Source organism: Salmo salar, chromosome ssa22 (assembly GCF_905237065.1).
Source record: "Salmo salar chromosome ssa22, Ssal_v3.1, whole genome shotgun sequence".
Classification (NCBI taxonomy): Eukaryota; Metazoa; Chordata; class Actinopteri; order Salmoniformes; family Salmonidae; genus Salmo; species Salmo salar.
In genome coordinates this window covers 40,679,494-40,751,582 of record NC_059463.1, presented here as the reverse complement: position 1 = coordinate 40,751,582, position 72,089 = coordinate 40,679,494, and the positions used below count along the sequence as shown (strand labels likewise).

The window sequence follows — 72,089 nt, the reverse complement described above, 5'->3', positions numbered from 1 at the left end:
AACATAACTATGGATTATTTTGAACCAAACCAACATTTGTTATTGAAGTAGAAGTCCTGGGAGTGCATTCTGACGAAGAACAGCAAAGGTAATCACATTTTTCTTATAGTAAATCTGACTTTGGTGAGGGCTAAACTTGGTGGGTGTCTAAATAGCTAGCCCGTGATGGCTGGGCTATCTACTCAGAATATTGCAAAATGTGCTTTCACCGAAATCTATTTCAAAATCGGACATAGCGATTGCATAAAGGAGTTCTGTATTTATAATTCTTAAAATAATTGTTATGTTTTTTGTGAACGTTTATCGTGAGTAATTTAGTAAATTCACCGGAAGTTTGCGGTGGGTATGCTAGTTCTGAACGTCACATGCTAATGTAAAAAGCTGGTTTTTGATATAAATATGAACTTGATTGAACAAAACATGCATGTATTGTATAACATAATGTCCTAGGATTGTCATCTGATGAAGATCATCAAAGGTTAGTGCTGCATTTAGCTGTGGTTTGGGTTTATGTGACATTATATGCTAGCTTGAAAAATGGGTGTCTGATTATTTCTGGCTGGGTACTCTGCTGACATAATCTAATGTTTTGCTTTCGTTGTAAAGCCTTTTTGAAATCGGACAGTGTGGTTAGATTAATGAGAGTCTTGTCTTTAAAATGGTGTAAAATAGTCATATGTTTGAGAAATTGAAGTAATAGCATTTCTAAGGTATTTGAATAACGCGCCACGGGATTCCACTGGCTGTTGAGTACCTACCCTAGAGAGGATAACCAATATAATACAACTATTTAAACCTATATAATAAAATTAGTTGTGGTGTATAACTTATGAATACTAATGCTAAACATAAGAGGTTTATATTTATTAACATAGATTGAGCGACATATAATAGATATGACTAACTGGAGGGTTGCTGGCTAGTAGTGTAGGCTGAGTAGACTCGTGACACACACACACAATGCCTGGTTGTTGGGCCGCTCATGGACAGGTGTATGTGAGGAACTGATAGAGGGGAGAATGGCTGTGGCACAAGAACAGGCACTGTCCTTGGGTGTCTGACTCTCGGGTACACACACGAAGATAAGCTAGAAGACAACTATGCTTGGCAACAAAGATGTGTCTAGAGGCTGGGACCAGCCTGCACGCCAACGATAGGCTGGAGTAAGTCTAAACCACACCCAAGCCTCTATTATGACAGGCCCTCAGGGAGAAGGAACTACGTCTGTCAAGAAGTATTTAAGGAAGAACTTATGATGTCATTTCAGTTCTCGGTCTGCCCTGCGAGGTGTTACAGTGAACCCGTATATACGAACATTGCATTTATCACTATTTACTTAGCTTAATAAACAGCTGTGAAACAGTACTAGAGCCCAGAGTTTCTCTTTGTCCTGACACCAGATTCGAATTGACGCAACCTAACAAGCCCCCTATCTACATTGATGGGACAGTAGTGGAGAGGGTGGAAAGTTTTAAGTTCCTCGGCGTACACATCACGGACAAACTGAATTGGTCCACCCACACAGATAGCGTGGTGAAGAAGGCGCAGCAGCGCCTCTTCAACCTCAGGAGGCTGAAGAAATTCGGCTTGTCACCAAAAACACTCACAAACTTTTATAGATGCACAATCGAGAGCATCGTGTCGGGCTGTATCACCGCCTGGTACGGAAGCTGCTCCGCCCATAACCGGAAGGATCTCCAGAGGGTAGTGAGGTCTGCACAACGCATCACCGGGTGCAATCAACATGCCCTCCAGGACACCTACACCACCCGATGTCACAGGAAGGCCAAATACATCATCAAGGACAACAACCACCCGAGCCACTGCCTGTTCACCCCGCTATCATCAAGAAGGCGAGGTCAGTACAGGTGCATCAAAGTGGGGACCGAGAGACTGAAAAACAGCTTCTATCTCAAGGCCATCAGACTGTTAAACAGCCATCACTAACATTGAGTGGCTGCTGCCAACATACTGACTCAACTCCACCCACTTTAATAATGGAAAAATGGATGAAATCAATTTATCACTAGCCACTTTATATTATATAATGTTTACTTACCCTACATTACTCATCTCTTATGTATATACTGCACGCTATACCATCTACTGCATCTTGCCATCTGATGTAATTAAATGTACCACTAGCCACTTTAAACAATGCCACTTTATATAATGTTCTCATACATTACATTGCTCATCTCATATGTATATACTGTACGCTATACCATCTACTGCATCTTGCCATCTTGATGTAAGGTATCACTAGCCACTTTAAACAATGTCACTTCATATAATGTTTTCATACCCTGCATTGCTCATCTCATATATATATATATATATATATATATACTGCTCAAAAAAATAAAGGGAACACTTAAACAACACATCCTAGAATTGAATGAAAGAAATAATCTTATGAAATACTTTTTTCTTTACATAGTTGAATGTGCTGACAACAAAATCACACAAAAATAATCAATGGAAATCCAATTTATCAACCCATGGAGGTCTGGATTTGGAGTCACACTCAAAATTAAAGTGGAAAACCACACTACAGGCTGATCCAACTTTGATGTAATGTCCTTAAAGCAAGTCAAAATGAGGCTCAGTAGTGTGTGTGGCCTCCACGTGCCTGTATGACCTCCCTACAACGCCTGGGCATGCTCCTGATGAGGTGGCGGATGGTCTCCTGAGGAATCTCCTCCCAGACCTGGACTAAAGCATCCGCCAACTCCTGGACAGTCTGTGGTGCAACGTGGCGTTGGTGGATGGAGCGAGACATGATGTCCCAGATGTGCTCAATTGGATTCAGGTCTGGGGAACGGGCGGGCCAGTCCATAGCATCAATGCCTTCCTCTTGCAGCAACTGCTGACACACTCCAGCCACATGAGGTCTAGCATTGTCTTGCATTAGGAGGAACCCAGGGCCAACCGCACCAGCATATGGTCTCACAAGGGGTCTGAGGATCTCATCTCGGTACCTAATGGCAGTCAGGCTACCTCTGGCGAGCACATGGAGGGCTGTGCGGCCCCCCAAAGAAATGCCACCCCACACCATGACTGACCCACTGCCAAACCGGTCATGCTGGAGGATGTTGCAGGCAGCAGAACGTTCTCCACGGCGTCTCCAGACTCTATCACGTCTGTCACGTGCTCAGTGTGAACCTGCTTGCATCTGTGAAGAGCACAGGGCGCCAGTGGCGAATTTGCCAATCTTGGTGTTCTCTGGCAAATGCCAAACATCCTGCACGGTGTTGTGCTGTAAGCACAACCCCCACCTGTGGACATCGGGCCCTCATACCACCCTCATGGAGTCTGTTTCTGACCGTTTGAGCAGACACATGCACATTTGTGGCCTGCAGGAGGTCATTTTGCAGGGCTCTGGCAGTGCTTCTCCTGCTCCACCTTGCACAAAGGCGGAGGTAGCGGTCCTGCTGCTGGGTTGTTGCCCTCCTACGGCTTCCTCCACACCTCCTGATGTACTGGCCTGTCTCCTGGTAGCGCCTCCATGCTCTGGACACTACGCTGACAGACACAGCAAACCTTCTTGCCACAGCTCGCATTGATGTGCCATCCTGGATGAGCTGCACTACCTGAGCCACTTGTGTGGGTTGTAGACTCCGTCTCATGCTACCACTAGAGTGAAAGCACCGCCAGCATTCAAAAGTGACCAAAACATCTGCCAGGAAGCATAGGAACTGAGAAGTGGTCTGTGGTCCCCACCTGCAGAACCACTCCTTTATTGGGGGTGGCTTGCTAATTGCCTATAATTTCCACCTGTTGTCTATTCCATTTGCACAACAGCATGTGAAATGTATTGTCAATCAGTGTTGCTTCCTAAGTGGACAGTTTGATTTCACAGAAGTGTGATTGACTTGGAGTTACATTGTGTTGTTTAAGTGTTCCCTTTATTTTTTTGAGCAGTGTATATATATATATATATATATATTCTGTATTCTATATACCGTCTACTGCATCTTGCCTATGCCGTTCGGCCATCACTCATTTATATATTTTTATGTACATATTCGTATTCATTCCTTTACACTTGTGTGTATAAGATAGTTGTTGTGGAATTGTTAGGTTATATTACTTAGTCCCTCCTGCAGCAAAGCACCCACACAACATGATGCTGCCACCCCCGTGCTTCACGGTTGGGATGGTGTTCTTCGGCTTGCAAGCCTCCCCCTTTTTCCCCCAAACATAACATTGGTCATTATGGCCAAACAGTTCAATTTTTGTTTCATCAGAACAGAGGACAATTCTCCAAAAAGTACGATCTTTGTCCCCATGTGCAGTTGCAAACTGTAGTCTGGCTTTTTTTATGGCAGTTTTGGAGCAGTGGCTTCTTCCTTGCTGAGCGGCCTTTCAGGTTATATCGATATAGGACTCGTTTTACTGTGGATAAAGATACTTTTGTACCTGTTTCCTCCAGCATCTTCACAAGGTCCTTTGCTGTTGTTCTGGGATTGATTTGCACTTCTTACAACAAAGTACGTTCGTCTCTAGGAGACAGAACGCGTCTCCTTCCTGAGCGGTATGACGACTGCGTGGTCCCATGGTGTTTATACTTGCGTACTATTGTTTGTACAGTTAGTGTGGTACCTTCAGGCGTTTGGAAATTGCTCCCAAGGATGAACCAGACTTGTGGAGGTCTCCAATTTTTTTCTGAGGTCTTGGCTGATTTCTTTTGATTTTCCCATGATGTCAAACAAAGAGGCACTGAGTTTGAAGGTAGGCCTTTAAATACATCTACAGGTACACCTCAAATTGACTCAAATGATGTCAGTTAGCCTCAGAAGCTTCTAAAGCCATGGCATCATTTTCTGTAATTTTCCAAGCCATTTAAAGGCACAGTCAACTTAGTGTATGTAAACTTCTGACCCACTGCAATTGAGATATAGTGAATTATAAGTGAAATAATCTGTCTGCAAACAATTGTTGGAAAAATGTATTGTGTCATTCACAATGTAGATGCCCTAACCGACTTGCCAAAACTATAGTTTGTTAACAAGAAATTTGTGGAGTGGTTGAAAAACGAGTTTTAATGACTCCAACCAGAGTGTATGTAAACTTCCGACTTCAACTGTATAAGCTTAAGTAACAAATGACCACCATGGTTGTAATAACACTTTAAAAGGTCGTTTTTGAATGTGTTTGTTTTGGGTCCAGACTGGTAATTTAACTTACGCAAATTAGACAGTCACATAGGATTTTTTTCGGAATAACTGGTCAGGGCATAGCACTTTCCATTCAGCTTCAGGCAACTTTGATTTAAGGCTTGATCACACCTGTAGTGACTACTTCTATCCGTCATGCCCGTTGTTGCTTATCCATTGCTCACTAGATATATCAATGTAGTTACACCCAACACAATGTTGAAAAACAGAATGCTTCCCACCACTAGACGTGATGTGATGTGATCCCAACACTGCCACCAATAAAGCGGAAGAAAGTGAAAATGCAACAGGGACTCTAACCAGGGCTCTTACGTGGCAAAGTAAGCTCTAACGGCCATTGCCATGAAAGTGTATTAGGCCTCAGGACAGAGGCAGTAGGTGTACAATGCTGGCATATACTCTGTTACAATAGCCTAAGTATATAACATGATTGACACAACCATAATAATCATCATGAAATGGCCTTGTACAGTAAGTGCCATAAGTGTAAGCCAACATTATTCATTATTTTTACAGTAGCCTGTTTAACTGCATTGATATGGATAAATTGATCGTAGTCCAGACTCATTATAGTTGCAAATACCATGCAGTTGCACAAGAGAAATTAAACCAAACAGATTTTTTTTGGCAGGTCCTCTGTTTCCCCACAGTTATTGATTAATGAATTTCCCATAATGAAAATGTATCTCCATTCCCCTTTCAAATACCTTCATCGATACCACAAAAAAAAACATAAATAAAGCTTTTATTCTAATCTGGCAACCCTCATAAAATCCGACATAGCACCGGTATCCCAAAGTATTAAGAGAAAACAAGCATAGAAAACAGCATTCGCATTAGTAAAAAAAAGAAAAAAAGTAAGGCTGCTATTATATTATAAGTATTTTGTTGACAACCTGGTTGATTAACAATATTGGGTTGTTAACATGTTTTTTTATATACAGTACCAGTCAAAAGTTTGGACACACCTACAGTACTCATTCCAGGGTTTTTCTTTATTTTTTACGATTTTCTACATTGTAGAATAATAGTGAATACATCAACACTATGAAATAACACACATGGAATCATGTAGTAACCAAAAAAGTGTTACACAAATGAAAATACATTTTATATTTGAGATTCTTCATAGTAGCCACCCTTTTGACAGCTTTGCACACTCTTGGCATTCTCTCAACCAGCTTCATGAGGTACTCACCTAGAATGCATTTCAATTAACAGGTGTGCCTTGTTAAAAGTTAATTTGTGGAATTTCTTTCCTTCTTAATGGGTTTGAGCCATGTGTTGTGACAAGGTAGAGTTGGTATACAGAAGATAGCCCTATTTGGTAAAAGACCAAGTCCATGTTATGGCAAGAGCAGCTCAAATAAGCAAAGAGAAATGACAGTCCATCATTACTTTAAGACATGAAGGTCAGCCAATCCGTAAAATATCAAGAACTCTGAAAGTTTCTTCAAGTGCAGACGCAAAACCCATCAAGCGCTATGATGAAACTGGCTCTCATGAGGACTGCTATAGGAAAGGAGTTACCTCTGCTGCAGAGGATAAGTTCATTCAAGTTAACTGCTCCTCTGATTGCAACCCAAATAAATGCTTGACAGAGTTCATGTAACAGACACATCTCAACAGCAACTGTTCAGAGAAACCACTACTAAAGGACACCAATAAGAATAAGATACTTGCTTGGGCCAAGAAACATGAGCGATGAACATTAGACTGGTAGAAATCTGTCCTTTCCGATTTTTGCATAGATTGTAATGGGCACATAGTACATGTGTAAAATAAATGTTTGAAGGTTGTACTGATTGTGATGAGCTAAGCTAATTCCAGCTATGTGTGGAGCCATGTTTGTTGACATACAATGCATTCTGGGTTTCACTTAATCGTCTGCCGGACCAAAGATGATATAACAAAATGAGGTGAGTAAGGGTTCACTCATTTTTTGAGAACTTCAGGAAGTGAATGGTGGGATGTGAACGATGGTAGACGACACATCCCTTCAACATGCATACTATAAACAGACCAATCTCATCTTGTTTCTCTTGTTATCTTTGGTTTCTGTGAGGAAAAAAAGCATGGCTGCGAGCTGAAACTTATCATCGTCGGATTACTTTCGATTTCTAGAAAGTGTTTTACTCAATTATTTCGATCAATGGTGAGCTCACCCCTGATGTGATTAATTATACATAGTAATTGGTATTAGCTAATTCATATTGTAGTTTATGTTAGCCGAGAGTTAGAAAATATGACCGCTTGTGTTGCTTCAATCTTTCCTCAGTTAGCGCTAGGACAAATTTAGCCTACATTTTTCCGGTTAGGATGATTGTGTTATGCTATAGATACTGCTGTGAATATCTGAACATTGCATCCAAAAATAAACTGCTCACATTCTGGACATAACTTTGTAAGGACTGTGTTTGTATAAATAGTTTCTGAGAAAAGTGTGGCAAGCTCAATTGCTGATTGTTGCATCATTCGAAACTAGCCATTCTAAATAAGCGTTCTAATCACACAGGTGTGATCGTATGCTTCAAGGACCACTGTAGAACGATCACACCCATGTGATGGTACGTTTGAAAGGGTTAAGTATACCTTCAAATGGCTCTCCTGTGAAGTAGTGACCAGTGACAAACGTCTAGTTTCCTGAAACGGGTCATACATGTAGGACCTCCTTCAAGACTGATGGAAAAGTATTTCAGGTGAAGCTGGTTGAGAACATGCCAATAGCGTGCAAAGCTGTCATCAAGGCAAAGGGTGGCTAGAATCTAAAATCTAAAATATATTTTGATTTGTTTAACACTTTTTTGGTTACTACATGATTCCACATGTGTTATTTCATAGTTTTGATGTCTTCACTATTATTCTACAATGTAAAAAGTAGTCAAAATAAAGAAAAACCATTGGATGAGTACCTGTGTCCAAACTTTTGACTGGTACTGTATATATCCATTGTTTCTTAAAGAATATAACTTACAAATGCCTCATGAGGTTAGTTCAGCTGTCAGACTCCATGAGAACCCTAAATATTAGCTTGTTTTTCTTCAATGTTTTAAACATTGTAAATGTAAACAAACACTGTATAGCCTCATTACATGGTTACAACAATAATTTGAAAATCATGGATGGTCAGTCCTTGCATCCATAGCTCTGTCTATTAATCTGAGAGTGGTTACATTTCGCCATGCTCATCCCTCAGCTTTTTACCAAAACAGAGGCGGGGCCGACGTGTTGTTATTGTTTCTTCTGTGGATTTGCCCTTTAAACAGCTGCATATTATCAAGATATCAAAGTATCACCAACAAAAAGGTAAACTATAGGCCTATAGCAAATGCAGCATATGGCATTAATTTTTCACATGTAAGTATAACTTTTCAGTAGTGTTCAAAGCATGCCATTCCATGATGGCAGCATTTATTGTTCAACACAAATCAATGAGCCCAATCAGTCCTCCATGACAACAAAATCATAAACAACAGAGCAGGGCTGGCTAATACGTTCCCAGTTTGGGGGTTTTGCTCAGGTAAAACAATTTGGCAAATCTATGCTTCCCTATTTTTCCAGTCCTATTCTTGAAGATCAAGGGGTATAAGATTTATTGGAAAACTGGAATTCTGATAGACTTTGGTTTCTAATGTAAAGATATAATTTAATCGTGTTATTATATTTAGTAGAAAGGAATGGGTTAGAAAAAGCCTACATAACCAACACATAAAGGAACATTTAACATCCATATATGGCCAGCTAGATAAACTTTAAAATTGATTTATCCTGCAATAGATGTCGTTCAATTGGTAACATACATTTTTGTCTTCTTCTAATGCCTCTTAAAGGGAAAGTAATCTAAAAGTAACTGAATGCAATCAGATTACGTTACTGAGTTTGGGTAATCCACAAGTTACGATATTGATTACAATTTTGGACAGGTAAGTAGTAACTATAATTGATTATATTTTGAAAGTTAGGTACCTAACTCTGACTACACAGTAATGTAAAAGTTATATTTTTTAGTGATCCAATACGTAATATAATATACTTAGGTAAGAAAATGTTTGTAGATCCTCTATGATACTATGGAGAGATCCAAACTGTGTATTTAAAAGAAAACACTCTGATACCTATCGCTTTAAGATGGATTGAGTTCCATCCAAACGGCTAGATGGCTCAGTCAAACTCAAGACCACATATGGATTTTTCAGAGGCATCTCACTCTTCCACTTCAAGGAAATTTGACTTGTCTCTTGGAAACCGATCTCTCGTGGCAGCAGGACCACTGTTCATGTGACTGCTGCTGCACATGCTGATCTGGTTTTAAGTCTTATAACAGTGAATGGAATGTCAGTTATATCTAGTGATATACAGGTAACTTCCTTTTTTTTTTTTTTAGCAGTGTTATATCCTGATATTTGCTGGTTGAAAATACAATCTACACAGGCTATTATTGCCCATTTTAATGGAAATCTATTACAGTAAGGTGCTTCATTGTTAATCAGAAATTATTTATTATTGATATAAACACAGCTGCATTTGGCATTTAAAGGAAAATACCATTCAAAAATCATCTTTTGATATTTGTTTCATTATTTCACTGGTGATACAGCCCCAAAATGTTTTGCATGTGAGCAATCAAGTTGTCAAGATATAGAACTTTCAAAATACAGAATGTGTCACACTATGATGCGTTTTTACCAAACACCAACCCCCAACCACCTGGTAAACGGATCACAATTAAGTTGGACGGAGTGAAGTTGACGCCCATGTAGACTTCAGCATGGAGTATTTAGGATGTAATGGGGAAACCTCTAACCAATATTTCACCCTTCTTAAGGCATTACCTATGTTGTTTTCATCACATCGAAAACCCCAGATAAATCGGGCATTGTATTTTTGGTTGTCAGATATCAGCTATATGGATATAAATGCAGCTTTTCCTAGACCTAGAACCTAACACTTCAATATAGCGTAAATATTTGTCATTTAACTTTTAAAATGTATTTCGTTTTATGTGTGGCATAAACACAACTAGTCACGATTCGGTTACTTCAAAAGTCTCCTGTAGACTACCTGCACATGTTCATCCACTCTAATATAATTCCAGCATCCAAACTGCATTCGATTAATGGAAAGGGACATCTGTTAAAAAACTACGAAAAGTTCATTAACATTTGTTATTTGGTATTTTATTAGGATCCATATTAGCTGTTGCAAAAGCAGCAGCTAATCTTCCTGGGGTCCACACAAAACACAAAACATGACAAAATACAGAACATTAATAGACAAGAACAGCTCAAGGACAGATCTACATACATTTCCAAAAAAAGGCACACGTAGCCTATATATCAATACATACTCACAAATGATCTAGGTCAAATAGGGGAGAGACGTTGTGTGGTGAGGTGTTGCTTTATCTGTTTTTTGAAACCAGGCTTGCTGTTCATTTGAGCAACATGAAAAGGAACGACGTTCCATAATGGCTCTATATAATAACGGCTCTATATAATAATGTACACTTTCTTGAATTTGTGCTTGATTTGGGAACTGTGAAAAGACCCCTAGTGGTATGTCTGGTAGGGTAGGTGTGTGTGTCAGAGCTGTGGAAAGTTAACTATGCAAGCATTTTGGGATTTTCAACACATTAACGTTTTGCAGTCAGTCTCTCCTCAACTCTTAGACAGGAGAAACTTGCATGCGTAGTATTTACAGTTGAAGTCGGAAGTTTAAATACACCTTAGCCAAATACATTAAAACTCAGTTTTTCACAATTCCTGACATTTAATGCAAATAAAAATGCCCTGTCTTAGGTCAGTTAGGAACACCACTTTATTTTAAGAATGTGCAATGTCAGAATAATAGAAGAGAGAATGATTTATTTCAGCTTTTGCTTCTTTCATCACAATCCCAGTGGGTCAGAAGTTTACATACACTCAATTAGTATTTGATAGCATTGCCTTTAAAATGTTTAAATTGGGTCAAACATTTTGGGTAGCCTTCCACAAGCTTCCCATAATAAGTTGGGTGAATTTTGGCCCATTCCTCCGGACAAAACTGGTGTAACTGAGTCAGGTTTGTAGGCCTCCTTGCTCGCACACGCTTTTTCAGTTCTGCCCACAAATTTTCTATTGGATTGAGGTCAGGGCTTTGTGATGGCCACTCCAATACCTTGACTTTGTTGTCCTTAAGCCATTTTGCCACAACTTTGGAAGTATGCTTGCAGTCATTGTCCATTTGGAAGACCCATTTGTGATTAAGCTTTAACTTCCTGACTGATGTCTTGAGATGTTGCTTCAATGTATCCACATAATTGTCCTCCTCATGATGCCATCTATTTTGTGAAGTGCACCAGTCCCTTCTGCAGAAAAGCACCCCCACAACATGATGCTGCCCACCCCCCCCCCCCCTTCCCCGTGCTTCACGGTTGGGATGGTGTTATTCGGCTTGCAAGCCTCCCCATTTTTCCTCCAAACATAACGATGGTCATTATGGCACAAACAGTTATATTTTTGTTTCATCAGAACAGAGGACATTTCTCCAAAAAGTACAATCTTTGTCCCCATGTGCAGTTGCAAACCATAGTCTGGCTTTTTTTATGGAGGTTTTGGAGCAGTGGATTCTTACATTTACATTTTAGTCATTTAGCAGACGCTCTTATCCAGAGCGACTTACAGTAGCGAAAGCATACATTTCATCCATTTCCTTTCATGCATTTTTTTTTTGTACTGGCCCCCCGTGGGAAACGAACCCACTATCCTGGCTTTGCACACACCATGCTGGCGTTGCAAACACCATGCTCTACCAACTGAGCCACAGGGAAGGCCCCAATTTCTTCCTAACTGAGCGGCCTTTCAGGTTATGTCGATATAGGACTCATTTTACTGTGGATAAAGATACTTCTGTACCTGTTTCCTCCAACATCTTCACAAGGTCCTTTACTGTTGTTCTGGGATTGATTTGCACTTTTTGCACCAATGTACGTTAATTTCTAGGAAACAGAACGCGTCTCCTTCTTGAGCGGTATGACATATGCATGGTCCCATGGTGTTCATATTTGCGTACTATTGTTTCTACAGATGAACGTGGTACCTTCAGACATTTGGAAATTGCTCCCAAGGATGAACCAGACTGTGGACATCACAACTCTTTTTCTGAGGTCTTGGCTGATTTATTTTGATTTTCCCATGATGTCAAGCACAGAGGCACTAAGTTTGAAGGTAGGCCTTGAAATACATCCACAGGTACACCTCCATTTGACTCAAATTATGTCAATTAGCCTATCAGAAGCTACTAAAGCCATGACATCTTTTTCTGGAATTTTCCAAGCTGTTTAAAGGCACAGTCAACTTAGTGTATGTAAACTTCTGACCCACTGGAATTGTGATACAGTAATTATAAGTGAAATAATCTGTCTGTAAACAATTGTTGGAAAAATGACTTGTGTCATGCACAAAGTAGATGTCCTAACCGACTTGCCAAAACTATAGTTTGTTAATCTGTTTGGAGACTGTTTTTTTTCTTCGGAATTCCGGATGACTGACATGCCCACAGTAAACTGTCTTTTACTTAGGCCCAGAAGCTAGGATAGGCATAGACTGGTAGCATTGGATAGGAAACACTCTGAAGTTTCTGAAACTGTTAAAATAATGTCTGTGAGTATAACAGAACTGATATGGCAGGTGAAAACCTGAGGAAAATCAATCCGGAATTATTTTTTGAGCTCCCATCCACTTCAAATGTGAAGATATTGGAAACTATGACTTCCGCCTCCCAGATTGCAGTTCCTATGGCTTCCACTAGATGTAAAATGGCTTTATACATGGTTTCAGGCTTGTTTTTTGAAAAACCAACGAGGAATAGTTGTTTATCCATGTGGAGCACTAAGGCAAAAGTGGTCTCTTTGAGCGCATAAACGAGGGCACACTCTTCGTTGTTTTCCTTCCCTATTGAACATACTATTCTCTGAAATAAGTATTATCGTTTATTTAGATATTCGACTACTTGAGGATTAATTAGAAACGTCGTTTGACTTGTTTGGACAACGTTTACCAGTAACTTTTGGGACTTCTTTGTCTGCCTGTTGAACGGGTGGATTACTGAACTCAATGACACCTACTAAAGAGACTTTTTGGGATATAAAGAAGGACTTTATCGAACAAAAAGACCATACAGTGCAGTATCGAAGAGCCCTCACTGCTGTTCGATCATCCTATTTTTCCAACTTAATTGAGGAAAATAAGAACAATCCGAAATGTATTTTTGATACTGTCGCAAAGTTAACTAAAAAGCAGCATTCCCCAAGAGAGGATGGCTTTCACTTCAGCAGTAATAAATTCATGAACTTCTTTGAGGAAAAGATCATGATCATTAGAAGGCAAATTACGGACTCCTCTTCAAATCTGCGTATTCCTCCAAAGCTCAGTTGTCCTGAGTCTGCACAACTCTGCCAGGACTTAGGATCAAGGGAGACACTCAAGTGTTTTAGTACCATATCTCTTGACATAATGATGAAAATAATCATGGCCTCTAAACCTTCAAGCGGCATACTGGACCCTATTCCAACTAAACTTCTGAAAGAGCTAATTCTTGTGCTTGGCCCTACTATGTTGAACATAATAAACGGCTCTCTATCCACCGGATTTGTACCAAACTCACTAAAAGAGGCAGTAATAAAGCCTCTCTTGAAAAAGCCAAACCTTGACCCTTAAAATATAAAAAACTATCAGCCTATATCGAATCTCCCATTCCTCTCAAAAATTTTAGAGAAAGCTGTTGCGCAGCAACTCACTGCCTTCCTGAAGACAAACAATGTATAGGAAATGCTTCAGTTTGGTTTTAGACCCCATCATAGCACTGAGACTGTGCTCGTGAAGGTGGTAAATTACCTTTTAATGGCATCAGACCGAGGCTCTGCATCTGTCCTCGTGCTCCTAGACCTTAGTGTTGCTTTTGATACCATCGATCACCACTTTCTTTTGGAGAGATTGGAAACCCAAATTGGTCTTCACGGACCAGTTCTGGCCTGGTTTAGATCTTATCTGTTGGAAAGATATCAGTTTGTCTCTGTGGATGGTTTGTCCTCTGACAAACCAACTGTACATGTCGGTGTTCCTCAAGGTTCCATTTTAGGACCACTATTGTTTTCGCTATATATTTTACATTCGGAAACATAATGTTAACTTTCACTGCTATGCGGATGACACACAGCTGTACATTTCAATGAAACATCATGAAGCCCCAAAATTGCCCTCACTGGAAGCCTGTGTTTCAGACATAAGGAAGTGGATGGCTGCAAATGTTCCACTTTTAAACTCGGACAAAACAGAGATGCTTGTTCTGGGTCCCAGGAAACAAAGAGATCTTCTGTTGAATCTGACATTTAATATTGATGGTTGTACAGTCGTCTCAAATAAAACTGAAGGACCTCAGTGTTACTCTGGACCCTGATCTCTCTTTTGATGAACATATCAAGACTTTTTCAAGGACAGCTTTTTTCCATCTACGTAACATTGCAAAAATCTGAAATTTTCTGTCCAAAAATGATGCAGAAACATTTATCCATGCTTTTGTCACTTCTTGGTTAGACTACTGCAATGCTCTACTTTCCGGCTACCCGGATAAAGCACCAAATAAACTTCAGTTAGTGCTAAACACGGCTGCTAGAATCTTGACTAAAACCAAAAAATGTGATCGTATTACTCCAGTGCTAGCCTCTCTACACTGGCTTCCTGTTAAGGCAAGGGCTGATTTCAAGGTTTTACTGCTAACCTACAAAGCATTACATGGGCTTGCTCCTACCTATCTTTCCGATTTGGTCCTGCTGTACATACTTACACGTACGCTTCGGTCACAAGACGCAGGCCTCCTAACTGTCCCTCGAATTTCTAAGCAAACAGCTGGAGGCAGGGCTTTCTCCTATAGAGCTCCATTTTTATGGAATGGTCTGCCTACCCATGTGAGAGACGCAGACCCCGTCTCAACCTTTAAGTCGTGGCCGGTTCCCCTCTCTCCACTGGGATTCTCTGCCTCTAACCCTATTACAGGGGCTGAGTCACTGGCTTACTGGTGCTCTTCCATGCCGTCCCTAAGAGGGGTGCATCACTTGAGTGGGTTGAGTCACTGACGTGATCTTCCTGTCTGGGTTGGCGCCCCCCCCTTGGGTTGTGCCGTGGCGGAGATCTTTGTGGGCTATACTCGGCCTTGTCTCAGGATGGTAAGTTGGTGGATGAAGATATCCCTCTAGTGGTGTGGGGGCTGTGCTTTGGCAAGTGGGAGGGGTTATATACTGCCTGTTTGGCCCTGTCCGGGGGTATCGTCGGATGGGGCCACAGTGTCTCCCGACCCCTCCTGTCTCAGCCTCCGTTATTTATGCTGCAGTAGTTTATGTGTCGGGGGGGCTAGGGTCAGTCTGTTATATCTGGAGTATTTCTCTTGTCTTATCCGGTGTCCTGTGTGAATTAAAGTATTCTAATTCTCTCTCTCTCTCTCTCTCTCTCTCTCTCTCTCTCTCTCTCTCTCCATGCATCATGACTACCTGGCATGATGACACTTTGTTGTCCCCAGTCCACCTGGCCGTGCTGGTGCTCCAATTTCAACTGTTCTGCCTGCGGATATGGAACCCTGACCTGTTCACCGGCCTCCCTCTCCTCTTTCTGTTCTGGTTAGAGACAGTTTACGCTGTTCTGTGAAGGGAGTAGTACACAGCATGGTACGAGATCTTCAGTTTCTTGGAAAATCCTTGCATGGAATAGCCTTCATTTCTCAGAACAAGAATAAACTGACGAGTTTCAGAAGAAAGTTGTTTCTGGCCATTTTGAGCCTGTAATCAAACCCACAAATGCTGATGCTCCAGATACTCAACTAGTCTAAAGAGGGCCAGTTATATTCTTTCTTTAATCAGACCAACAGTTTTCAGCTGTGCTAACATAATTGCAATAGGGTTTTCTAAAGATCAATTGTCCTTTCAAATTTATAAACTTGGGTTAGCTAACACAACGTGCCATTGGAACACAGGAGTGATGGTTGCTGATAATGGGCCTCTGTACGCCTATGCAGATATTCCATAAAGAATCTGCCGTTTAAAGCTACAATAGTCATTTACAACATTAACAATGTCTACACTCTATTTATGATCAATTTTATGTTATTTTAATGGATAAAAAAAGTGCTTTTTTTTTCAAAAACAAAGACATTTCTAAGTGACCCCAAACTTTTGAACGGTAGTGTCAGGTTATGGTAAATAATATCAAAGGCTGCAATGAAATCTAACAGTACAGCTCCCAAAATCATCTTATTATCACTTTCTTTCAACAAATCATCAGTCATTTGTGTCAGTGCAGTACAAATTGAGTACCCTTCTCTATAAGCATGCTGAAAGTCTGTTAATTTGTTTACAGAGAAATGGCATTGTTTTTTGGTCAAACAGTTTGCTAAGAGCTTGCAGCTAGCTGATAGGTCTGCTGTTAGAACCAGTTAAGGCCACTTTAACACTCTTGGGTAGCGGAATTACTTTGGCTTCCCTCCAAGCCTGAGGTCAAAGGCTTTCCTCTAGGCTCAAATTAAAGATATGACAGATAGGAGTGGCCATAGAGTCAGCCACCATCCTTAGTAGCTTTCCGTCTAAGTTGTCAATGCCAGGAGATTTGTCATTATTCATCGAGAACAACAATTTTTCCACCTGTCCCACACTAACTTTACAAAATTCTAACTTGCAATGCTTTTCTTTCATTATTATTTTTTTTATGCATGAATACGATTTGATGAAAGATGGAGTAGAATTTCTGGCCATCATTTAATTGAAATGACTCAAGTTTCTTTCCATCATTCTTTATAGGATTGATCTTGGCTTCATAATACAGTTTCTTCTTCTTTTTGTTGAGTTTAGTCACATAATTTCACAATTTTCAGCAAGTCAGCTAGTCAGATGTGCAGCCATAGTTATTAGCTACTCCTTTTGCCCCATCGCTTTCAAACATACAGTTTTTCAATTCATCAAAGGCGGATAGTACTGATTCAACTTGTCAACTAATCACCAAGCCCTCAATGAGTTGAATGAGGTGTGTTTGTCCAGGGCTACAAAGAAAAGGTGTTTTGTTGGGGATACTTGAGGACCAGGGTTGGGAAACACTGCTCTACTTGATTGTGGTGTTGAAAACACAAACATTTGCCAGGGCAACAGGGCACAGATTCCCTCTCCTTCCTACGTTCTCGTAGCCGCCCATCAATTGGGGGAGTCAAGGTCCATTGGCAGCTTCCGGGCTGCGAGTTCATCTTTGATCATCTCCAATAATCTGTGAAGGAACATGTCGAACAATGCTTATGGGTTCCAGGCACTCTCAGCTGCCAACGTGCAAAAATTCACCATGTAGTCTGCCACACTACGGGAGTCTTGACGTAGCTGGAGCAGCTTATGAGCAGCCTCTCTCCCGGACAACGGAGAATCGAACACCTTCCGTACTTCTGCCACAAACTCCTTCAGAATGACGCAGACGGCGGACTGTTGCTACCACACCTCTGTAGCCCAGGCGAGTGCCCTCCCGGACATCAGCGTTATGAGGTTACGAGCGGTCCGAGGGGAACGAAGAAAGCTGCAGCTCAAAGATGAGGGCGCACTGGGAGAGAAAGGCCCTGCAGGTTCCAGAATCTCCAGTGTAGCGCTCCAGAGGAAGTAAGTGGGGTTCTCGGGACACTGGGGTAGGCTGGGAAGAAGAATCGCTGGTGGCGGGGTTGCTGAGAGTCTGGGGGATTACTGGTGTGGCCCTCTGCCTAGCAAGGAATCCGCGGAATTGCTCCAGCAATGTATCAATCACCTGGTCATGGCATTCTGCCAGAATTGTCAGAACCGAGAAAACTAGGAAACAGAACTTGAGAAACAGGAAGCCTGGAAAGTACACTGGTAAGACCTGACAAGACAAGAGGAACTGGCTACAGACAAACAGAGAACACAGGTATAAATGCACCGGGGATAATGGGGAAGATGGGTGACACCTGGAGGGGGGGTGGAGACAAGCACAAAGACATGTGAAATAGATCAGGGTGTGACAAGGTTATTATTGTGGAGTAATTACAATGTTGTTGATCCATCCTCAGTTTTCTCCTATCACAGCCGTTAAACTCTGTAACTGTTTTAAAGTCACCTTTGGCCACATGGTAAAATCCTTGAACGGTTTCCTTCCTCTCCGGCAACTGAGTTAAGAAAGACACCTCTATCTTTGTAGTGACTGAGTGTGTTAATTCAACATCTAAAGTGTAATTAAAAACGTAACCGTGCTCAAAGATCTATTCAATGTTCGCTTTTTTTTTTACCAGTCTACCAATTTCTGCCCTTCATTGTGAATACTTACTGACTCAAGACATTTCAGCTTTTATTTTGAAATAATTTGTAAAAATGTCAAAAAACATCATTTCACTTTGACATTATGGGGTGTTGTGTGTAGGCCAGTGACACAAAATCTACATTTAATACATTTTAAATTCAGGCAGTAACACAACAAAATGTGGAAATAGTCAAAGGGTGTGAATACTTTCTGAAGGCACTGTATACATAGCCAATAGGGCCTGGGGACCATAAAGACAGATGGGATGTTCAATGGCGATACAGATTATTAGATATGAGATAGAGGACCGCAATTATTTGGAGCATTATTGTCTGTGGCTTTGGGTTATGCCAGAAGGCTAATGTGATCAGTGATGTCCAGTCTGCCAAGTGTTATAGCAGGGATTGGCTTTACTCTTGGTCAGACACCAATCTGAAAGTGAAATCTCAGCATCCTGACTTTTCCCCATGACCAATGTACTGGAGCTGGGTCATCACTATATTATGTACTGAGTCTGACAGCCTGGTCTCATGATTTTGAATGTCAGTATGTAATGAAAAAGGAATTTGACCAGTTATCTAGTCTTGAGTTTCCACCATAGCCAAAGGAAGGGTCAGGGTTAGGATTAGGGGTCAAACTATCTTCACAGGCTATGGTTGAAACCTATGACCAGAACTGAAGAATTCACCTTAATAATAAATAAATACATAATCTGGATAATAAAGCATATGCATCTATCATCACATTTGCAGACAAACAGTAAAATACTATTCCTAATGTGATGACTAGGCCTATGACTAGATTTGGTACCAGTAGCCTAGTCACTGCAGGTTATTGAACTCAACGACTATTTGCAAAAATTACCTTCTGTACAGAGCGCACATTCGAGGCCCAGGGGTAAATTATTTTAGGCTGTCCTGGAAAATGTTGTCCTTTTACAAAACAATTGACGTCATTTTACAGACTGGAGAAATTAGCATCATCTTTTTTTATACCACAAAAAGACCAAAATGACAGGCTACTTTGATATTGACAAACTGAAAACAATAAAAATGATCTCCTCTTGAATGAAACCAATAGCGTATGTGTACAAAAGGGAGACACATAGATTGTACAATATGATGTCAATCTAATCTAATTACATAATTCTTGCTATTTTTATTCAATTTACCAGGGGGTGCTGCAGCATCTCCAGCACCCGTACTTCCCGCGGCTATGAATTGCAGGCTTTGGTTTCAACCTACAACTAACTAAAAACACATTGCTCATATTACAAGGGGAAGGATGAGAAGATAAAAAATCCAATATAATGTCTGTGTAAACCAATAAGGGTGATCATAAAAACTGGTGTCACCAGTCTTTGACCTCTGTGACCTCTAGGTATGAGGTAATTTCCTTTTCTGTGTTAGTCAACTCCCTGATTTGATTGGAGACAGCATCTGGATATAGCAATTGGCCATTGCCCAAAAAAGGGCAAGGGAAATCTAATGTGAACCCATCTTTTTCAGACCCTCAGCATTTCAATTAAATTCAATGAGTGAAATCATTTTGATTTCACTCATTGTAAAAATGCACTGAATTCAAGGATTTTCTACACAAAGGGTATTTTCTAATTCAACTCTACAAACAAGACAGAGCTTTTGTGTTTCAATAATGTCTCATTAAAGTTCACATGATCAGGCTGAATCCTTATAGCAATAGTTTACCATTGTGAACATACTGCCACCATGTTCACAGAGCTGCTCAAAGTGTCTTCACATACAGAGTCTTGAAGATATTACGGGCCAGTTACAAAAGGTCGTACAAGACAAATAACAAGTGGTCATACTGTGCCAAAGAGTTGGACTAAGATAGACATCTGATAGGACTCTTACTGCATTGGGTTTCATGAGTGCTCAACGGGGGCACCGCTCCATGTGTCAAGGAAAGTATGACTTGAGAAAGAGAGATTGATACAGTAGATTTTGACAGCAAGTTACAGAGAGGAGATTGAGAATGAGAGCGCAAGTAAGAGGAACAAGATAGAGAGAGAGGGTGGCTGGGGGAGGGACGAAGACAGAGAGAAATAGGAGGGGTTTTAATACTGCCTCTCAAAAAAAAATGTAATGAGGTACCAGTGAGGAGAGGCGGTCACACACACACCCACACCCACACCCAATCCACACTCAGACTCGCTCAGTCATTCAGTCAGTGAAGACAGATATGGCTAAGCAGAGCTGAACTTCTTGTCAGTCAACATCCGGACATTGATCTTTCCCTCATTTGGTGTCACTTCTTTCCTTCTCTTTTCTCCTCATCGTTATGCACTTCAAGTGGGAAGTAATTGAATCATCACCAGAGACAGGAACTCTGCTCCAATGACTCTAAAACTGGACTCTACTCTTTTCTACTTGCCTAGGTCAGCCAGATGAACACACACAAACCAGCCCACAAAGCCAAGGTAGGTCCCCCACTCTGGAACCTTGGCATTTTGGGCATCTCATTCGGATTCAACTTGTATCGTTCCAAGCTTTCTTTGTTGTGGGCAAAAATGATGGGCTGGAAATTGTAAGCACCTGAATGCTGAATGCTAGATATTTTGTTATCGACCTTTGTTATTAACATTAATGACATGTATTTATTTGTTTAAAATTATGTATTCATCATGGCTGTGCATTTTGTTTAGAGTATAAGGTTACTGTTACTGTGAAGAAGATCGATGGTTCCAGTCTGTACTGTGAAACACACCCAGTGTAGCCAATGGATCTTAGGGAGTGAGAAGAAATATTGGAAGCATTTTTTTGTTGCTTATGAAATGAGCTTGGGACGCGTCACAGGTTTATGAAACAACTTCTGTGGCCCAGCTAAAACACACAGCACCACACTGAAAAATTAACATTTAGGATGACATAAGAACACTGTCTTTTTTAAAATGTCTCTTGAACTTATTTGCTAAGCTCAGCCGAGATCTCTCTCTCCAGTGGTTCTTGTTGGTTCTTTGAGCTTCTAGTTTGTGTAACCATTGTAATGCCAGAAAGGCAATCCTGTAGGTTTATTCATAGTCACAGGAAGTTGTTTGGGGGTGGGGGTGCTGCGTTTTCCCCGACAGGCAGGCTCTGGGTGTATCATACATGTATATAACCGTAGTGAATGGGCTGGATGGGGAGATGTGTTGTGAAAAGAGGAGTGATTGAAGCAGACAAAAAGCCACATCAATGGAATTAGTCAATTTCCTGCACAAAGACTTCACAAGTTTAACCCCGTGAGGTCAATTTTCGTGCCCCCCGTGGAAATGTAATTAGCATAAAAATAAATATATCAGTCCAAGTTAGAGATACCTGCTGTTTTGCATTAGATGCGTCTCAATCCACCACATCCGCTATGTCTCACTTCCGCATCTGTGTAGAAAGGTGACAGAGCTAGAGCAGTGTTTGTCAGACCATGAAAATCCCTAAAATTGGTCTTCTCACAAACTAGTCTCTATCTTTCGAACGGTTTGGCCTACAAAAGACAGACGAGTCTCTCACGAACACGTAGATGTCGGTTGTTTTGCTCTAGAATGCTCACAGGCCTCACAAGACTCGCCTGAACGTCCCCGGGTACCAGTTGAAAAATTCATGGAAGTATACTGATGAAAAATATAAACGCAACATGCAACAATTTCAAAGATTTTATTGAGTTACATTTCATAAAAGGAAATCAGTCAATTTAAATGAATTCCTTAAGCCCTAATCTGTGGATTTCCTATTACTCAGAATACAGATATGCATCGGTTGGTCACAGATACCTTAAAAAAAATTGGCCACACAATGTGCCTCAGGATCTCGTCACGGTACCTCTTTGCATTCAAATCAAATCAAATCAAAATCTATTTGTCACGTGCGCCAAACACAACAGGTGTAGACCTTACAGTGAAATGCTTACTTACAAGCCCTAACCAACAGTGCAGTTTTTAAGTAAAAAATAGGTATTAGGTAAACAATAAATAATTCAAGTAAAATAAAAAGTCAAAAACAGTCAAAAATAACTGGTACCGCTTGCCATGACGTAGCAGAGAGAACAGTCTATGACTGGGGTGGCTGGAGTCTTTGACAATTTTTAGGGCCTTCCTCTGACATCGCCTGGTATAGAGGTCCTGGATGGCAGGCAGTTTAGCCCCAGTGATGTACTGGGCCGTGCGCACTACCGAGCAGTTGCCGTACCAGGCAGTAATGCAACCAGTCAGGATACTCTCGATGTTGCAGCTGTAGAACCTTTTGAGGATCTGAGGACACATGCCAAATCTTTTTAGTTTCCTGAAGTGGAATAGGCTTTGTCGTGCCCTCTTCACGACTGTCTTGGTGTGTTTGGACCATTCTAGTTTGTTGGTGATGTGGACACCAAGGAACTTGAAGCTCTCAACCTGGCCAGGTCTCTGACGCCTCCCTATAGGCTGTCTCGTCGTTGTCAGTGATCAGGACTACCACTGTTGTGTCGGCTGCAAACTTAATGAAGGTGTTGGAGTCGTGCCTGGCCATGCAGTCGTGGGTGAACAGGAAGTACAGGAGGGGACTGAGCACGCACCCTGAGGGATTCCAGTGTTGAGGATCAGCTTGGCAGATGTGTTGCTACCTACCCTCACCACCTGGGGGCGGCCCAACAGGAAGTCCAGGATCCAATTGTGTTTGTTGTCCGTAGCTTATGCCTGCCTATACCATAACCCCACTGCCACAATGGGGCACTCTGTTCACAACATCAGCGAACCACTTGCTCACCCAATGCCACACACGTGGTCTGCTGTTGTGAGGCCGGTTGGACGTACTGCCAAATCTCTGGCAACAGCTTTGGTGGACATTCCTGCAATCAACATGCCAATTGCACACTCTCTCAAAACTTGAGACATCTGTGGCATTGTGTTGTGTGACAAAACTGAACATTTTAGAGAGGCCTTTTATTGGAAAAACGCACCTGTGTAAAGATCATGCTGTTTAATCAGATTCTTGATATGCCACATCTGTCAGGTCAATGTATTATCTTGGCAAATAAGAAATGCTCACTAACAGGGATATAAACAAATTTGTGGACAAAATTTGAGAGATATAAGCTTTTTATGTGTATGGAACATATAACGTGTATGGAAATATATATGGGATATTTTATTTCAGCTCATGAAACATGGGACAAACACTACATGTTGCATTTATATTTTTGTTCAGTGTAGATATGGAGACTGTTTAGTGACAACAATGTGGGGTTAAATACACTATATATACAAAAGTATGTGGACATCCCTTAAAATGAGTTGATTAGGCTATTTCAGCCACACCCATTGCTGACAGGTGTATAAAATCGAGCACACAGCCATGCAGTCTCCATAGACAAACATTAGCAGTAGAATGGCCTTATTGAAAAGCTCAGTAACTTTCAACGTGGCACCATCATAGATGCCACCTTTCCAACAAGTCAGTTCGTCAAATTTCTGCTGTTACTGTGAAGTGGAAAATATATGGAGGTTTCAAGTTCCATCCCAGTGATAGAAAGTTGTTTTTGAGATTTTAATGCCTAAACTTAACCTTAAACACTTCAAAATTGGACTTTTGCAATAACTTCGAAATGTTACATTTGAGAAAATGGATGAACGTCTAATTTTGACATGAGACTATGAGAGCTAGTTGGTATATAGGACCTGCTGATACTAAAGGTGTCCTATTTCAGATACCAGACACAAATATGATCATTCCAATGGCATGTATACATCTATGGGATCAATGATTTGCATGAAAAGTTCAACAATTTGCCACAATCTGGTGTCTGTTACTATGACTGAAGATGTGAATTATGTCTGAATCCTTATAAGTAAAGCATTTTTTGCTAACGTTTTCACAGAGAAGATGATTGATAAGCATTATGATAGACTGAATAATCTCCTCCTTTACTTATTTTCCTTCTTTCCCTTCCTGTACTATTGGGTGGAATTCCCTGGCACTGTGGTATGGAACCTGGCTCAAACTGCTCAGACACAGGGTATTCTGCAACATGCAACAGCGGTAACCCCAATAGAAGGGTGTCATGTTGAGACAGTCACATTTTCGAATGCAACATTTTTCAACTATTCTGTTAGAATCTGGGTACGATAGCAAATTGAAGAAATTATGAATGATTGTATCGTCCTTTTTTGTAAAACGGATTAAATAAGCATGGATGATACATAGGTGCTGTCCTATGATTCTAAATATTCTGTGTTCAAAATATGATCCACTCCCTCAAACAGTGCTTTTGTTGCAAATGTCAGAATATGCACCCAAACCTTAAAAGGGAAATCAGCAGTTGCTACATACATTTTTTTACTTATAAATTAATTATATATACCTATTGATTCCTGAAGAATATACAGTGTCTTCAGAAATTATTCACACCCCTTGACTTGTTCTTCATTTCGTTGTGTTACAGCCTGAATTTGAAATGGATTACATTTAGATTTTGTGTCACTGGCCTTCAAACAATATCCTATAATTTCAGTGGAATTCTGTTTTTAGAAATGTTTACGAATTAGTAAAACATATAATGTCTTGAGTCAATAAGTATTAAACCTTTTTTTTATGGGAAGCTTAAATACGGACTCACTCTGTGTGCAATAATAGTGTTTAACATAATTTTTAAATGACTACATCATCTCAGTACCCCACACATACAATTATCTGTAAGGTCCCTCAGTCGAGCAGTGCATTTCAAACACAGATTCAACCACAAAGACCAGGGAGATTTTCCATTGCCTCGCAAAGAAGGGCACCAATTGGTAGACATTGAATATCCCTTTGAGCATCTTGGAGTTATTGATTACACTTTGGTTGTTGTATTACTACACCCAGTCACTACAAAGATACAGGCGTCCTTCCTAACTCAGTTGCCGGAGAGGAAGGAAACCGTTCAAGGATTTCACCATGAGGCAAATGTTGACTTTAAAAGAGTTACAGAGTTTCAAATCAAATGAAATTGTTTTTGTCACATACACATATCTAGCAGATGTTATTGTGGGTGTAGCGAAATGCTTGTGTTTCTAGCTCCAACAGTGCAGTAATATCTAACAATTCACAACAATACACACAAATCTAAAAGTAAAATAATGGAATTCAAAAATATATAAATATTAGGATGAGCGATGTCGGAGTGGCATTGACTAAAATACAGTATAATAGAATTCAGTATATACATATGAAATGAGTAAAGCAGTATGTAAACATTATTAAAGTGACTAGTGTTCCATTATTATAGTGAACAGTGATTATATGTCCATGTAAATAGGGCAGCAGCCTCTACGGTGCAGGATTGAGTGACCGGGTGGTAGCTGGCTATTTAACAATCTGATGGCCTTGAGATATAAGCTGTTTTTCAGTCTCTCAGTCCCAGCTTTGATGCACCTGTACTGACCATTTCAGATCGTCAGTGATGTGTACGCCAAGGAACTTGAAGCATTCCACCCACTGCGGTCCCGTCAGTGTGGATAGAGGTGTGTTCCTTCTGCCTTTCCTGAAGTCCACGATCAGCTGCTTCATTTTGTTGACTTTGAGGGAGAGGTTATTTTCCTGGCACCACTCCACCAGGGCCCTCACCTCCTCCATGTAGGCTGTCTCATCATTGTTGGTAAGCCTACTATGGTTGTGTCGACTGCAAATTTGATGATTGAGTTGGAGGCTGGTTTCCCTTTGTAATCCATGAGTGTCTGTAGACCCTGCCACATACATCTTGTGTCTGAGACGTTGAATTGCGAATTGCTGTGATAAAACTGAGGATGGATCAACAGCATTGTAGTTACTCCACAATATTAACCTAAATGACAGAGCAAAAAGAAGGAAGCCTGTACAGAATAAAAACAATCCAAAACATGCATCCTGTTTGCAATAAGGCACTAAAGTAAAACTGCAAAAAATGTGACAAAGAAAAAAACTTTATGTCCTGAATATAAAGCGTCATGTTTGGGCCAAAGGACTAGGGAGTATTGTTTAGGATAAAAAAATAAACAAAATAGAGCTAAGCACAGGTAAATTCCTAGAGGAAAACCTGGTTCCGTCTGCTTTCCAACAGACACTAAGAGACAAATTCACCTTTCAGCAGACAATAACCTAAAACACAAGGCTAAATATACACTGGAGTTGCTTACCAAGACGACATTGAATGTTCTTGAGCGGCCTAGTTACAGTTTTACTTAAATCGTTTTGAAAATCTGTAGCAAGACTTGAAAATGGTCAACAACTAACTTGACAGAGCTTGAAGAATGTTTTTAAGTATAATGTGCAAATATTATATAATCCAGGTGTGCAAAACTCTTAGAGACTGAACCAGAAAGACTCACAGCTGTTTTCAATGCCAAAGGTGATTCTAACATGACTCAGGGGTTTGAATACTTATGTAAATGAGATATTTCTGCATTTAATTTTCAATACGTTTTCATTTTGTCAATATGGGGTATTTTGTGTAGATGGGTGAGAAAAAAATATTTTTAATCCATTTTGAATTCAGGCTGTTACACAACATGTGGAATAGGTCAAGGGGTATGCATACTTTCTGAAGGCACTGTAAATGCCACATGAGCTTAGTTTAACTGTTGTACCCCATCAGAAACCAAAATATAATCTTGTTTGTAAACAAAATACATGTAAACAAGCACTGTATAGCCTCAAAACATGTACTTAAAACTATAGTGTTGATATCATGCATGGTCATTACTTGGATCCATATCTCTTGTCTATGAATTTGACAGGGATTCAACATTTCTTCCACATGAACGGACGCTACTAATATAATTATATTTTTATAATTGTTTGATATGAGGCTGTTTTCTCAGAAAGGCAAGTCTTGGAATTCCTCTCTTCAGGAAACTGCTTCAAGATGTAGTAATAAGATTATTTTATTATTCCATTAAACATGTTAGATTTCATTATTGCATTTGATTTTTTTCATGAAAAATACATAACTCATTAATTTTAATGCTGTCATTGTGACATAAAAATCTCTATATGTACTTTTTTTCAACAAAAGTCCTGTTTTATACAGTGGGTCACAAATGGTCTTCATATTAAACAAAGAACTACTGTACTCATATTGTTGGGATAGTGGAAGCAGGGTGTTTACATGAGTTGAGTTAATTGAAATAAAAATACTTGACTCAACATCTTCAGTGCTGTTGGAGTGCTTCATTAGAACAACACCCACCCATCAATAACTGTTGTTTTTGGCCTCCACGGTGCTAGCCGATGTGTACATTAACATATTATTCACATGATGATTTTTTTCTGTTCTGTTTCAAAGATGGGATGCATGTGACCGGTGGCTGATGTCTGAGTATGTCTTGAAATGAAGTGTTCTCTGGTGTATGGTTAGGGCCATGACGTAATCTATGGAGGCAACATCTTCTGATGAACACGTGTTATTTCAATATTATTCATTTTTTATTATTATGGCATTAATCCATATAACATTTTATACTGTTGTGAAACATATCAATCTTCATCATTTACATATGCCATTTTTGCTGTGAAAGAAAGGGAAATAAATAAGCCCACAGGTTCCATCTGGTCATGATTTTGGAGAGAATAACCATAAAATACAAATGCCGTATCGTAATTTGATCCTCCTGTTGTTGCAGGAAATGCAAACTTGTATAGCCACAGGAAGTGTGTGTGTGTGGTGGAGGTGGGGAAGCTGGGGAATGTTTGGCTGCGTTACAGACGGCTATGTTGGAGTAAAGGCCCAGTGCACTACTTTTTGAAGATTTTTATTTAATATTTTTAATGTACTTCTTATGATTTTTCAAGGGGTGCTGCAGCACCCTCACCCCCCTGCCTTCCGCGGCTATGAACTTGTAGCTTGTAATGTATTCTATGTTTTAAAAGTCTTCTAAAGTTTGTCATTTCCCTAACGATAATTGTATCGTGTACGTGTGTGTGTGCATGTGTGTGTGCGTGTATTTGTTAAAGATGACATCTTTACGTCCTTATAAAAAATAATAATATTCATTTTAAATTACAATTTGTAAAAATGACAACATTGTCTTGAAACAAGTGTCTTCAATCAGGTAGAACCAAATAATTCGTATTCACTGCTGCAAGAATTTAATTTCTCACTCTGTCTTTCACTTTGTCTTTCACTCTCTCTTTTTTGATGTGATGATATAGGATATACTGTTAGCTGTTCACTTTTCCAGATGTTTATAACCAGTGATCTGCAAGAGTATGGGAATTGGCAGCAGAGACACTGTAGTACTTTACAATCACTTTCAGTATGATCCTTACAAGTTTGCTCTCATCAAAAACTCTGTGTTCTCAAATAAACAGGATACAATTTGATTTTAAATGAAACTAGCATGATTTTAATGACTATCAAATTTGAAGACATATCCAAAAATGTGTCATACCCCATGTGACCTAGAATTGTATATACTTAATGTGTAATTTAGTTATCACGTGTGGATAAAAGGCACCATTGTGCCTAACATTTTGGAACTCATTATTGAACATTATTGAGCCCGATTCATGGCTTTGCTCTTCTTTATGGGAACATATGGTTCAGTGTGAACAACTAAACTTTGACTTGTTGTTCCCTGAGCAGTAGATGTAGTGGAAATATAAGTTATTGTTGTAGTACTATGTTGTAGTAGTAGTAGTAGTAGTGGTAGTAGTTATGTAATAATACTGTTCTGTTAATTTCAGGCTAGGCATTTGTGCTTCGTCGTCCTCCTCTGCTTCCCTTTGGCGTGGGCTGGCGTCCCTGGTCCATGTCGGCACTCTGTGACAAAGGGTCACCTCCTCAACCTCAATCGCCTGGTGAGGACACTTCATACCACATTAAATCATGCAGTGATATCCACGAACTAAAAATCAACTTGAAATATAGTTGCTTTCAATCACTCAAACTGTCATTTAACTCATGCCCGAACATATTGATGTTAATGAAAGATTTCCTCCCAAGTTAGTTAGTGTATTATCTAAATGTAGGATTTTTCCTTCTGTGACCCACACACATAACGAATGAGAACAAAATGAGGCAGATGTGAATTCTGTATGGCTGCATGACTACCGAATTCCACACTTCTGTTTTACATTTCACTGTTTGTATCTTTGTTTACCACGCAGATTGACAATCAGTTGGAGAATGGCTGTTCAATAACCTATGCATTTACTGAGCTCCAGAGTTTGGTGAGTACTTCCTTCCTACAACACTGCAATCACATATTTCACAACAAAATGAGTTTGATGCGTGTACATAAAGGACATTATACCATAGATATACACAACATCACAACCAGTCACTGTCAAGTTAGTCTTGTTCTTTCAAGATGTGCCAGGCTGGCTTACTGATTCAAACTAATGCTCTCACTTCTGACATTACATGTCCAAGTTCATCACATCTCTTGCTCCATCCAGCCGTTATGCAAAAATTGAATTATATTTAGAAGAAAAAGTATAATGCCATGAACGAGCCAGGTTGTTCATCCCCTGGAATGGAAATGTTTTGAAAATACCTCTGAACAGTAGATAGATAAAGAGAGAGAGCTGTGTGGCAGTATGGAGTCAAGTCCCCCCCCCTAGTTTAACTTGACAACGATCAGGAAATGGTTTACAGGTTAACAGTTTACTGCAGTGGGCTAAATCAAGGTCACACAGAGTGTTTCTTGGTAGTCTTAAACAAATGTACTTTGTAACAAAAGTATACACCTCACAAACATGTTTATGGGCTTAAAAAAAGAAGACCCCTGTACCATGTCAGATTTAGAGTTTAAATGTATTTTGAGTTTGCATCCCAATATTATACTTCATATACATGAAAGAAGACAATATTATACTTTATATACATGAAAGAAGACTGAAATATAACAAAACTGTTTGACATAGAAACACCGCCGTTTACATTTTTTTAAGGTTTATTATTTATGACATTATGAAAAATTTTGGTAACATTCCACCCATGCGGCCACTAGGTCATTTGACTGCAGGAAAGGGCTATCAAGGTTTCTGAACTGGTGAAGGTCTGTTTAAAGTTTGTGCCAATAACTACCACAAGGACCTGTTGGTACGTAGCTAACTTTTCCTGCACCTCCAATTAAGTCTAGTGATACAGGAAGCAAAGTCACTATGGCTAAGTGGAAATTATTGTTGAGTCATGAGTGACTTTCCAGGTCTGCTTTGGAAAGGAAGTTCAAGCCTCAATGGAAATCTGTGTTAAAAAATGCAGTGATGATAGGTTTCTTTCTCCTTTGAACCACAGAGTGAAGTCTGTTATGTGAAAGCAACCTTTCCACAAATCCTGGAGCTTCTGAACACAAACTTCAATTATGTCATGAAGTCGGACAACGGGCGCTATGTCAAATCCCTGAAGAAGGTCATATACAACCTTTACTCCCACAACTGCATACCTGAAATCAACGAGGAGATTGAGGTGCGTGCTACTTACTTATGAGCATTGCTACTCTAGTCTGGGAATAGGCTTAGCTAAATCTCTTCCAAAGGTCTGTTGGATTGTGCCAGACTTCAACTTTTATTGATGGCAGCATAATTACTTCTCAGAAGTAAACAAAGTAAAACAGTGCTTGGGTTGTTGGTGCATGAAGTGCAGCCTTATTAAATTGGACTACATGAAAAGGCATAGTAGTATGCAGTGATGTTAATAATGTTTATCTTAAATTCCAATAGGACATGGTAACTCTAAACACATTGCTTTATTACAATATGGCTCCTTAGATATATATTATGTTCTCTAAACATTTTAAGCTGTTCAGTGATCATGATGGTTAGATAGATCAAATAGATAAAGTAGGGATAAAATACAACCAATCAAGCAATCCAGCTTCCTCAGACCTCAAATCAATTCAATTTACAGAGTACAGAGGAAAAGTCACCAATATTCAATTTAGCATTGCATTCTTTCTTCAATGAGATTTTGACCCCTGATATGGCAGGGTTAATAGAATATGTTTAACAGCATGGAAAAAAATGTGATCTCTATTAAGTTGGCTTGGGGAGGTAGCAGGGCCCAGGAGACAGCATAAGCATGCACACTTCAGAATGCCAGTAAGTCTGGGAAAATCATCTTGTGTCTATATTAGATTAGTGTTAGATTAAGGTCAGACATGAGACTGGTGCCCCGGTATGTCTCTGGGTACCCTGTGATGATGGTATCAGACAATGGTCCCTCTTCAGGTGACCCCTGTCTCTTAAGAGCATGCTTGTCCAACATCTACACTGTAAAGTTTGGGCTTGCTAAATGTGTCTGTTTTGTGAATGGCTGTAGTCTTATCCAGTATCAAATATTAAATGAACTCCCATACTATTTTGAAATACTTTTACTTTCAAGTAATTTGTTTTAGAGTGCTTCACAAAACCCTTTTAAACTATGAAATACTGAAGACTTAAGCCAAGGTGGCCAATAGCCAATGAAGTGGTGTTGGCCAATAGCCTGCTCATCTTGCAACTGTCAAGGTTGTTGTCGGTGAATGAGGACCAAAACGCAGCAGGTACGTGAATGCTCATCTTGCTTTTTAATTATCTTTCAAAACGAACACACAAAATAACAAAAACACGAACGATCAACAAAAACAGTCTGGTAAGGCACAAGGCGAAACACAGAACAATCACCCACAAATCACACATACAAACACACCCTAATATATGGAACTCTCAATCAAAGGCAGATAGACAACACCTGCCTTCAACTGAGAGTCCCAACCCCAATCAACCAAACATAGAAACACACAACCTAGACTAACCATAGAATTACTAAACATAAACCAAAACCCGGAATTACTAAATTAAACACCCTTTACACAAACACACCACCCCGAACCACAGAAAACAAATACCCCCTGCCACGCCCTGACCAAACTACAAAACAATTAACCTTATATACTGGCCAGGACGTGACAGTACCCCCCCTTAAAGGTGCTACCCCAGAAGCACCTTAACAAAAAAATAACCCCAAGCAACACCAACAAAAAGTCCCCTTTTCTAAAGGGAGGGAAGGGAGGGTGGCTGCCGTCAACGACGGCACTGTGCTACACCCCCCTCCCCAACCCACCTATGTCTGGAGGTGGCTCTGGCTCCGGCCGTTCCAGGCTGTCGGGCCACTCTGGCTTCGCCCGGGGGCAGTCGGGGCAGTCTGGCAATTCGGGAGAGTCTGGGCAGTCTGGCAATTCGGGACAGTCTGGGCAGTCTGGCAATTCGGGACAGTCGGGGCAGTCTGGCAATTCGGGACAGTCTGGGCAGTCTGGCAATTCGGGACAGTCTGGGCAGTCTGGCAATTCGGGACAGTCTGGGCAGTCTGGCAATTCGGGACAGTCTGGGCAGTCTGGCAATTCGGGACAGTCTGGGCAGTCTGGCAATTCGGGACAGTCTGGGCAGTCTGGCAATTCGGGACAGTCTGGGCAGTCTGGCAATTCGGGCCACTCCGGCAGTTCAGGGCAGTCTGGCCACTCCGGCAGTTCAGGGCAGTCTGGCCACTCCGGCAGTTCAGGGCAGTCTGGCCACTCCGGCAGTTCAGGGCAGTCTGGCCACTCCGGCAGTTCAGGGCAGTCTGGCCACTCCGGCAGTTCAGGGCAGTCTGGCCACTCCGGCAGTTCAGGGCAGTCTGGCCACTCCGGCAGTTCAGGGCAGTCTGGCCACTCCGGCAGTTCAGGGCAGTCTGGCCACTCCGGCAGTTCAGGGCAGTCTGGCCACTCCGGCAGTTCAGGGCAGTCTGGCCACTCCGGCAGTTCAGGGCAGTCTGGCCACTCCGGCAGTTCAGGGCAGTCTGGCCACTCCGGCAGTTCAGGGCAGTCTGGCCACTCCGGCAGTTCAGGGCAGTCTGGCCACTCCGGCAGTTCAGGGCAGTCTGGCCACTCCGGCAGTTCAGGGCAGTCTGGCCACTCCGGCAGTTCAGGGCAGTCTGGCCACTCCGGCAGTTCAGGGCAGTCTGGCCACTCCGGCAGTTCAGGGCAGTCTGGCCACTCCGGCAGTTCAGCGCAGTCTGGCCACTCCGGCAGTTCAGCGCAGTCTGGCCACTCCGGCAGTTCAGCGCAGTCTGGCCACTCCGGCAGTTCAGCGCAGTCTGGCCACTCCGGCAGTTCAGCGCAGTCTGGCCACTCCGGCAGTTCAGCGCAGTCTGGCCACTCCGGCAGTTCAGCGCAGTCTGACCTCTCTGGCGACTGTTGACTGGCGGGCAGCTCTGACGACTGTTGACTGGCGGGCAGCTCTGACGATGACTGTTGACTGGCGGGCAGCTCTGACGATGACTGTTGACTGGCGGGCAGCTCTGACGATGACTGTTGACTGGCGGGCAGCTCTGACGATGACTGTTGACTGGCGGGCAGCTCTGACGATGACTGTTGACTGGCGGGCAGCTCTGACGATGACTGTTGACTGGCGGGCAGCTCTGACGATGACTGTTGACTGGCGGGCAGCTCTGACGATGACTGTTGACTGGCGGGCAGCTCTGACGATGACTGTTGACTGGCGGGCAGCTCTGACGATGACTGTTGACTGGCGGGCAGCTCTGACGATGACTGTTGACTGGCGGGCAGCTCTGATGATGACTGTTGACTGGCGGGCAGCTCTGATGAAGACTGTTGACTGGCGAGGCTGGGTTGACGCACTTGTAGCCTGGTGCGTGGTGCTGGTACTGGGATTACCAGATTATGTACACGCACCTCCAGGCTAGTGCGGGGAGCGGGAACAGGACGAGTTGGACTGGGTTGACGCACTTCCGGGTCCGCACGAGAGACAGGAGCTGGAAACCCAGGGCTATGGAGGCGCACAGCCGGTCTAGATCTTACCTCCTGCACAACCCGCCTTGGCTGGATGGAACTAGTAGCCCTGTACGAGAGGGGTGCTCGTACAGGGCAGACTGGGCTGTGCAGGGGCCTGATGGTAGCCGTGCGTGAGCGGGAGTTGGGTAGCCTGGTCCTCGGAGGCGTACCGGCGACCAGATGCGCTGCGCAGGCATCCTCCTACCAGGCTGGATGCCCGCTCTAGCACGGCACCTGCGAGGGGCTGGAATAACGCGCACCGGACTGTGCGTGCGTATGGGTGAGATAGTGCGCTCCTCAGCGAAACATAGCGCTCTCCACCCCATACGCTCCTCCATATAACCACGAGTAGCTGGCTTCCGGCTCTTCTTACGCCTAGCCAAACTACCCGTGTGCCCCCCCCAAAAATTTTCTTGGGGGTGCCTCTCGTGCTTCTCCTTCAGCGCGTACTTGGCCTCGTACCACCGCCTCTCTGCCTTGGCTGCCTCAATTTCCCCCTGCGGGCGTCGATAATCCCCAGCCTGATGCCAGGGTCCGGCCCCGTCCAGAACTTCCTCCCAAGTCCACTTCTCCCGCCAGTCCAACTCGAACTCCGTCTGCTCCTTCCTCTGCTGCTTGGTCCTTTGGTGGTGGGTGATTCTGTCAAGGTTGTTGTCGGTGAATGAGGACCAAAACGCAGCAGGTACGTGAATGCTCATCTTGCTTTTTAATTATCTTTCAAAACGAACACACAAAATAACAAAAACACGAACGATCAACAAAAACAGTCTGGTAAGGCACAAGGCGAAACACAGAACAATCACCCACAAATCACACATACAAACACACCCTAATATATGGAACTCTCAATCAAAGGCAGATAGACAACACCTGCCTTCAACTGAGAGTCCCAACCCCAATCAACCAAACATAGAAACACACAACCTAGACTAACCATAGAATTACTAAACATAAACCAAAACCCGGAATTACTAAATTAAACACCCTTTACACAAACACACCACCCCGAACCACAGAAAACAAATACCCCCTGCCACGCCCTGACCAAACTACAAAACAATTAACCTTATATACTGGCCAGGACGTGACAGCAACTCCCTTCACAGGATCTGAGTTTTCATAATTAGAGTTGATTAAACATTCATTAGGTATGAGGCATTAACTGAGTGCCATTAAAAACAACTTGAAAGTATTTCAGGATGTTTTGAATTGTTAGTAGAGAATGTGACCCATCCCGTCACCACTCTCCCTCTCTCCTCTTGTCTCTGTCACAGGACAACCCAGTGAAGTTTGTGAGGGCGCACAGCACCTCGCCCAGAGAGGCTCTGAGGAAAGCCCGCGGGGTCATTGAGATGTACATGACCCTGATGACCAAGAGCAACGGGCCTGTCGACTGGAACTGTGAGGAAGAATACGCTGAGGATTACCCAGAATCCACAACTGCCCTCCCCACCCCAACCAAAGGTAGAGTGAGATTAATTATACTATACATTAATATCTATTCTAAGAGACAGTTGAAGTCGTTGTGAATTGTTTACTGTCTCCCATAACTACCACAGATTTTATTGATTGTTATTGCTGTTTGTCCCCCGTAGTGGAACATTTTATGAGCATAGGCTGGAAGGATCATCTTTCATTTGGAAGTGCTGGCTTAAAAGTTATGAGGAAAATATAACATTATAGCCCATATAAAAACCAGTCAAGGCCTAAAGTATCAACAGAAAATCTGGGAAACACGCACCTAAACAATGCTTCCTTTTTAAAAGCCAGCAAAGCTCCCAGCAATGATTTAGAGATTTTGTGTACGTGTTTACTTTGCTGTTTAGGAACCAAACATTTTTGCCACACATGATTACTCCAAGCTGTTTTCAGACTATTCTCCTAGACCTATTTATCATGACCATGATAGAGACAGTTCAAGGTGTCCCCACAAAAAATGCACCCTCCTCCCCAACATAAAAAATATTTTCACATGACCTTCCCCTTGTACTGTAAATAAAATTGCACACCCTCCCCCCTCATAGAATTAACTCTAAATAATGTTTACCACCACAAATAACAATAACTAAAGCGACCATGTGTTTATAAACGTGAATATCGACTTTGCCACTTTTGTGGCACAGTCAATGCCAAGCAGAGCTACAGGCCAGAAAGTTGAGGGTTCACCGATCACCACGGACGAGCTCACTCTCCCTGTTTGTTTCTTTAGGCATACATTACAATCAGAGCCGGCTGCAGACAATGGTGAGTTTGGGGGAAATTAGATTTTCACAATTTCGATGCCATATTTATTAATGTCTAAAATATATGCAACAAATTTTAAACCAACATGTTTCTGTGCAAGTGCACCACACAACCAATAAACAAAGCATACTGACTTTGCGCACTTCGATATCATGGTTTGCGTTTTCAAGATCACAATAAATAGACTATGTCAATCTCGACAAACAGAAAATACATCCTTACCTACCTTGAAGGTCTACCCAGTATTAAAGGCTTGGACAATCTCCAAATGTCGTTAAACTTTTTGGTGTTCTGGTACAGATGTCTCTTTCCATTCAACAAATGGCTGCTGCGAAGTTTGTATTGATTGATTAATTGTATTTGTCAGTAAGAAGACATACAGTATATGGACAAAGTACATGCTCCTTAAAATGCTCAACCTCCAGAGGAGTATGAGGGGAGTTTAAGCCCAATTCTTACAATCTTGTTTTGGATAGTCTGTAGCTTATTCTTTAGATCACATGTGTCAAACACAAGGCCTGTGGGCCGAATCCGGCCCATGACACATCTCTATCTGGCCGCCCAATGATTTGGGTTGTCAATTCAATTAGGCACGCTTCCATACAGCCCACGACGCGCTGCACTCCAAGTCACAGTAAGCGCTGCCAACGTGCTGCACGCCAAATGGAATTGCCACACACACACACAACCCCCTCTTCCAAGGGTTGCTAAGGGGTGCTGCAGCACTCCCTGGAAAATCGGCTAAAACTTTTTCCCACCTTTTTCATTTTTTAAGCATGGCTTTGAACAACCAAAAAACAAAACCTACAACACCATGCAAAGGAGAAACATGTAGACCTATTACAATCAATCAATCAATCTATCAAATGTATTTATAAAGCCCTTTTTACATCAGCAGATGTCACAAAGTGCTATACAGAAACCCAGCCTAAAACTCCAAACAGCATGCAATGCAGATGAAGAAGCACAGCAACATTTGTGCAGTAGCCTAGGCTGGCTACTCAACTACAAGACATTTTGAGTGGCCATACAGCAATTCTGCATTCAACCGCATTGGTGATCCATGCATTCCAAAAAAATATATACTGCTCAAAAAAATAAAGGGAACACTTAAACAACACATCCTAGATCTGAATGAAATAAATAATCTTATTAAATACTTTTTTCTTTACATAGTTGAATGTGCTGACAACAAAATCACACAAAAATAATCAATGGAAATCCAATTTATCAACCCATGGAGGTCTGGATTTGGAGTCACACTCAAAATTAAAGTGGAAAACCACACTACAGGCTGATCCAACTTTGATGTAATGTCCTTAAAACAAGTCAAAATGAGGCCCAGTAGTGTGTGTGGCCTCCACGTGCCTGTATGACCTCCCTACAACGCCTGGGCATGCTCCTGATGAGGTGGCGGAGGGTCTCCTGAGGGATCTCCTCCCAGACCTGGACTAAAGCATCCGCCAACTCCTGGACAGTCTGTGGTGCAACGTGGCGTTGGTGGATGGAGCGAGACATGATGTCCCAGATGTGCTCAATTGGATTCAGGTCTGGGGAACGGGCGGGCCAGTCCATAGCATCAATGCCTTCCTCTTGCAGGAACTGCTGACACACTCCAGCCACATGAGGTCTAATATTGTCTTGCATTAGGAGGAACCCAGGGCCAACCGCACCAGCATATGGTCTCACAAGGGGTCTGAGGATCTCATCTCGGTACCTAATGGTAGTCAGGCTACCTCTGGCGAGCACATGGAGGGCTGTGCGGCCCCCCAAAGAAATGCCACCCCACACCATGACTGACCCACCGCCAAACTGGTCATGCTGGAGGATGTTTTAGGCAGCAGAATGTTCTCCACGGCGTCTCCAGACTCTGTCACATCTGTCACATGTGCTCAGTGTGAACCTGCTTTCATCTATGAAGAGCACAGGGCGCCAGTGACGAATTTGCCAATCTTGGTGTTTTCTGGAAAATGCCAAACGTCCTGCACGGTGTTGGGCTGTAAGCACAACCCCCACCTGTGGACGTCGGGCCCTCATACCACCCTCATGGAGTCTGTTTCTGACCGTTTGAACAGACACATGCACATTTGTGGCTTGCTGGAGGTCATTTTGCAGGGCTCTGGCAGTGCTTCTCCTGCTCCTCCTTGCACAAAGGCGGCGGTAGCGGTCCTGTTGCTGGGTTGTTGCCCTGCTACGGCCTCCTCCACGTCACCTGATGTACTGGCCTGTCTCCTGGTAGCGCCTCCATGCTCTGGACACTACGCTGACAGACACAGCCAACCTTCTTGCCACAGCTCGCATTGATGTGCCATCCTGGATGAGCTGCACTACCTGAGCCACTTGTGTGGGTTGTAGACTCCGTCTCATGCTACCACTAGAGTGAAAGCACCGCCAGCATTCAAAAGTGACCAAAACATCAGCCAGGAAGCATAGGAACTGAGAAGTGGTCTGTGGTCCCCACCTGCAGAACCACTCCTTTATTGGGGGTGTCTTGCTAATTGCCTATAATTTCCACCTGTTGTCTATTCCATTTGCACAACAGCATGTGACATTTATTGTCAATCAGTGTTGCTTCCTAAGTGGACAGTTTGATTTCACAGAAGTGTGATTGACTTGGAGTTACATTGTGTTGTTTAAGTGTTCCCTTTATTTTTTTGAGCAGTGTATATATATAAAAAAAAGTTGCAACCCGTTATTCAGGGCAAGTGGGACAGAGCCCCACTTGTTGAGCCCCACTTGTTTAGCAAAATCACTTAGAAAGCAACACTGATTGAGAATAAATTTCACATGCTGTTGTGCAAATGGAATAGACAACAGGTGGGAATTATAGGCAATTAGCAAGACACCACCAATAAAGGATCCAATCCCCGAGTTGACAAGGTAAAAATCTGTCATTCTGCCCCTGGGTGCCAAAGACGTGGGTGTTGATTAAGGCAGCCCCCCGTACCTCTCTGATTCAGACGGGTTGGGTTTTATTTTTTTAATTTTTTTATTTCACCTTTATTTAACCAGGTAGGCAAGTTGAGAACAAGTTCTCATTTACAATTGCGACCTGGCCAAGATAAAGCAAAGCAGTTCGACAACATACAAAAACAGAGTTACACATGGAGTAAAACAACATCCAATCAATGATACAGTAGACAAAAATAAGACTATGTACAATGTGAGCAAATGATGTGAGATAAGGGAGGTAAAGGCAAAAAAGGCCATGGTGGCAAAGTAAATAAAGTATAGCAAGTAAAACACTGGAATGGTAGAATTATAATTTGAAGAAAGCAAAATAATAAATAAAATAAATAAATACAGTAGGGGAAGAGGTAGTAGTTTGGGCTAAATTATAGATGGGCTATGTACAGGTGCAGTGATCTGGGAGCTGCTCTGATAGCTGGTGCTTAAAGCTAGTGAGGGAGATAAGTGTTTCCAGTTTCAGAGATTTTTGTAGTTCGTTCCAGTCATTGGCAGCAGAGAACTGGAAGGAGAGACGACCAAAGGAGGAGTTGGCTTTAGGGGTGACCAGAGAGATATACCTGCTGGAGCGCGTGCTACAGGTGGGTGCTGCTATGGTGACCAGTGAGCGGAGATAAGGGGGGACTTTACCTAGCAGGGTCTTGTAGATGACCTGGAGCCAATGTGTTTGGCGACGATTATGAAGCGAAGGCCAGCCAACGAGAGCTTACAGGTCACAGTGGTGGGTAGTATATGGGGCTTTGGTGACAAAACGGATGGCACTGTGATAGACTGCATCCAGCTTGTTGAGTAGGGTATTGGAGGCTATTTTGTAAATGACATCGCCGAAGTCGAGGATTGGTAGGATGGTCAGTTTTACGAGGGTATGTTTGGCAGCATGAGTGAAGGATGCTTTGTTGCGAAATAGGAAGCCAATTCTAGATTTAACTTTGGATTGGAGATGATTGATGTGAGTCTGGAAGGAGAGTTTACAGTCTAACCAGATACCTAGATATTTGTAGTTATCCACAAATTCTAAGTCAGAACCGTCCAGAGAAGTGATGCTGGACAGGCGGGCAGGTGCAGGCAGCGATCAGTTGAAGAGCATGCATTTAGTTTTACTTGTATTTAGGAGCAGTTGGAGATCATGGAAGGAGAGTTGTATGGCATTGAAGCTCATCTGGAGGGTTGTTAACACAGTGTCCAAAGAAGGGCCAGAAGTATACAGAATGGTGTCATCTGCGTAGAGGTGGATCAGAGATTCACCAGCAGCAAGAGCGACATCATTGATGTATACAGAGAAAAGAGTTGGCCCAAGAATTGAACCCTGTGGTACCCCCATAGAGACTGCCAGAGGTCCGGACAGCAGGCCCTCCGATTTGACACACTGAACTCTATCAGAGAAGTAGTTGGTGAACCAGGCGACGCAATCGTTTGAGAAACCAAGGCTACTGAGTCTGCCGATGAGGATGTGGTGATTAACAGAGTCAAAAGCTTTGGCCAGGTCAATGAATACGGCAGCACAGTATTGTTTCTTATCGATGGTGGTTACGATGTCGTTTAGGACCTTGAGCGTGGCTGAGGTGCACCCATGACCAGCTCTGAAACCAGATTGCATAGCGGAGAGGGTGCGGTGGGATTCGAAATGGTCGGTAATCTGTTTGTTGACTTGGCTTTCGAAGACCTTAGAAAGGCAGGGTAGGATGGATATAGGTCTGTAGCAATTTGGGTCAAGAGTGTCACCTCCTTTGAAGAGGGGGATGATAGCAGCTGCTTTCCAATCTATGGGAATCTCAGACGGCCCGAAAGAGAGGTTGAACAGGCTACTAATAGGGGTTGCAATAATTTCGGCAGATAATTTTAGAAAGAAAGGGTCCAGATTGTCAAGCCCAGCTGATTTGTAGGGGTCCAGATTTTGCAGCTCTTTCAGAACATCAGCTGAATGGATTTGGGAGAAGGAGAAATGGGGGAGGCTTGGGCGAGTAGCTGTGGGGGGTGCAGTGCTGTTGAATGCAGTTGGGGTAGTTAGGTGGAAAGCATGGCCAGCCGTAGAAAAATGCTTATTGAAATTCTCAATTATAGTGGGCTAAATGCAGAAGACACATTTCAGTTGAAGGAATTCAGTTGTACAACTGACTAGATATCCCCCTTTCCCTGTTATAGGATGACTTGGGAGAATGATGATCTGCAACAGACACCCCATCTCAGTATCAGAAGTAAAAATACAGCCAGACTGGCCAGCTACTGTGCCTTTCTAGACTGTATAAACTGTGGAGAGTAGACTCACAACCAATCCAAATAGAATTAAACATTCAAACCACACAGCTTCTGCGCTGTTATTCAAATGATGTTTTCACTGCAGAATTTTGTACTCATTTGAAAACAATAATGCAATTATTCATTGCATTGTGGTGTTGTAGGCTAGTCTATGTAGGATAATTGTATTGTCCCTAAACAGATCAACAGGGGAGCTTTTTGAGCTGCGTGTCTCATGTCTTCACTGTTCTTTCATGCGCAGTGATGCACCTGGCTTATCTGCTGCCTATCAGCTATTCGTATTTGTTCATGTGGATTCATATAGAAAATATATGCAGCTTTGAAGGCTTTTATGTATGCTATGATTGCTAGTTAGCCTATTGTAGATCTGGACAAACAATCCACCTACCACTATTGTCGCTATGAATGGTGGATAGAGAGCAGGATAGAGAGTTAGATTGGTTGACTATACTGACCTGTGGTATAGTAATAGTTAGTGTGTTGAAAAGCGTAGGTCATAAGGGAGTACCAAAACACCTTGATATAGGGGAGGAGCATGCAAGCAGATGAGGACATTTGGCTAGGATGGAAGAAATTATGTAGTAAAACCTGCAAAAGAATGAATGTAAACCAAACCCCTTACATCTTCCTCTCATCTGCCCCTAGCTGAACCTGAACCGGAACACCAGTGTGCATGTCCAACAGTGGGTCCGGTGGCCCCTGATGTCTCCCTAGTCTCCCACAGTGTATGGAGCAGTCCCCCACAGCCCACCCTCTCCCAACCCACCTCAGCCATGCAACCCAGGCCTCCTCACCCACCCTTGGGTACCCACAGCGCTGACCCTGGGGTGTTCCTAGGGAGTCCTGGTACCGTCGGACCCCCCTCCCTTAGGGAGCTGCAGGTGACTGTCCCCGATGGACATTCACTTGGAGAGGGCAGAGAGGGGGAGTTACACTGGGACTCTCGTCCACCTCCACCCACTGGAACTGAGTCAGACTCTGCACTCCATAAAACACGCTCTAACCCCCCTTCTGCCACAGACCACCCTTTAGTGTCTTCCCCTCCCAGCCTAGTTCTCCTGGAGACTGTTGGCTCCAAGGACAACGCTTTTTACTACCCCCAGACTGAAAGGGCGATGGAGGCTTCTGCAGACAAACCAGCAGGGAGAGGGGCAGCAGGTTCACCCCACGATCTCTTTGCTGTCCCTGGGGTCAAGCTGGTCACACCTGTCTCTTTCTTGTACAAGGTGATGGGCATCACCCTCAGTAGTGATGAGAGCACTGCCTATGTGTTGGCCAAGAGGTCACTGGACGCCAGGAACTATGGAATATTTCAGGATGGAGTTTCAACAGAGACCCCTCAACTAGAGGACACTACAAAAATATACCCAAGCACAGAGAGATATTCACATGACTGGAACCATCCGATTGGGAGCACTACGACTGAAGCATCTCCACATTTGAAGATGACAGAGGAGGAGCCAGACAAACTACACACCACTACAAAGGTCCTGGGCCAAATCAGGAAGACTGAGTCAAAACATACTAGGACATACTATGAGGAAGTCTTGAGCACAGGTAAATACTGTAGCATTGCACCCTGTTTGAACTACTTTATGTGTCCTCCTCCTGATTCAAAATACACACATTCACTTGCATAGAGATTTGGCTGTTTTCTCTGGTATGTACCTGATATTTACCTGATACTTTAAAGAAAGTATTGGTAAGTATGTGGTACTACCAAATTATGCTTTTTTTATGAATTTTAAGGAAACAATAAAGTAATGCTTGTTGCTGTGTAATACCATTTCACCATGTAGAATAATCATAAATACCATGCCATTTAAATACCATGCCATCATCCCTCAGATATCCTGTCAGAGAAGACAGATGTGGATGACGCTCCTATTTCAGAAAAGCCCAGGGATGGCTCAGAGAAGAAATTCCAGAATGGGAAAACTGGTCATTACGATTCCAGCACCTACTACCAGACAGCCTTTATCATTGCAGCCGTGTGCAGCGGACTTCTCCTCATCACAACTCTATTCAGTGAGAAGAAGGTAAGAGGGAACACACACTGAACAAACAATTGTAGTGCCCAACTAAGCTGTCAGAGACAACTGGTTGACATCTGCCTCCACATGTGGGGATTAACCCTGCTAACCAATCCCACTCTAATTCCTACATAGTAGTCTAATTGAATATTTTTTTCATTTCTCAGAGACTCCGAGCCCTTCTTCACAGTGCCACCATAATTGAAAACCAGAGGTAAAAAATTATATTTCATATTAACCTTAAATGTCATGGTGGTAAAAACAGAAAACTGAAAAGACAGTGTAGTCCTTTGAAGGCTATTTACATTAATCAGGGCGGCACTATTGCTAGGCAACAACCACAACACAAACATTCAGACATGGTGATGGTGCAGTCAACAGTGACAGAAATCGTCAGGCAATGAACTCATGGTTTTGGCTCAAGATGATCATCTGCAACTTATACTCAACTCCAACTCAGAGTCATATTGATTTTTACTCAAACCTTCTCTGGAAATCAAAATCTATAAATAGGCTAACTCTTATTGGTACGTTCAGTCCTAGTGATCTGATGTCTTCCACATGTTCAGATGAATTCATTCATTTAAATAAATGTATTGTTGATTAATTTATTAATATAAAACTGCAGCAACTGTCTGTTCTGTTTAACTTAAGTAGCCTATATTTACACAACGATCACATGCTACCTCACCCTCACAATGCCATTGACTAGTCTTCACTAAAACCTAACCCATTGTGTTGTGTTACAGCCTGAATTCAAAATGAATTATATAGATTTGTTTTCTCACCCATCTACTCACAATACCCCAAAAAGACAAAGTGAACATGTTGGGAAAATGAAATACAGAAATCTCATTTACATAAGTAGTCACCTTTAGCAGTGATTACAGCTGTGAGTCTTTCTGGGTAAGTCTCTAAGAGCTTTGCACACCTGGATTGTACAATATTTGCACATTATTCTTGAAAAAAGTCTTCAAGTTCTGTCAAGTTGGTTGTTTCAAGTCTTGCCATGGATTTTCAAGCTGATCTAGGCCACTCAGGAACATTCAATGGCATCTTGTTAATATACACTCCAGGGTATATTTTGCCTTGTGCTTTAGGTTATTGTTCTACTGAAAGATGAATTCATCTCCCAGTGTGTGTTGGAAAGCAGACTGAACCAGGTTTTCTTTGAGGATTTTGCATGTGCTTAGCTCTATTCCTTTTTTCTTTTTTTTTAAACTCCAGGACATCGCTTTGTATTCAGAACATAAAGTTTATTTCTATGCCACATTTTTTGCAGTTTTACTTAAAATATTAAAAAACATGCATCTTGTTTGCATTAAGGCAATATTCTGTACAGGTTTCCTTCTTTTCACTTTGTAATTTAGGTTAGTATTCTGGAGTAACTACAATGTTGTTGATCCATCCTCAGTTTTCTCCCATCGCAGCCATTACACTCTGTAACTGTTTTAAGGTCAACATTGGCCTCATGGTGAAATCCCTGAGTGGTTTCCTTCCTCTCCGCAACTGAATTAGAAAGGATGCTTGTATCTTTATAGTGACTGGGTGTATTGATACATCATCCAAAGTGGAATTAATAATTTCACCATGCTCAAAGGGATATTCACTGTCTGATTTTTTTGTTGTAAACCCATCTACCAGTACAGTAGGTGCCCGTCTTTATGAGGCATTGGAAAACATCCCTGGTCTTTGTGGTTGAATCTGTGCTTGAAATTCCCTGCTCGACTGAGGGACCTTACAGTTAATTGTATGTGTGGGGTACAGAGATGAGGTAGTCATTAAAAAATCATCTTTAACATGATTATTAATAACAGATTCCATGCAACTTATTATGTGACTTGGTAAGCACATTTTTACTCCTGAACTTATTTAGGCTTGCCATAATAAAGGGGTTTCATACTTATAGACTCAAGACATTTTAGCTTTTTATTTTTTATTAATTTGTAAAAAGCATAATTTCACTTTGACGTTATGGGATATTTTGTGTAGACCAGTGACACAAAATCTAATTGTAATCCATTTAAATTCAGGCTGTAACACAACAAAGTGTGGAAAAAGTAAAGGGGTGTGAATAATATCTGAAGGCACTGTAACATGTTCCACAGGGCATGCCACAGCATTAAGGACATTGAGCTGCAGTATTATAAAGCCAAGGATTGAGAGATCTGGTAAGAGCCACTAACATTCCTTTCCACTTCTTCAGCAAGAATGAATGCTAAATTATTTATTGAGTCATTAGAAAACATCCTTCATTCCTATCCAAGCACTTCAGATGGCCAGGGTTTGGTATGTTCTTTTTAATCCCCCATATGGGACTAATGCACCCCTATTGAGATCTGAGGGAAACAGTTTAAGATGCTTGAATTCCAGGGGAGTACACTGCTGCCCTCAAATCATGACACGGTATATCATTCACACAATGACTAAGAAGTTAGACTCTCTCTCTCTCTCACTCTCACTCTCACTCTCTCTCTCTCTCACTCTCTTCTCTCTCTCTCTCTCTCTCTCTCTCTCTCTCTCTCTCTCTCTCTCTCACTCTCACTCTCACTCTCACTCTCACTCTCTCTAGGATTGGTTTCAACTGCCAGTAAGAGCCCAATAACCACATCATTTGTCAATCAAGTAGAAGACATGGACATTTGGCGGAACTATTTTACTCGTGTCACTCTTTTGTATATAAATATCTAACAATATCTAAAGTAATCTATTTTTATAGAAATTAAGTTTATTATTGCTTGAAATATTGCTGGATTTTCTTTTTACAGAGAATCTTATGCTATTAAAGTTATACAATATTGGCCTGCTTCCATTTTTTTTTTTTTTTAAGGTTTGAGTGAATTTGTCGCTCATAGACTATTTGGACGGTGTCATGTGCAACAGAATTTGGATCTTCCATGAAATAGTGGGGACCAATCAATCCTCCAAGGACTCTTCATCACGGCAGGGGTTACTCGACTTCACCTAATCCTGATGCTTTTTCACTGACACTGCCCTACCATCAAACATCTCCAAGCGTGAATGATAGATCCTCACAGTGAATTGCACAATTCAAGAGGGGAAGAACCTCGTTTTTTATTACATCGGCATCTGTGTTTGGATGTGTCTCCCAAGTCAACATCAAACTTAAGAAAGTTTGTGTGACTGAAGTACTCCCATGACATTGTTGAATGGAGTTGGGTTCTTGAGTCAAAGTAATACCAGGTGGCATTACCTCAAGCTGACAGAGGATGTATCTTTGGGGATAAATAAATTAAATAGAAAAAAAACCACAATGTTTTTAGTGAATTCCATAAATAAAATGATGCATCATACTGGATTAATTTGCATTTAAACATTACTCTGTTTTGTCCCTTTCAAATTATGACAATGATTTAAACCTGTCTCTCATGCCATGTTGTGCTGATACCAATGAGAATGTATGACAATCTCCAGCAGTTTGTAAACCTATTAGAGCGTTCCATTCCATACAGTGAATCATGTCCATATACAAAGGAATGTGTTGTAGTCATGTGGCTTGAGGGTTTTTATAAATCACAAAAGTTGAACATGTTGAACATTTGTATGTTGGTCCTTTGTCCCTTTCAATTGCTGAATTGTGAAGTAACAGAATGCAATTGAAGTGCTGTTAATTGATGAATGTGCCGAGAACCTTCAACTAGCACTACACAATTAAATAGAAACTGCAATTCCATTTTCAGTTTGTTACCTAAATTATGAAATGTTTCAATATGGCTTGTGCCCTGTAATAAGTGCAATTGAACATCTTGACAGTGCTAACCCATATGAGTCACCCTTGGATTATGCTGTATTTCGGATAAATTGTGTTGATTCAATGCAATGTATTAGATAATGTTAAGCCCCAGGATCATTTATGTATTACTTTAATACTGTATACAATAATAATAATAATAATAATAATACAAATAATAATGAAGATTGACATGGAACTATTAAATATTTTGACTCTTATGTACAATTGCAGTAAATAGAAGTTGAGGTGTTGTCTGTTCATATTGGTCTTTGCATTGGCCACGATTCAATCCAAAAAGGTATTAGAGCCATGTTATAGTGCATTTGACGTAAAGGTAATCCGATTGAGCTGACATCTGCAGTGTTTACCGTCAATGCAATCTCAGCAAAAGTGGGGACATTGCCTTTGAAAGCTGCATTGTCTTTAGATTTAGGAACTCAATTTGATCACCCTGTTGTATAATAATTTTCAGGAAATTGCAGGAAATGTAAAACTTGTAGTGTTTTTGATATTTAAAAAGGTTTCTGAAGTTTGTAATTTCCACTTTGAAATGTCAGATTTGATTTTCCCTTAAAAATGCATCAACCCCTACAAAAATGTCCATTAATTATAATCCACATTATAATTTACATGTCCTGTTACTGTAGCAAAGTGGCTCATATTAAGATCCTACATCTATACATGCGTGAACGGCTTGAAGCCTTAGTGTCTAAATGCAGAAAGAACAATATATTAAAGGAATCCTCAATAAAATTGGACTGGAATGAATCCCTGGTTTTGCCTGTTATTGTGATGATTCTGTTCAGTTCGTTATTGCTTTGATGTCTTGGATCCTATGAAAATGTCACCAAGGTGTAAGATGACTTCAGTAAAAAATAAAGAAAATATAGCAAGTACCCTTTTTGGAGCAGACGTTGGCTGAAATAGATGTGTATTTAGGTATTTGTATTTGAAAATCCTATTTTCTGTGTATTTGTCACGTCCTGACCAGTAATAGGGGTTATTTGTTATTGTAGTTTGGTCAGGACGTGGCAAAGGGGGTATTTGTTTTATGTGGTTCGGGGGTTATGTGTATGTAGAGGGGTGTTTTATTTATGTGTTCCGGGGTTTTGGTGTATGTTCTTGTTTTGGTATTCTAGGCTTTTCTAGTTTGTATATTTCTTTGTTGGTCTGTGTGGCTCTCGATCAGGAACAGCTGTACGTCGTTGTTCCTGATTGAGAGTCATATATAGGGAGCTTGTTTTCACCTGGTTGTTTGTGGGTAGTTGTATTTTGCACTGCTGTTATTATTATTAGCCTGTGAAACTGGCGGTCTTGGTTTTGTGTTCACTTTAATTAAATCAAATAATAATAATGATGAGCACGCAACCCGCTGCGCCTTGGTCCCCTTCTCTCTTCAACAACAGCCATGACAGAACTACCCACCAAACACGGACCAAGCAGCGGAGGAAGGAGCAACGGGTGGACTGTCGTGAGTCATGGACTTGGGAGGAGATTCTGGCTGGAGAGGGCCCATGGAGGAAGTCTGGTGAGGACCGGGAACGCTACTGGGGAACACGGCTGGCGAGGAAGCCGGAGAGGCACCCCCAATAATTTTTTGGGGGGGGCACACAGGTAGTTTCGCTGGGCCAAGGGTGAGCCCTAAGCCAGCTCCCTGTGGTTATTATGGGGAATGTATGAAGTGGAGAGCGCTGAGGTATGCTGAAGTGCGCACGATCTCGCCCATACGCACGCACAGTCCGGTGCGAGTGATCCCAGCCCCTCTCAAGTGCCGTGCTAGAGTGGGCATCCAGCCTGGTAGGAGGATGCCTGCGCAGCACATCTGGTCACCGGTGCGCCTCCTAGGTCCAGGCTACCCTACACCCGCTCTACGCACAGCAACCATCAGGCCCCTGCACAGCCCAGTTCGCCCTATACCAGCACTCTGCTTATACAGGGCTACTAGTTCTATCCAGCCAGGACGGGTTGTGCAGGAAGTGCGATCGAGACCGCCAGTGTGTCTCCACGGAACGGTATATCCAGTACCAGCACCACGCACCAGGCCTCCAGTACGTCAGCCCAGTCCAACTCAGCCTGTTCCTGCTCCTCGCACTAGCCTTAAAGTGCGTGTCTCCAGTCTGGTAGCTCCACTACCAGCCCCACGCATTAGGCTTCCAGTGCGTCAGCCCAGTCTCGAGCTTCCAACGACAGTGTCCAGTCCAGAGTGTCCGGCAACAGTGTCCAGTCCAGAGTGTCCGGCAACAGTGTCCAGTCCAGAGTGTCCGGCAACAGTGTCCAGTCCAGAACCGAATGGGACGGCCTACGGTCCGGAACCGAGTGAGTCGCCCTACAGTCCAGGGTCTACAGTGACACGAGTCAGGCCTAGGTATTTGGGAGGAGTAGACTGGTCAGGGGGTGGTCTTAGGCCCGAGCCTAAGCCACCTCCACTGTAGGAGGTTTGGGGAGGGGGGGTGTAGCACAGGAGACGTCGTTGACGGCAGCCACCCTCCCTTCCCTCCCTTTAGTTAGGGGTTTATTTTCATTTTTTTTGTTGAGGTGCATACGGGGTCTGCACCTTTGGGGGGGGTACTGTCACGTCCTGACCAGTAATAGGGGTTATTTGTTATTGTAGTTTGGTCAGGACGTGGCAGGGGGTATTTGTTTTGTGGTTTGGGGGTTGTGTATGTAGAGGGGTGTTTTATTTATGTGTTCCAGGGTTTTGGTGTATGTTCTTGTTTTGGTATTCTAGATTTTTCTAGTTTGTATATTTCTTTGTTGGTCTGTGTAGCTCTCGATCAGGAACAGCTGTACATCGTTGTTCCTGATTGAGTCATATATAGGGAGCTTGTTTTCACCTGGTTATTTGTGGGTAGTTGTATTTTGCACTGCTGTTGTTATTATTAGCCTGTGAAACTGTCGGTCTGTCATTCTTTGTTTCTTGTTTTCGTGTTCACTTTAATTAAATCAAATAATAATGATGAGCACGCAACCCGCTGTGCCTTGGTCCCCTTCTCTCTTCAACGACGGCCGTGACAGTATTTTCAAATAAACAAGCCAATACAACGACTTCTTTAAGAAGTATTTCATCCAACACATACTTGAAACCAAATATTCTACCAGATTCATAAAACAAAGATCATTGTGACTCAGACTCCTCTTTTACATAATAATAGATGGTTTAACTATAACAGTATTTGACTTCACATCACATTAAATTGACCATGATATTGCCCTGGGGTATGTTTCACAGGTGTTATTTGGCAGTAGTTCTGGGAAAGGATCATGTTATGTGTGATATCTCCCCAGGCATGTTCATGAGGATGCCAGTTTGTGTCAGTTTGATGTGTTTGGTGCAGAGTGACAGTAGAGAATTAAGATGGTGTCTCACTGCCCTTGTAGCTGATGTACAGAAGAGCCAAATAATCTCTCCATATCTGACAGGGTAGGACCTACTGTACACAGCAGTTCTTCTCTCCACGATCAGCCCCTAAAACGCTCCAACACTCCTAAAACACCCCTGACTAATCCCTTACCAACCCAACCAGCACAAACTCAGAGGAACTTGACTTAAAGGGGCAGTGCAGTTAAACTAGATTTTTACTGATATTTCCACTCTGTGGTTGAAATAACACTCTGAAATAATAACAATTATGATAATGCTCTTTTTTGTAAGCGCTGTCTGAAAAAAAAAAAAATGCCTGGAATTTCAGCCTGTTCAGGTGGGATGGAGTTTTTGGCCCAGATCATGACATCCTGAACTGATTGGAATAATAATCATTTATTTGCATATGTATCCTCCTACTTTGAAGGGATAAGCGGGGTAGACTCTCGAGTCTAGACGATCCTATCCGCCAACCAAGGCTGTAAATATATTTCAATGTATATCAATACGCCCACACTATCAAGTTTCAAGGTAAGACCCAGGTGCAGACAACGTTGAAGTAACAAAAGTTGATTAAATCAAACACGGGCAGTCAAAGTTACAAGACGGCAGGCAGGTTCAGAGTCAGGTCAGGCAGAGGTCGGTAATCCAGAGTAGTGGGGCAGAGGTACAGGACGGCAGACAGGCTCAGGGCGGGCAGAGGTCAGTAATCCAGAGTAGTGGGGCAAAGGTACGGGACGATAGGCAGACACAGGGTCAGGGGCGGCAGGAAGGTCAAAACCGGGAAAACAGGCACTATCGACAGGCCAGAAGCAAGGGGAAAACCGCTGGTAGGTATGACTGAACAAAATTAACTGGCAACAGACAAACAGAGAACACAGGTATAAATACACAGGGGATAATGGGGAAGATGTGCAACATCTGGAGGGGGTGGAGACAATCACAAAGACAAGTGTAACAGATCAGGGTGTGACACATCATCAGACTGAGCATTTCATTGGCAAAAGGAGGCTCAGGTAAATAAATGATTACAAATATGTTTGGAGTTATTTTCATAAAATAAACACACAGTGATTTATTAGACATACTGCACAGTGATGACATAAAATTAAAAAGACAACATGGGAGCTACATGTTGGGGCTATGGGGCAGTATTTGCACGGCCGGATAAAAAACGTACCCGATTTAAACTGGTTACTACTCTTGCCCAGAAACGAGAATATTTCTGGCGGCTTTAGAGAGCCAATGGAAGCCTTAGAAAGTGTCACGTAACAGCACAGATGCTGTAATTTCGATAGAGATGCAACAGAAGGACAACAAATTGTCAGACAGGGCACTTCCTGCATGGAATCTTCTCAGGTTTTGCCCTGCCATATGAGTTCTGTTATACTCACAGACTCCATTCAAACAGTTGTAGAAACTTTAGAGTTTTCTATCCAAATCTACTAATTATATGCATATTCTAGTTTCTGGGCAGGAGAGGTAACCAGATTAAATTGGGTACGTTTTTTTATCCGGCCATGAAAATACTGCCCCCTATCCCAAAAAATATATTATCTCACTTCATGACATTTAGCTTGTTTGATTGCCTTGTAGAGTGAATAACTACACTATTTATATTCTGCCATATTACGAGTCACCTTGTCATGGTTAAATGCGGTAGTTCGCACTTTCAGTTTTGCGCGAATGCTACTATCTATCCACGGTTTCTGGTTAGGGTAAGTTTTAATAGTCACAGTGGGTACTACATCTCCTATACACTTCCTTATAAACTCAGTCACCGTATCGGTGTATGCGTGTAGATTATTTTTGCAAGCTACCCGGAACATATCCCAGTCCACATGATCAAACCAATCCTGAAGTGAGGATTCCAATTGGTCAGACCAGCGTTGAATAGTTTGAAGCACGGGTACTTCCTGTTTGAGTTTCTGCCTATAGGACGGGAGGCGCAAGATGGAGTCATGGTCAGATTTGCCGAAAGGAGGGCGGGGTAGGGCCTTGTAAGCATTCCGGAAGTTTGAATAGCAATGGTCGAGAGTCTTAGCAGCACGAGTAGTACAGTCAATATGTTGATAGAACTTCGGCATCCTAGTCCTCAGATTTGTTTTGTAAAAATCCCCAGCTACAATAAATGCAGCCTCAGGAAATGTGGTTTCCAGTTTGCATAAAGTCCAGTGAAGTTCTTTGAGGGCTGTCGAGGTATCGGCTTGAGGTGGGATGTAAACGGCCATGGCAATGACAGAGGATAATTATCTTGGGAGATAATATGGTCTGCATTTAATTGTGAGGTATTCTAGGTCGGGTGAACAAAATGACTTGAATTCCTGTATGTTCCTAGAATTACACCATGAGTCGTTAATCATGAAACACAACCCTCCGCACTTCTGCTTCCCGGAGAGATATGTATTCCTGTCAGCGCAATGTACTTAGATTCCTGCTGGCTTTACCGACTCCGACAAAGTATCCCAAGAGAGCCATGTTTCCGTGAAACAAAGTATGTTACAGGCCCCAATGTCTCTCTGGAAAGATATCCTTGCTCTAAGCTCATCAACTTTGTTATCTAAAGACTGAACATTAGTGAGTAATATACTCGGAAGTGGTGGGTGGTGTGCACGTCTCCTCCTTAAGTTTCATTTTTGGGTGTTGTACTTTCGGTTTTGTACACAAGCTTCAAACAGCTGAAAACACAATATTTTGGGTTATTGAAAATATATTTCACAGTGGTTTAGATGGTACAATGGTTCTCTACACTATACCCATATTGCAGGTGATTCTGGGCCACTTATGACAACTATTTAGCACTGCTGGCCCAGCCTCGGCTATGGCCAGTGCTATGTGGGCCAAAAGCGGGCCGAGCACAGCATACAATTCTGTATTCATTATCGCACGCCCATTTTGGGCCAATTGTGGCTTGTGATACAGTGGCTTGTGAAAGTATTCACCCAACCTTGGCATTTTTCCTATTTTGTTGCCTTTCAACCTGGAATTAAAATAGATTTTGGGGGGGGGGGTTTATCATTTGATTTACACAACATACCTACCACTTTGAAGATGCGAAATATTTTTTGATGTGAAACAAACAAGAAATAAGACCAAAAAACTGAAAACTTGAGCGTGAATAACTATTCACCCCCCAAAGTCAATACTTTGTAGCAATTACAACTGCAAGTTTCTTTGGGTATGTCTCTATAAGCTGGCACATATAGCCACTGGGATTTTTGCCCATTCTTCCAGGCAAAACGGCTCCAGCTCCTTCAAGTTGGATGGGTTCTGCTGGTGTACAGCAATCTTTAAGTCATACCACAGATTCTAATTGGATTGAGGTCTGGGCTTTGACGAGGCCATTCCAAGACATTTAAATGCTTCCCCTTAAACCACTCAAGTGTTGCTTTAGCAGTATGCTTAGGGTCATTGTCCTGCTGGTAGGTGAATCTCCGTCCCAGTCTCAAATCTCTGGAAGACTGAAACAGGTTTCCTTCAAGAATTTCCCTGTATTTAGCGCCATCATCATTCCTTCAATTCTGACCAGTTTTCCAGTCCCTGCTGATGAAAAACATCCCAACAGCATGATGCTGCCACCACCATGCTTCACTGTGGGGATGGTGTTCTGTGGGTGATGGGAGGTGTGGTTTGCGTCAGACATAGCTTTTTCCTTGATGGGCAAAAAGCGCAATTTTAGTCTCATCTGACTAGAGTACCTTCTTCCATATGTTTGGGGAGTCTCCCACATGCCTTTTGGTGAACACCAGACGTGTTTGCTTATTTTTTCTTGAAGCAATGGTTTTTTTTCTGGCATCTCTTCCGTAAAGCCCAGCTCTGTGGAGTGTATGGCTTAAAGTGGTCCTATGGACAAATACTCCAATCTCCGCTGTGGAGCTTTGCAGTTCCTTCAGGGTTATCTTTGGTCTCTTTGTTGCCTCTCTGGTTAATGCCCTCCTTGCCTGGTCTGTGAGTTTTGGTGCGCGGCCCTCTCTTGGCAGGTTTGTTGTGGTGTCATATTCTTTCCATTTTCTAATAATTGATTTAATGGTGCTCCGTGGGATTTTCAAAGTTTCGTATATTTTTTTTATAACCCAACTCTGATCTGTACTTCTCCACAACTTTGTCCCTGACCTGTTTGGAGTTCTCCTTGGTCTTTATGGTGCCACTTGCATGGTGGTGCCCCTTGCTTAGTGGTGTTGCAGACTCTGGGGCCTTTCAGAACAGGTAAGATTGAGATTATGTGACAGATCATGTGACAATTAGATTGCACACAGGTGGACTTTATTGAACTAATAATGTGACTTCTGAAGGTAATAGGTTGCACCAGATCTTATTTAGGGGGTTCATAGCAAAAGGGATGACCACTTCTCAGTTTAAATTTGTTTTGAATTTTTTGAAACAAGTAATTTTTTTCATTTCACTTCACCAATTTGGACTATTTTGTGTACGTCCATTACATGAAATCCACATAAAAATCATTTTAAATTACAGGTTGTAATAAAACAAAATAGGAAAAACGCCAAGGGGATGAACACTTTTTCAAGGCACTGTATGTTGCCCGAAATATATTTGGTTATATATTTTTTCAATTTTTAATAAAAGAACACATACATTTTCACTGTCTGAATGCCTAAGTGACACTGATTGAAAATATTCATCATCAGGAAACTTTGGGAACAGTTTGATTATACAACTAGACAATTGTAATGATAAGAATAGCCCATATTTAATTGATCAGAGGTGTAATGTCAGCAGCATGCCAAGCCAACAGGTTCTGGGTGAGATCTTAAAACACATCAGTTTTCACTATCTGAACCCCTGAGTCACATTACATGGGTTATGGTTGAATATACTCATCAGGAAACTTTGGAAACAGTTTGATTGTACTACTAGACACTTGAAACAAAAATATTTTACACAAAGATCACCATTTTTCCATTCACTATAATCCTATTTTCTCAAAGCAATGCCTGCATTTGGCATTGAACTTCCATGGCTTACATTTTAGTAATTTAGCAGATGCTCTTATCCAGAGCAACTTACAGTAGTGAGTGCTTACATTTTCATACTGGTCCCCCACGGAAATCAAACCCACAACTCTGGCGCTCCAAGCGATATGCTCTACCAACTGACGCCTTGAATGAGAGGCCCACCCGGACCCTCCCCTTTAGAGTCAGCTTTTGCGACCGGAGTCCGCACCTTTGGGGGGGGGTACTGTCACGCCCTGGCCATAGAGGGTTTTGTTCTCTATTTTGGTTAGGCCAGGGTGTGACTAGGGTGGGCATTCTATGTCCTTTTTTCTATGTTTTGTATTTCTTTGTTTTTGGCTGGGTATGGTTCTCAATCAGGGACAGCTGTATATCGTTGTCTCTGATTGGGAGCCATAGTTAGGCAGCCTGTTTTCCTTTGGATTTTGTGGGTGGTTAATTTCTGTTTTGTATTGCTTACCTGACAGAACTGTTTGGCTGTCGGTTTCTGTTTCTCTGTTTGTGTTCTCGGTAAAATAAATACATGATGAGCACTAACCACGGCCAGGGCGTGACAATGCTTCTTGTCGTTAAGTTTAGTTTTTGCATCTTTTTACTTTCAGTTTTGTACACCAGCTTCAAACAGCTGAAAATACTATAGCTGTTTAGATGATACAATGAATCTCTACATTTCATGTTTTGTCACATAAACTGAAATAAATCAAACAGTTTATCATTTTTATCCAGGTAATGCCGGAGCGATTTCTACACACTGCACCTTTTACAACCATACTTTTGGTACAAGGTTTTGAACACCACAGTGGTGTAGTTCACAGAGTCATCATTATCATTGTCCTCCCCGTCCTTCCCATCCTCCATGTCCTCCTTATCTCCTTTGTCTGTCTCACCCCCCTCTCTTTCTTCTGTTGGGCTACATATCCTGGCAGAGGCCTCTTCTGTCTTCACCTCATCGTAATAGTCATCCTCCTCCTCCTCTGCCTCTCTTAGCTATTCCTCCACGTTCTCGTAGTCATCTCCAGGGCGGATCGTCCATCGACCATGGTGCCTTCCTCCCAGGACAGATGCCACGTTCTCATAGTCCTCCCTCAAAGACGCCTCAGGGGAAACGTTGATGTAATCCTTGTCTTGGCCGAATGCTCGGACACTGGGATTAATGCAGGGGCCAAAGGTGAAATCCTCCGACTAGAAACAACACAGGGAAAATGTAAACTTTACACACTGTTTTTCCTATAGAACTTATTCTGTATTTTATAGAACTTAACCATTGTCAGGATTGGGCACATCTCAAGTAAACTTTTCTAACAGAATAGCCTAACATAATGTTCTCCAAGTTATATTATGTTATTTTTAGCTTCATGTTGTTATGGCAATAATCAAAAGCAGAGGTTTTAGAGGGTTCCTGCTTCCTGTGAGGTCAATCACTGAGTCATCAGATCTCGTTGAGGAACTCTTGTCATCAACAAAATGGAGACATCCGTATTGAATTTAGTTTATAAAGTCTGTATGTACTTGAATAATGTCTGGTCTACATTGGTTAATTGTAAAACAAATATAGCATGAGAATGTACATAACGATTAGCATACCAAGTGGGAATGTTACATATACACAGGAGAGAGATCTGTTTACCTGCACCCTCTTCAATGACTCCGGTGAGATGATGGTGTTGGTGGTACATAATAAATGCAGTCTCCCAGTCATAAGCATTGCCATGAGCTGTATTTCTTGGGGTGGTCCTGGAGAATCCTACTTGGATTTTGCCTCCACCTTGGTTGGATTTGGCTGGATTTAGTGAAAGACAAAAATGTTTTCATATGTTGATTTATGAGTGGATGTAATGGATAAGATAGCTGCTCAGATTTACCTAACAGATAATGCCCTGTATGTTACAGACATCTAGCTATTGTTCCCCAAACGGGACGAAGAGCATTAAGAAAGTTAGAGAAGAGTGCTAGTTTATGCATGCCATGTAGCTGATGCTTTTATCCAAAATGACTTACAGCCATGATGCATACATTTTTTGTATGGGTGGCCCCAGCGGGAATTAAACCCATTATTGCGCCAGAGGACCACATCTGTCTTGAGATGCAGCCATTGTATTTAACTTAAACTTCTGTGTATGTCATGCGTTACAGGATGTCAACTTCATTTACTCAAAAAGATTTCAAGTGAAAATTAGAGTTTATGTAAGTACATTATTGACACCGGTGAGATTCTGATGTAACAGGGCTAGGATCAATTCAAATTGAAGGCAGTCAATTCAGGAAGTGATTCCAATATAAAATTCAAACATTTAAAAACATTTGAAATATTTGGCTTCTTCTTTTCAGTTCATTGAAAATCATTGAAATTGGAAAAATTATTGAATTGGAATTTCACTTTACTTCCTGAATTGACTGCCTTGAATTCAAATTGACCCCAACCTTGTTATGTAAGGAACAAGGTTATTGACATGTGAGATTATGATGACATCTGATTAATGAACCATTGTTTTAAGTTTAAATGATCACCCTTAACACTCACCCCTTCGCTTCTTCAGAACCACCAACACGATGCTAAGGTTATGGCAGTGCCTGCTCCTATGGCCATGTAGAACACCAAGGGGTTTGGCCCACTGCGAAAAAACAAATAACACAGTGGGTGAGGATGTATTGCCTTTGAGCCGAATACTAACTTATCTTATCCGATCTGTTTTTGTTCAAATCTTCGATGGACAATGCATGATTTATGTGAAAGTCTGAGTCAAGCGGACACATATCAAGTTAGGATTTGTACCAGTTAATATGTCATTGATATAACAACACTAACTATTGTCGGTCATTCCATTTCTATCAAACCTCAGGATAAGACCCAGATGCAGACACAGGAGGCAGATGGTTCGAGCCTCTGATATTTATTAAAATACAAGGGGCAGGCAAGAGGCAAGTCGAGGACAGGCAGAAGTTCGTAAACCAGGTCAGAGTCCGAAAGGTCCAGGGCGGCAGGCAGGCTCGAGATCAGGGCAGGCTGAATGGTATGGCATGGCAGGCGGGTTCGGTGTCAGGGCAGGCTGAATGGCATGGCAGGCGGGTTCGGTGTCAGGGCAGGCAGAAAAGGTAATAACTGTTAACTTATTGTTTCTCCAGTCTCTGGAAACTTGGCAAAAAGCTGCTCACAGTTTTCAATGATAGGCCAAACTGGACATTTCCATAGCCAGTAAGCATTTGAACACTTAAATCCCACAGAGCCTCCAAGTTTCCCATGAATCTACTGAACTCCTGAACCACCTGTTGAAATTGTAGAATTGTCGCTTTGTATGTTTTTTTATTTAGCTCTAATTTGCATGCAAATTCCAAATGAGGATACCAGATCTGTTATAATTCACACAGGACCGGTTTTGTGATCTGCTTTTTTCTACACTGTCAGTCATTTTCTTGTACTGTATATCAATTTCAGTGAACAGAACAGTAGCTTTAAGCCATGCTAGCTGGGGCCAGCCACTCAACAAAATCTATGGGCTTTTAACAATGTTGTCCACCTTTTAGTAAAAAAAACTAAATGTTTTCATGTTTGGTTAACTACTTCATTCAGTTAATGAATTGACTTTATTTAGTTACTTTAGTACCCCCCCATTTAACTCAATGCATTGTGGTCTGTTCTATTGAACCTTACCTTCCAACCTGGTAAGCAGAAGCATCCTGATAAGAAAACTGTAGACTCTCTTCATGTTCATGTACTGTATTAAAGTCCTACTACTCTAGGCCTAAGGTCTCTGACCCGGTAAATGTGCTGTTGTCTCTGGGTGTCGACATGCTTCGGCTACTTGATTCTAAAACATTATCCACTCTACACCGTCAGTACTTAGTTCATCTTATGCTTGAGCAGTTTATAGACCAATAGATCAGACAAAGAAGCCAACCCCCAGTGAAAACTTGTTGACCACAACCACTCTGTAGAGAGGAAACCATGTTGATGTTGAACTGCACATGAGGTGGAGTTGCTTGAAAGTATTGCTGAAAATAAATGACATTTCAGTCTGCTGGATTACAGTGACCATTTATTGAATGGTGTCATCTTTTTGATTTCCAGTCGCATTCATAAAACTATCACAGATATCAGAACGGAAATATGTTGCAAAACATAGGGTTCACACACACATATATGGGTAACACATGACAGTGCTGCTGTTGTAAACAAGAAATGATAAAGTCATTATAAAGTAATGTCATCAATAGCTGTCATGAATCGTCATAGATGATATAGTAATATTTCAAGTGTAGGCCTTGGAATTCTGTCTGCTTTTTACACATAAATATATCTACCTACATCATATTGTCAGGCACTGTTCAAAATATAATCAAATACATAACTGAGAGACGTAGAGCCCATCCTAATAACTATCATTTCCCGTAACGTAGGCCAAAGGAGTTATGGTTGTACGAGGACCTCCAAGCTCGATTCTGACGAATCCTGTTTTGTGGGTGGGGCTTCGCTGGGAACCACCACCACCACATCCTTCTGGGTAGTTCCGCCTCTAACAGTGGATTGTCTACGTCATTGGGTAGAAGAGCAGGAAGTTTGTCAGGGAGTGGGCCCTCTGTTGATGCAGTGGATAAATCTCTCAAGACCTTTAGCATTGCATTGTCTGGACTCTCCCCTGTGGAAACAAAGTTTATATTGCATTGTAGATCCAAATATGAGCCTTAACAGTCACCACAGCAAAAACAACACATGCCTCAGTCACCCTTTATATTTCTGTTATAATACTGTCATGTCATAGTAAAAATTATGATTTTAGGACTAACACTCATGTGAAGCATGACCTTCATGCTTTCTATCTCATCTCATTTGATCTAAACCACTGATAATTTGTCCTCTTAAGGCACATACATACTGTATTTACAGACACTATTTAATTTACATGAGTGACTGTACCTTGGGTATAGTGGGAGTATCTGAGGCTGCTAGCGGGGAAAGTCTCTGTTAGTGAAGCGATTAACATCAGAACCACGGTGAGCTGCAGCATGGTTGGTGGTGTTAACCTGGAACCCACCGCTTGGTTGAATGTATCTGTAAGGAGAAACAGGAGAGAAGTCCAGTACATTAAAGGTGCAGTAATGACCAACATTTGAATAGTCCTTAGGGTAGTAAGAAGGCCTTAATAAAAGTTAATTATCTAGCCAAAATAAAGCATGGTAAAAAGAAAACTGTATATGTACATAACTGTATATTGTCCACCTGCTCACCCATTTAGATCAACATGGATTCTGTAAATGGATACAGTGCATCTTAGCAGGGATGGGTTTAGTGTGAAATGCAGTTTGATGTATCGTGGATACGTATAAAACGCAGTTGACGTATTGGGGATGTATGTAAAGGCATTTTGATGTATTGGGGATGTGTGTAAAAGGCAGTTGATGTATTGGGGATGTATGCAAAAGGTAGTGTATGTAATTAAGAGATGTGTAAAAGGCAGTTTGATGTATTGTGGATGTGTGTAAAAGGCAGTTTGATGTATTGGGGAGGTGTGTAAAAGGCAATTGATGTATTGGGGATGTGTGTAAAAGGCAGTTTGATGTATTGGGGATGTGTGTAAAAGGCAGTTGATGTATTGGGGAGATGTGGAAAAGACAGTTGATGTATTGGGGATGTGTGTAAAAGGCAGTTTGATGTATTGGGGATGTGTGTAAAAGGCAGTTGATGTATTGGGGGGATGTGTAAAAGGCAGTTTGATGTATTGTGGATGTGTGTAAAAGGCAGTTGATGTATTGAGGATGTGTGTAAAAGGCAGTTTGATATATTGGAGATGTGTGTATAAGGCAGTTGATGTATTGGGGAGATGTGTAAAATGCAGTTTCATGTATTGGGGAGATGTGTAAAATGCAGTTTCATGTATTGGGGAGATGTGTAAAAGGCAGTTTGATGTATTGGGGATGTGTGTAAAAGGCAGTTTGATGCATTGGGGATGTGTGTAAAATGCAGTTTGATGTATTGGGGATGTGTGTAAAAGGCAGTTTGATGCATTGGGGATGTGTGTAAAAGGCAGTTTGATGCATTGGGGATGTGTGTAAAAGACAGTTGCTGTATTGAGGATGTGTGTAAAAGGCAGTTGATGTATTGGGGATATGTGTAAAAGGCAGTTGATGTATTGGGGATATGTGTAAAAGGCAGTTGATGTATTGGGGAGACGTGTAAAAGGCAGTATGATGTATTGGGGATGTGTGTAAAAGGCAGTTGATGTATTGGGGAGATGTGTAAAATGCAGTTTCATGTATTGGGGATGTGTGTAAAAGGCAGTTTGATGTATAGGGGATGTGTGTAAAAGGCAGTTGATGTATTGGGGAGATGTGTAAAATGCAGTTTCATGTATTGGGAATGTGTGTAAAAGGCAGTTTGATGCATTGGGGATGTGTGTAAAAGACAGTTGATGTATTGGGGAGATGTGTAAAATGCAGTTTCATGTATTGGGGATGTGTGTACAATGCAGTTTCATGTATTGGGGATGTGTGTAAAATGCAGTTTCATGTATATGGGGATGTGTGTAAAAGGCAGTTTCATGCATTGGGGATGTGTATATAAGGCAGTTTGATGTATTGGGGATGTGTGTAAAATGCAGGTTGATGTATTGGGGATGTGTGTAAAATGCAGTTTGATGTATTGGGGATGTGTGTAAAAGGCAGTTTGATGTGTCAGGGATGTGTGTGGTTACTGGGCAACTTGCCAATGTGACCTCAGTGTTAACTCATATCACCTGCTCTGTGGAGATGAAAGCAAGTCACCCTGCAGAGCACACAGGAGGAACACAGGGGAAAGGTTGGGGTACTGACCTCCCACAGCTGACTGAAAACTCCCAGAGCTGCTCATACTCTTCTCAACGAAGACAGAAACTCACTCTTTCAGACACACACATAGATTGTCATGCATGCACGCACGGACGCACACACACACAAAACAAAATGATCTCCTCCTACCTCCCCTCATTCCCTCACATACACACACACACACACACGCACACACACACCCACAAAAAGTCAACAGTTGACTTCAAACAGGAACATCAAAGGTCTGTGACATCATTACCAACCACTACTTCCTCAGTTATCTCTGGCTGACAGAAGGGATGCGCTTGATATTCAAGTGTCCCGTTTACTCACTGCTAGAGTCCCATTTCTGCCCAAACACCACATTGTAAAGATGAAAAAGTAAACATTTCCAAATCTTTCATATTCAAGGAGCTTTCCAGGGAGCCCTGAATCACTTTTTATTGGCAGATTATTTTTCCTGACTTGCTTACTTTGGACAGTTAAGCGGACGGGAACCAATAGCTACGAATGTTTTAAAAGGTCTTCATATACTGATAAATCCTGAATTATATTAATGATATTAAAAAAAATCCACTTTGGACCCACATAGAATATTTTCATTAACCAGTTGAATGTATCTATTCAATACAGTACTCATAAATTCAAGTTAAATGTGGTCTTATGTAGCTCAATTGGTAGAGTATGATGCTTGCAATGCCAGGATAGTCGGTTTGATTCCCAGGAACACCTATTTATGTAAAAAAGGTATGCACACATGACTGTAAGTCACTTTGGATAAAAGTGTCTGTTAAATGGCATAAAAAAAAACAAATAGAATAGCCCAAAAATAATATTCTCTTCAGAAACCTCCAGATTGTGGTTTTGATGGAGGGGAACCTTGACTCAAGCCTTGACTCTTCTGGCTCGTTAAACACTAAAGAGGCCTGTAAACTAGTAGTTTATCTGCTCCAGTCAAAGACACTGATCCTGCAGCGCAGATCTCAGTTAACAAAGGGATACTGATCACTGCTGGCCTCAGCTGTGGATCTGGTTAACCTGGTACTCCTCTGGTGCATTACAGTACACCACACTAACCACAACCTTTACTACATTCCTGAAAACCTTGACAAGGCATATGTACAGTACATTGAATGTAAATACAGAGAACGATAGACTGACAAAAATAGGTGATTCTTGACATCTTCAACTTCCTGGAAACCCAGTTTTTTCCTTGAATACTACTTGCTGAAATTTAAGCCAAATACCTTGTTTGTTTAGAAACAGGAGCAATCAATGTGGTTGATTTCAACACCAAGTTGACAAACCACTCAGTTTTAAGGCAATGGCATACATATTGTGTTCACCATTTAAAATAAATCTACCACGGAAGGAACAACATTGGCTTACCTGTTTCCCTGTGGAGCTGCCTGAAGAGGAAAGATATGTAGACCACTCCGACTGTGTCCTCACTACCCACCCCAAAGGGGCTTTTGTAGGGTGACCACTTGCGTCATCGTCCCTGTGTTGTAACCTGGTGTTGTTGGACCTCCTCCCTTATTTCTATCTCTCCTTTCATCCCCCTGTTCTCTCTTCTGTTTGGTGATTGCCAGAATTTCTCAGAAGTGAATCCTCTGAATTGGACCCAATTAAGTTTTATTTAGACCCGTCCAGCACACAATGCAGGGTAATTGAGTTTTATGTCAAGATCATCCGGACAATAAACAAAATAATGTAACATGTCAAGATCATCCGGACTATAAACAAAATAATGGAACATTGCAAAGGAGAAATGGTTTGATGAATATGTAGCCTCATACCCAATGTCTTCTTGATGTTGTTCCTTGTATTTGAACTACACAAAAGGGGGATGGGATGTTACAAACTAGCACTGGCTACAGTTGCTAGTCCATTTCCCCCAAAAAGGAGTGGAAAGGTAATTCACTAGACATTCTGAATAATCAAATGCATATCTATTATTATATAATGGGAATTCTAATCCTGAAGGCTGGTTAAAACCACATTCCAGCCTGTGTCTATTCCACAAGTTACCACCAGCTAAATCTATGATGTTAAAATGCCTATTTACTCTGTTCCATCTGACTGTGCAACCCATTGTCTTATTAGCCCAGCCAGGCAATTTATCAACTTGTCAACGTATCCAAACTTTTGACCGGTGCTGTATATCTTCCAAACACAGGCTTCTCGGGCATTATCACTTAAGTAAATGTTATATAGGTAACACACAACACTTTCTAAATGTACAACATACCATGGAAATATTGTTCATTCTGAAACTATTCAGTCACCTTGGCTTTTTCGACATTTTGTTACCTTACAGCCTTATTCTAAAATGGATGTATATATATATATATATACACACACACACACACACACACACACACACACACACCGACAACACACACAATATACATATATATATATATATATATATATATATATATATATATATATATATACACACATATACATATATATATACACATATACATATATATATATATACACACACACACATATATATATATATATATATATATATATATATATATTATGTATATACCTGGGGCGGCAGGTAGATAAGTGGTTAGAGTGTTGGGCCAGTAACCGAAAAGTTTGCTAGATCGAATCCCTGAGCTGACAAGGTAAAAATCTGTCGTTCTGACCCTGAACAAGGCAGTTAACCCACTGTTCCCCATTGTAAATAAGAATTTGTTCGTAACTGACTTGCCTAGTTAAATAAATCTACTCACAATGACTCTACAAGCTTGGCACACCTGTATTTGGGGAGTTTCTCACATTTTTCTCAGCAAATCCTTTCAAGCTCTGTCAGATTGGATTGGGAGTGTCGCTGCACAGCTATTTTCAGGTCTCTCCAGAAATGTTAGCTTGTGTTCAAGTCCGGACTCCGCCTGGGCATTTAAATGTCAAGGACATTTAGAGACTTGTCCTGAAGCCACTCCTGCGTTGTCTTGTTTGTGTGCTTAGGGTCATTGTCCTGTTGGGATGGTGAACCTTGGCCCAGTGTGAAGTCCTGAATGCTCTGGAGCAGGTTTTCATCAAGGATATCTCTGTACTTTCTTCTGTTCATCTTTCCCCCGATCCTGTTCAGTCTCCCAGTCTCAGTCGCTGAAAAACATTCCCACAGCATGATGCTGCCAGCACAATGCTTCACAGTAGGGATGGTGCCAGGTTTCCTCCAGATGTGATGCTTGGCATTCAGGCCAAAGAGTTCTATCTTGGTTTCATCAGACCATAGAATCTTGTTTCTCATCATCTGAGAGTCTTTAGGTGCCTTTTAGCAAAGTTTAATAAACATCTCAAGGATGATCAATGGAAACAGGATTCAGCTGAGCTTAATTTTGAGTCTCATAACAAAGGGTCTGAATACTTGTTTTTTATTTGTAATACATTTGCTAAAATGTCTAAAAACCTGTTTTTGCTTTGTCAATATGGTGTATTGTGTGTAGATTGACGAGAGGATAAAATTATTAAGTACATTTTAGAAGGCTGTAACGTAACAAAATATGGAAAAAATCAAGGGGTCTGAATACTTTCTGAATGCACTGTAAATAAATGAAATGTGTAGGGCTCGATTCAATCCGTAGCGCTGAAGAGCCACACTAGAGAGAAATTTAAAGTTAATTTTGATTGAACCAACATATACAGCATTAACCAAAAATGCAGTCTCTTCGAACATCAGAACATTGCCTTTAAATTTCTATCGCACTTCAGCACTATGGATTGAATCGAGCCCAAAGTGTGTTTAACCAAAGGGCTCATAGTTGCTTGACTACAACTATAATAAAGGGTATGATAAACTGTAGATCAAAAATATGGTTTTATTATAAATACATAAGTAGGGTAGGATAGGTTACTTTCTAAATGATTACCCAAACTCAGTAATAATCTGATAACTTTCAGTTGCTTTTTGATTGCTTTCCTCTAAAGAGGCATTAGAAGAAGACAAAAAGGATCCATCAAACACATTTAGTGTGTCATCATAGTTGTCTCTGACTTGTGGTCAGACTCTCTCAGGCTGAAGAAACTTAAACGTGCCTTTTTGTCAATGCTGAATTGAGAAAACAGAAAGGTGTCAATGTAGTTTTTTTCCACAAACATCCTTTCTAAATGTAAAGGTAATCCAAGAACTAAACAACTCGTTTTTCAAAAGTATCTGTAATCTGATTACAATATTTCTGCTTGTAACGTAACTGATTGCAGTCACAGTTTCTTGTAAATTATTACGTCATTGATTACATGTAATCGTTTACTCCCAACCATGTGCATTAGTGGTATGGCAGCTAGTCATTGCCACACATCATGTATTTGGTGGTTCATGTTTTATGTAAACATTTCAAGAAGAAGAGTCCATCGGTTGGTTCATGGTTGGTGATGGGGGAAGGCTCTAAACTACCTCCCCGCTCCATCAGTCTCTGTCAAAGGTTATAGCCAGTCTGAGCCCAAATACACTTCACCTTTTGTCATCCATCACTTCCATTCCTCCATTCCTCTTCTTTTTCGGCTTCTCTCTCTCCCTTTCCTCAGACAATAGAAGGGCTACTTCCTAGGAAGTTGTTGTACAACTGGGACATGAAAGAAAGAATAGAGAAAGAGTGAGATAAATATAGAGAGCTTCCACTCCCTTTCTCTTCCCTCAGATCATAGAGGAGCTGTTTCCCTTGGAGAATAAAAAAAGAGAAGCGAGAGAGAGAGATTTCAGTCTTTCACGAAGCAGCACTATCGGGAGACTATAACTTGCCACTAGACACATTGTGAAAATGTTATGTGGAAAAATGTTGTCTTTGTTGAAATATCTGGGGTGTACCCAAATGTCAAGTAGTCTTGGAGACGGACTCATGTATTGTTGTTGTTTTTCCATTGCTTTGAGAGCCCAAACAACGCTTCCCATATGTACTGATGGATCTCGACAATTTTGTGGGAGAATGAAAAAAATCATAATGTATTATGTTTATTCAAAGTGATGAGTCTGGCTTAGTGACAGTCACAGTTGAAAAAATAAGGATTGTTGCTCTCACCACATTGAGATAGGGTATATTCACCAACGATAAAATGAATCCACACGCCACAGGGAAGAATGACCTGGAAGGAGATATAGACATACATATGAAGTGAGAACATTTCAACCCAGCAGACACTGTCACTTCAGCTTACAACTACCACAGAGTGATTCTGTCTTTGGTGTTGCCCAGGATACAGAACTTCAGCCCTTGAATGCCCAAGACAAATATCCCTTTAGAGATATCATACATTATTTTTTGGATTGAAGCTTTCTCACGTGCTTTGACCACAGTTTGTCTCAGAAAATGGTCCAGGGCTGGTCCCTGGACGTGGTCAGTAAAGTTATGTTGGCTTTCTTTGACCCTTCAGTCATGTCAGAACCTTGGATAAGGTGGAACAGAAACTCTGACGTGGTAGCGTCTGTGATCTTCCAAACTGTGCTTTCATTTTGACAGTGTTGGGATGGCATCAGTCATATAGCTGCTGTGTTATACGCACTGTTTCCCAACAACCTTAAATGGAATCCCTCCTTTGCTTTGTCTGTTTTAAATTGAAGGCCAATATAGTTGAGAGGTCTGGGAAAGTTGATACTGCTTTCCCCTGGAACTTTCTAATCAGTTGGCATCAAAAAAAGGAAACGAGGAGAAGCAGGCATTTAAAAATATGGTGCTGCCACCAAGGTACTGTATGTCTCTCATATAACCTAATCGTCTCCCAGCTCTCCTGTTGCTATGTGGTTGTTCCACCTTGCTTTCTAGAAAGCATGTCTTCTAAGACGCTCTGGATTAAAGTGTCTGCTGAATGACAAAAAAAAGAACATCTAAAATGTCCTCTCTATCAGTACCCCAGATGTGCTTTTGAACTCACCTGAACAGGAGCACAAAGCCGTAGCTCTCCACGGCCATGCCGATGATTGGCCAGCGGAACAGCACCAAGGCCACGCCTCCCAGGAAGAAGGTGGAGCCTCTGAGCTTCTGTCTCTGGAAGAAGAAGCCGGCCGTCCTCCTCAGGCCAATGATGAACGTCAGACCAGCCAGAAACAGAACCTGAAGGAAAGAAGTATGAAACAAGTTCTGTTTGAAAATATATAAAACAGAGTTTTCCTGTTTGTGATGCTATTATTGTCACTGTTATTTCCTGTTACTGTGACTATTGTCATGCAACCGAATTGCCGACAGAGTTAGAGTTCCGCGGTCGCCACCTTGGCGGCTGCAGATATATTAATCTCAGTCGATCTACAAACACATAGCCTATTAGCTATACAATTGTAATGTTATACCCCTGAGAAGGGGGAAATATGGGAAATGATTCACACTGACACAGCATCAGCGACTGTTCAGTGAGTTGTGATGATAAATTGCATAAAATCATAACTCTTTCCATAGATATCTCTTTTCTTAAATTATGCTGAACCCAAATTTTAACAAAACAAGCAACAATTTCAACAATTTTACTGAGTTACAGTAGATATAAGGAAATTAGTCAATTTACATGAATTCATTAGTCCCTAATCTATGGATTTCACATGACTGGGCAGGGGCCAAGCCATTGGTGAGTCTGGGAGGGTATAGGCCCACGCACCTGGGATGACAGGCCCAACCACTGGGGTGCCAGGCCCAGCCAATAAGAATTAGTTTTTCCCCACAAAAGGGCTATATTACAGACAGAAATACTCCTCAGTTTCACCAGCTGTCTGGGTGGCTGGTCTCAGATGATCCCACAGGTGAAGAAGCTGGATGTGGAGGTCCTGGGCTAGCGTAGTTACACATGGTCTGCCGTTGTGAGGCCTGGTTGGACGTACAGCCCAATTTTCTAAAATGATGTTGCAGGTGGCTTATGGTAGAGAAATGAACATTCAATATTCTGGTAACAACTGGTGGACATTCCTGCAGTCAGCATGCAAATTGCACGCTCCCTCAAGACTTGAGACAACTGTGGCATTGTGTTGTGTGACAAAACTGCACATTTTAGAGTGGCCTTTTATTGTCTCCATCACAAGGTGCACCTGTGTAATGATCAAGCTGTTTAATCAGTGTCTTGATATGCCACACCTGTTAGGTGGATGGATTATCTTGGCAAAGGAGAAATGCTCACTAACAGGGATGTAAACACATTTGTGCACAACATTTGAGAGAAATAAGCTTTTTGTGCATACTGTATGGAACATTTCTGGGATCTTTTATTTCAGCTCATGAAACATGGGACCAACACTTTACATGTTCAACTTTATATTTTTGTTCAGTATAGTTTAGAAGATACTGAAGCACTCTGGGACTGGGGTTGGATCCTCCTGTTTTAGTATTAAACCCATGTGAAACCTGTAGTGCTCTGCCTTCCTCTGGCTCTCAGCCAACTCTCTCTGTTGGCATGAAGCTCATAATCACACAATGCTGAAATTTGAATTATAGTGTTCAAGAACAGAAATGTTCTATTTTGTGAATCATAATCCCATGTATCATCTGTGTTGCTTAATGGTTGTAACTAATTACAGTGTCTGTACTCATTCAACTGAAATGTATAATGTTGGAAATTGTGGGGGTACTTTCTATCTTGTTTTTCATATTCAGCAGCAGTCAGTGGTCTGTATCAGTACTACTAATCTGATTAGAATTGATCAGTATGTGCATTTCTGCTAGCTCTCAGTGCAGGCATCTCGTTGGACGCCTGTGACCCTTCACCCCTGAAGTTCATTGGGGTCTGCATATGGAAAATTTCTGGGATCTTTTATTTCAGCTCATGAAACATGGGACCAACACTTCACTTGCGTTTGGTGGGGTTATGGTATGGGCAGGCATTAGCTACGGACATTGAACACAATTGCATTTTATCGATGGCAATTTGAATGCACAGAGATACCGTGACAAGATCCTGATGCCCATTGTTGTGCCATTCATCCGCCACCATCACCCCATGTTGCAGCATGATAATCCACAGCCCCATGTCGCAAGGATCTATACACAATTCCTGGAAGTTGAAAATGTCCCAGTTCTTCCATGGCCAGCATACTCACCAGACATGTGATGCTCTGGATCGACGTATACGACAGTGTGTTCCAGTTCCCGCCAATATCCAGCACCTTCACACAGCCATTGAAGAGGAGTGGGACAACATTCCAAAGGCCCCAATCAACAGCCTGATCAGCTCTATGCGAAGGAGATATGTCACGCTGCATGAGGCAAATGGTCACACAAGATACTGACTGGTTTTCTGATCCACTCCCCATCTTTTTTTTAAAGGTGTCTGTGATCAACAGATGCATATCTGTATTCCGAGTCATGTGAAATCCATAGATTAGAGCCTAATGAATTTATTTCAATTCACTGATTTCCTTATATAGATTGTAAGTCAGTAAAATCTTTGAAATTGTTGCATGTTGCGTTTATATTTTTGTTCAGTATAAGAATGCTGTTCACTGACTATAACAGTTCAACATCATAGTCCCCTTCACTCTCATCACTAAGCTCAGGACCCTGGGACTGAGCACCTTCCGCTACAACTGGATCTTGGACTTCCTAACAGGCCACCCCCAGATGTTGAGGGTAGGCAACATCATATCCAACCATAAACACGAAAGCCCATCAACAGTGTGTGCTTAGTCCCCTCCTGTACTCCTTGTTCACCCGTGACTGCGTGGCCCACGACTCCAACACCATCATCAAGTTTGGGAGGAGGTCAGAGACCTGGCAGAGTGCTACCAAGACAACAACCTTTCCCTCAACGTCAGCAAGACAAATGAGCTGATCGTGGAATACGGGAAATGGAGGGGTGAGCACGCCCCCATTCACATTAATGGGGCTGTAGTGGAGTGGGTCGAGAGCTTCAAGTTCCAAAGGTGTCCACGTCAATAACAAATTAACATGTTCGACACACACCCACAAAGTTGTGAAGAGGGCACGACAGCGCCTCCTCCCCCTCAGGTAACTGCAAGGCACCCGACCGCAAGAGGATGGTGAATACGGCCCAGTACATCACTGGGGCCGAGCTCCCTGCCATCCAGGACCTCAATACCAGGCAGTGTCAGAGGAAGGCACAAAAATGGTCAAGGACCCCAGCCACCCAAGCCATAGACTATTCTCTCTGCTCCCGCACGGCAAGCAGTACCAGTGCACAAAGTCTGGAACCAACAGGACCCTGAACAGCTTGTACGCCCAGCCATAAGACTGCTAAACAACCTTGCTGAATGGCTACCCGGACTACCTGCATAGACCCTTTTTTGCACTAACTCTCTTGCACTGACACTATGCAAAAACATTGTACTCCCACACATACATACAGTACTTAGCTGTATATATCCATGTTATTGTTACTCGTTATTTTTATTCGTTATTTACTGTGTATTGTTGGAAAAGGACCCGTAAGTAAGCGTTTCACTGTTAGTCTAAGCCTGTGATTTTATTTGAAAAAAAAGGTGTATAATGAGTAAACTTTCAACCCCAGTAGGCAGTCGAGATAAGACGAACAACCACCGAT

General features: G+C 41.8%; 3 protein-coding genes across 3 annotated transcripts in view; 1 reads left to right on the top strand and 2 right to left on the bottom strand.

Moving 5' to 3' along the window:
• Positions 1 to 20,644: 20,644 nt before the first annotated feature.
• On the top strand, positions 20,645 to 48,236 carry csf1a (colony stimulating factor 1a (macrophage)). The gene is made up of 10 exons (XM_014167747.2): positions 20,645 to 20,924; positions 29,149 to 29,262; positions 29,572 to 29,634; positions 30,704 to 30,874; positions 35,489 to 35,678; positions 42,327 to 43,238; positions 43,530 to 43,720; positions 43,882 to 43,928; positions 45,823 to 45,885; positions 46,287 to 48,236. The coding sequence occupies exons 1-9, from the start codon at positions 20,892 to 20,894 to the stop codon at positions 45,875 to 45,877; spliced, it is 1,776 nt and encodes a 591-aa protein (XP_014023222.1). The 5' UTR covers positions 20,645 to 20,891; the 3' UTR covers positions 45,878 to 45,885; positions 46,287 to 48,236.
• An 11,580-nt stretch (positions 48,237 to 59,816) lies between these two features.
• Positions 59,817 to 64,900, bottom strand: kiss1 (KiSS-1 metastasis suppressor). The gene is made up of 3 exons (XM_045705799.1): positions 63,987 to 64,900; positions 60,712 to 60,846; positions 59,817 to 60,433 (listed from the first exon to the last, which is right to left on the bottom strand). Exons 2-3 carry the CDS (start codon positions 60,800 to 60,802, stop codon positions 60,177 to 60,179), a joined length of 348 nt encoding a protein of 115 aa, XP_045561755.1. The 5' UTR covers positions 60,803 to 60,846; positions 63,987 to 64,900; the 3' UTR covers positions 59,817 to 60,176.
• A 1,520-nt stretch (positions 64,901 to 66,420) lies between these two features.
• golt1a (golgi transport 1A) overlaps positions 66,421 to 72,089 on the bottom strand; it is a 7,028-nt gene continuing 1,359 nt past the window's right edge. Inside the window, 3 exon segments of the mRNA NM_001146632.1 lie at positions 66,421 to 67,183; positions 67,637 to 67,700; positions 68,487 to 68,665. Coding sequence (NP_001140104.1) covers positions 67,142 to 67,183; positions 67,637 to 67,700; positions 68,487 to 68,665 — 285 coding nt within the window. The 3' untranslated portion in view covers positions 66,421 to 67,141.

Coding starts and splice junctions, on each gene's coding strand:
- csf1a (XM_014167747.2), top strand. CDS start 20,892: ATGAACACACACAAACCAGCCCACAAAGCCAAG. Junction 29,635..30,703: donor TTACTGAGCTCCAGAGTTTG/GTGAGTACTTCC, acceptor TTTGAACCACAG/AGTGAAGTCTGTTATGTGAA. Junction 43,721..43,881: donor CTCTATTCAGTGAGAAGAAG/GTAAGAGGGAAC, acceptor TTCATTTCTCAG/AGACTCCGAGCCCTTCTTCA.
- kiss1 (XM_045705799.1), bottom strand. CDS start 60,802: ATGCTGCAGCTCACCGTGGTTCTGATGTTAATCGCTTCACTAACAGAG. Junction 60,434..60,711: donor ATACTCCCACTATACCCAAG/GTACAGTCACTC, acceptor TTGTTTCCACAG/GGGAGAGTCCAGACAATGCA.